At 42.5% G+C, this 72,089-nt stretch overlaps 1 protein-coding gene across 2 annotated transcripts; it reads left to right on the top strand.

The window, feature by feature from the left end:
- Nucleotides 1-1,181: 1,181 nt before the first annotated feature.
- LOC126256868 (glutathione S-transferase C-terminal domain-containing protein homolog) lies at nt 1,182-55,421 on the top strand. 2 transcript variants are annotated; one of them, XM_049955518.1, is made up of 5 exons: nt 1,182-1,315; nt 25,459-25,604; nt 38,281-38,377; nt 40,525-40,704; nt 53,590-53,726. In XM_049955518.1, the coding sequence occupies exons 1-4, from the start codon at nt 1,260-1,262 to the stop codon at nt 40,685-40,687; spliced, it is 462 nt and encodes a 153-aa protein (XP_049811475.1). In that variant the 5' UTR covers nt 1,182-1,259; the 3' UTR covers nt 40,688-40,704; nt 53,590-53,726. The 2 variants fall into 2 exon arrangements, with proteins under 2 accessions (XP_049811475.1, XP_049811474.1); XM_049955517.1 differs by lacking the exons at nt 1,182-1,315; nt 25,459-25,604; nt 38,281-38,377 and having other exon boundaries at nt 40,566-40,704; nt 53,590-55,421.
- The last annotated feature ends 16,668 nt before the right edge of the window (nt 55,422-72,089 follow it).

Below are 72,089 nucleotides of genomic sequence, written 5' to 3' on the forward strand. Positions count from 1 at the left end.
GCAGTGTAGCGCTTTGTAGGGATATGAAATGAAAAGAGCACATAGGCTCAGTCATGACTAAAGCAGGTGGTAGACTTCGGTTTATTGGTAGAATACTGGGGAAACACAATCATTCTATAAAGAAGATTGCTTACAAATCACCAGTGAACTCATCCTACAGTATTGCTCAAAGATGTTGGACCCACGTGAAACAATACTAACAGGGTATATTGATAATATACTGAGAAGGGCTGCACAAATGCTCACAGGTTTGTGAACCTACATACAAAGGTTCAAGAACTGTCTATAAATGATGATTTCGGCAATATAATGCAACCCACCTACATATCGCTCCCATGGGCGTCATAAGAACAAGTTCGATTAATTAGAGCGCGCGTCATGCACTTAAAAAAGTCATTTTTCCCGCATTGCATATGTAAATGGCGTGGGAAAATAACATAATAACTGGCAACATGGCATCTACCCTCTGCCATGCACGTCACGATGGTCTGCATACTATAGAGTATAGATGTAGATGCAGACAGAGAGGCAACAGATAACATGCAATACTACAGACAGGACATAGGCTAACACGAACGTTGTGAAGCAGCATTTAGTGGTAGCAGGCCAGGAACAGGTTCCTCTGATTTGTGCCAACCATGGTGCCGATCCAGCCATGTAACACCTCTATTGTGTTGCCAACATATTGCGAACATCGGCAGTCCGCAGACCAGTACTATATAGCCGCGGACAATGTTGCAGAACGTGTTTCGAATTCGGTGTAAACGCGCCTTTGGACGATGCTGCATCCAGTCTCGATAATGCTAGCAGTAGCGTATTATTGTAAGATACTAATAAATGCCCCAATTGATGTGGCTATTAATATCCTAGTGAATAGCTGCGGAAGCATTGATACAAAGTATGAAAGACTGAAGCTCTTTTAAAAGTGTGGGAACACGGCTTGGTATGTAAAGTGCAGTCGCTTATCGCACGTTATATTTGGCGCCAGTTGTAAATACTTGTGTGTTTATGCATTTTGTAGATTGATATCATTTTGGCTTTAATTCGGTCCTTTACTATATAATCAAAGTCACCTGTGTATGATCTGGCGTTGTTATAGCGATCTTCTGTGTATTGTTTTGTAAGTAAGTAGCTACCTACAAATCATCAATTGCGGCTGCATTGGCAATACTGAAAAAAGAAAAGACACGTGATTTCTGCTCATTGGCAATGTGTGTTTATGTGTTGTGTTTACGGTCGAAGTACGTGTGGAAAGGAGAATGATAGAATCTTGCACTAAAAAACGTATGGTTTTTGCTGTTACATGTCTCGGCGGGTGGGTTTTCTTCTGATACATGACAGTGAGTCTGCCATATTACCTGTAGTGAAATCTGAGTTTCGATACTAAATGTTTACTGAATTTCCTGTCTGTTTACGGAGTTGCTTCGCTCCTTTCATCATTTAAAAGAGGGTGTTCATCATTGTGTCTATTCCAATTTTGCCCCTTGCGTTTATGTGGAGCGTATGTAGTTGATTCTGTATTATGAATATATGGAACAATCAACTGATGACCGTAGAAGTGTGGATCTTTCTAGCCATATTTTATTGTAGATAACGGATGAAAAGTAAACGTTCATTCGTTTTCAGTTCGTCATGATAGCTATTCGGGTGGAATTAATATTGCTGTTTAGGCTTTGATGTACGCGTGCTTTGTTCGTATTTCTGAGAAATTTATTTATCTTAATCAACTGCTTTATTTGACCTTCGGTAATGATTGTTTATTACACCTTTTAATTTTGTAGATGTGCTTAATTTCCGTATTAGGAACTACCCTAAAAGTCTTATAAAAGAGGTTACGTTTGACACCTTCTGCTGCGCCATTCAGTCATTCACATTTTCTCTTGTAACCTATAACAGCAGTTAGGCTATTGGTCTTCAACACTAGTGACATATACAGATGTTTGCAGGTATTAGTTAATAATGTCTTCATTGTATGTTTTTTCTTTCCGTGGAAAGTTTTACCATAAAGCATAGCCCCACCCAACACTCGCATCTGTTGTCATGTGATGACTCCCATATTAGTTTTATACAAATTAAAGTAACTTTGCAGTTTTTTAGCAGCAGGATCCATTGAAATATACATTTACTGAGTAAATTACTTGTTTATTATTACCAACACATTATAAATACTTAGAACTATAAAATGAACAAATATCTATCTTATCTTTCTTAAACTTTGAAAGATATTTCACTATGCAATAGGGGCACACAGTTCATCATTAAATTCACACCACTCTTCCAAGAGTGCTTCGAAATAGTTATGGTAAGAGAGGGACCAAGGTTAACTTTATTCCTGTGTTACTAATCAGAGTGAAGTCCAACTTCTTGTGGCATTCACACATAGCAACTAAGAACATTTGTTGCTGTATGTTCTTTATAAATAGTTCTGGAACAAAGATGTTAGTGATGTTGTGTGAATCTGTTTATCTTTTAGGGCAATAGTGATATCTTGGCTTTTCTCTTGATTCATGTTCTTCTTCTGCTGTAGTTAGTTTTTTGATACTGACAGTAAGTTTTATTTACATACTCTAGGCATTGACACATGAGCTTTTGTAAGTACCATACTTGGTTCTGTAAGGAATCTTCTCCTTGGCATTAAGTAATTAGTGTTCATCTTGTATATTAGGCCTAGTTGAGAATGTGTTGCTCCCAATTTTAAAGGGTTGATAGCATCTGTGCCTCTATTTTTGAGATTGTAAAACGTAATCAATTTATGTTTATTTGCTTCAGCAATGTCAGTATCTGTTCTGTCATCACTGTGCATGGTAACATATGAGCAAAGGAGGCCATTGTTACAAAGTTTCTCTCTAATTGTAAAAATGCTGTTATTTACTGGCAAACCCTTTATTGATCTCAGTTCTGGTGGTGGGACTATCCTCTAAATCCTCCGTAGGATAGCTACTAAGTGTGAGTTGATGAGTAGTGTACATTTTGGTAGTGAATGTTATAGCTGCAAAATAGTTGCCCATTGTTGAGTTTCAGCCTGTATTGTCAGTGGTTGAATTAGTTGTAACACCATATTTCTTGTGTCTTAGGTACTTTATAAGGATCAGCAGGGTGTTTGCCTGCAGCTGCTTCCATATTTGTGGCATAAAAATTCTAGAATCACATGGTGCATGTACTTTTCTACCATATGTTGATGGCTTATTTGGATATATTGTCTGAATTTGCAACATCCACTGAATACTTCCAGTATCTTGTCTATTTTTGTCACTGCTTCTACACTGTAACATGTCATATATTTCTTCAACTGGTGCTAGATTGTGTGTTGCCTTCATCTGTACCCTGATACACTTGTCATCAAATTGGAGAAGAGCATAGAATCTCCATTTGGTCATTGACTGTAGCCCCGCCAGAGGCTTATAGTTAATTGGTGTTGATGTTTTGTTACTTTTTCACTCAGATGTGAGGTATAAAACAGCAAAGAAAGCAAATAATTCTTCATAGTCTGTCTGTGAGCAGTCTCGGACATACATGAATATGCTGCTGCCATTCTGCATAGTTTGTAGTTTGTGTATTTTACAATATGATCAGTTACACAGTCTGGACAAAATAATTTCCTGAAATCTTGAACCATTTTAGAATATTTTGCTTTCCGTTTTACTCCTGGAAGCTGTATCACAATATTTTGACAAATAGCTTTTGCAGGAGGGATTTTTGTGCTTTAATCATTTTGTTTCCCACCCGTAGCTTGATGCATCCAACAATTTGCAGAAGTTGAGGTTACTATAGTAGCAGTTTCAGAAGCACTATCAGACTACTTGGTTGCTGTGTTTATCTCAGTAAGTATGCCGGACACCGACCCAACTGAGCAGCTAATGTTGTGTACTACATGCCTTCTCTTCCATGAAGACTCTGCCACTGACTGGCCTCAAAAGCAGAATTTGAAGCAGTGAATAGGAAAAGAGTCTCAGTACATCAGTTTAATTTAATGGACAGTAGAATTTCCTACAATGTCTTGAAGAATTTGCCGAGTCTTTTTGGAGTCCCTGATTTATGCATATAAAACTGTTTACTTGAAAAGTCCAAGTTTTCCACAACTCTGGAAAAATTCTGTTCTTCACTCTCACAAACATCTTCACGGTCTGGCCAGGTTTACATTCTAGTTGCTAAAAAGGTGAAGCATGCAGATTGTTTCTATATAAATAGGCCTATAAGTCTGTAAAGTAGGGACTGATGATCATAAATAATAAGTTTTTTAAAATGTTACTTTTATGGTCTGTTAGTGTCCTCCTCTGATCCATGCCTGACTACTTCACAGGGGGTTAACATTTGGTGCAAATTGTCCTCAGCTCGTGAGTTTTCTGTGGGGAGAGGAGTCAACAGTATATGGAGGACAACTGAGAAGTTATATGAAAGAGAAGTAATGCCTTTAGTTTGAAGAGCCATAGGGAGGGTAGTATACAAACCATGATATTTTCAACTGACACCATGGGAGGTTTGTCAGTAAACCACTTTCAAGTAGCAGGTAGTTACATAGAGTTTACTGATGCCTGGCGTTAACACAGTAAAATCGTTATGGTTGCAGTATTTTTGCCCTTCTTTGTAAGTCTCAGTTGAATTCCACCATATGTTTTGGAGGCCGTTTTTATTGTTGTTTGATGTATATAAAACCTGCTTTTTTGAAACCTAGTAGATCAGAGGTGATGAAGTTGGTACGAGTGTAAATTAAACCTCACTGGGTGTAATATTGGTCTCCCTCTTAAAAAGCCACACTCGTTACTTTTAAATGCTGTAGATGACATAGAACTAGTATCAGGCAGTCGTATGACCCTCAGCTGCTGGTGTAAGTCATCAGAGTGAAAGGATGTGGTACGTCCTAGTCTGCTGTATGAAATCAGTGTCTTAAGATGGCTCAACATGGAGAGGTACAGGATGGCTGAAAGGAGCTATCATATTTGGACTGCCCATGACTACACTGTGAACTAAAGTATGTGATTCTTTCGTGTACCACCTACAGCAATGTAACACAGAATGAGAACAGTGATGGTGTTAAAAGATCCTAACTGACAGGACTGGAGACCACTGTCACATCTTGTGAATGACAGTGTTTCAAACAGGAATTTCTTCACGTGAGGCTATAGGCAGAGAGCTTGTTACACAGCTCACTCAACCCTTTCTCCTATAAGGAGCTTTTAGTGCACACAATGCGTTTTGTGGCTGTCCAGTCATGTGCCCCAGATGTAGAGCTATTGAGAATACCTTAATGTTGCCAGACACATCTCTTGGACAGGAAGCAGAGCACATACTTATGAGCATAGCCACAGGGTTGTTCACAGCTATCGATCTGTCAGTATGGTCTTCAGCTCCCACACACTCTGCTCAATGGGAAGTGGGTGATGACATGCACTCAAGTGATCTCTTCCTACTCTGGATGCACCTTCCAGGTGGAGAGCGCGAGAGAAAACCACCACAATAGATGCTAAATAAAACAAATGGCACCATACAGACAACTTTCTGAGTTTAAACATTGCAATAAAGCCCAGCAGTGGGTGTACTGTATTAGCAATTTATCCACCATTCTGCTGAAACATTCATACCAATCTGTGGACCTGCTTAAGAGGCAAATTGTCCCTTGTTGGAGCAATGGAAGCCATTCCACAGTCAGGGGGAGGTGGGTTGTTGTGAACGAGTTCAAGTGCTAGCCAACTGCAGAAAACCTCTCAGCTTTGGTGGTAGCAAGAGTGAAATTCTCGTAAATTATTATAGAGAACAGGAAGAAACTATGGCAACATTTTCTGGCCAATGTAAACCATTCCACTAGAAGTTCAATCACATGGGAGTTCATGAAGAGGATTTCTGGAGGTGCCCATTGGCTATTGTAATGTGGAATGGGAATCTCCAAACTCAAAATACATCACCCAGACAATGGTAGAATATTTTGACAGAGTTACTCCCACTTCAGGCAGCATCCAGCTTTCCAGCATTACTGAGTGGTTGCTGGTGACCAACGATGAACGATACAACTTCCACTTTTCTATGTTAGAGATGGATTCTGCATTATTTATGGCTCATGATGCTTCATCTGCTCATGGTAGGATTACAGTATACCACTCCACCTCTCTCACAGAGCATGCAAAGAAATCCTTCTTGTCCTTTTTAACTTCATTTGGGCTTCAGGACATCGTTCCAAGTTGTTGAGAGAAGCCGTTTTAATAACATTTTTAAAATCTACTAAGGACCATACATGCCTGAGTAGATTTTTGTAGAGTTGTCCTCACCAGCTGCAGGGGGGGGGGGGGGGGGGGTCAGCTGCCGCCTTATCTGGATCTTCTTAGAATCCAGACAGTCTGGTATCACTCTGTCTTTGTTAGTATGTCCCTTCTTGTAGCATATATGCCACTATCCTGGGACAGCTCCATGAACGGGGCTTCCAGGGATGTCTTCCAGTCTTTATATGGTACTTCATCTCACCACTTTTTACCCAGTCAGTGATGCCCTCTTACGCCATTTTGTGTCCTCAATGTATTGTTGTAAGTGTGACTACTTTTGCCACAGTAATCAGCAGTATAACATCGCAGCAGAAAGTCCTGTCCAGTGTTTATGCATGACTTCTCAATCTTCTGTTCCTATTCCAGCCTTGCAAAGATAACCATTCAATTTCAGCTGACTATTTTAAGGTTGGAGATATGGATGAAGAAGATAGGTTTTAATTTCTCAATTGAGAAGCCTGTTTTTGACTTTTTTAAATGTTAATGTTCTGTTTTTAACTTTTCTAAATTGAGTACGTATGACACCGGTCTTAATTTTAAGAAAACAACAAGGTTTCTGGGCTTCATACTATATTTTAAGCATGGCTGGTTGCTACACCTTAAGGAGATTAAGGCACAAGTTCTAAAACACTAAATATTTTAAAATCTACTAGCCATACTTAATGGGAAGTAGACCAAACTTGTCTGTTCCAGTTTTATAGAGACTTAATGTGATCTAAATTTGATTAAGGGGCTAACAACATATTTAAAAACATTGGATGTGGCACACCATGAGGGAATAGTATGACCATTAAGGCCATTACAACTAGCCTCATACCAAGCCTCCGTCTTGCTCCCCCCTTCGCTCCGATTGGACTGGCTTCGACTGGGCTTGGTGGTTTACCCCCACTCTCTGTCTTCCCACTCCTTTCCTTATGGGGTCGGTTTTATCTTGAGTATCTATCTTGTCTACCTGTGCTTCTTCCTTCATGCACCTGTCATTAGTCACTTTCTTTCCCTCCTCTGTCAATAGTTTGTAATTTTATGGCCATTGTAGTTACCGCTTTTAGTGTGAGGTTTTATCGGTTTTAGTTATTCCAAGGTCAGAGGGACTGATGACTGCGTAGTTTGATCGCTTTCTCCAATCCAACCAACCAATCATCATACCAAGTCTCCTGGGCTGAGGAGCCGCCACTTAACATTAGGTGGCAGCTCGTCATAGTGAACAGGCTTATGAGAGAATTTACCACACTGCAGGTGCTTGCTTACTGCGCCGTTGCTCACTTACAAATGGAAAGACTCTTTAATAATTGACATCAAGCAACAAGACCATGTGGGAACAAGGCCCTGTGAGATCGCACGAGGAATTGCCTTTTGGAGATAGGTGTGGCAGATTCTAAAATTATTTTCGATTTATGTTATAAAAGAATTAATAAAGGTTACACTTCAGACTAACTTTTAAATCTTTTTTTATAATATTTTAGATAGCCAGTGTGGTTTTAAAATAGTTACACAGATTGCTGTAAGCAAGGGGATTCCTTGATTGTTCAGTCATATTCCCTAATCAAATCTTCTGGAGTCACCTTCCTAATGAATACGTCGTAATTACTGCGAACCTCTATGCAGTCCTGAAGGCACTGGAGCTGATACGGGGTCTTCACAGCAAAAAGTTCATCTGTTGAGATTCCTTTATGCTCTGTTGGCATTGAAGCAAATGTACGTAGTAGAGAAATTGATGCAAAATATTGTTGATATCCTTTTTCGTCCCTGAACTACAAGAAAAATACGTATCATTCTGCTGAGTATCACAGAATGTGGCAAACAGGGGAAACGTGCAAACAGTCAAGGAGACCTGCAGAATCCATGAGGTGACAGAATATGCTGCTTCCCTGGCATGCTTTCATTTTGTTGTTGAGACAGTCATACAACTGTGGGGGAAGGAGAGGCTGGCTGTGAGAGACTATAAGCTGCAGACAGTGAAGTCAACAGCCAGTTGTGTACGTCACACCAGTTACTGTGGCAAGATGAAATAACACTAATGTGCCTCTGAGTAGGGCACTGTCTCATAACATCTGGCTTCATACTCACACAAGAGAACCTCCATCTGTGACGTGTGTGACATACAACTCACTATATCCGACATTTTAAGTGAGTGAATTTTACATTGCGATGAGAGGTCTGAAGCAAATTTGGGTAGGAATCTGCCCACTGTTGTAGCTGACGTCAAAATGAGCGTGGAAAACCTTTAAAATTTAGTGTAGTGTCTTGGCTCTAGCCTAAACTTTGAAACTGGAGATTTTAGTGTGTTTTAGAGTGGCTATGGCTGCTTCCAGCATTAATTCCTTCCTCTGTTTGTTTATTTTAAGTTTTGGAGCTGATATGATGTGTGTGTAATTTCAGCAATTATGGAAAGGATAGACTGCTACTCACATTAACGATTACACATTGAGACGCAGACAGGCTTAATGAATACACTGTTACACACTGATCTTTCGATAAAAATCTTCTTCAGAAAGAAAGAAAACATGCCCACACACACATTCACACAAGCAGGCGCACCTTACGGACACATGACCGATACCTCAACCCACTCTGTCCAGACTGCAACTGTTGTGTGTAATGGGGTGGGGAAGGGGGCGGGGGCGGTAACAGAGTACAAGTGGGGGAGATAAGTGTGCTCTCTGACAGAGCATGCAGGGACTAGACGGCGGCAGGACAAGGTTGCCAGATACAGTGTCAGGAGGCTGGAGGGGAGGGGGTGAGGAGCAGGAAAGGAGAATAGCAGAGAGGAGAAAGGGCTGGTGGGTACATTGTTAGAGAGCGGTACACAGTGAGGGTGAGGGGACGTGAATTGGGAGGAGGTGATAGGAAAGAGGGGCCAAATACTATTAGGTGGAAGTTGTGGAGAAATGGGTTATTGTAGGTTGAGGCTGGGATAGTTTCGGTAGCAGAAAATGTGTTGTAAAGATAATTCCCATCTGTGCAATTCAGAAAAGCTAGTAGTGGAATGGAGCATCTAGATGGTTCGGGTTGTGGAGCACTCATTGAAGTCAAGCATTGAAGTTCAGTTGCATGATATGCCAAAGAGTGTCCACATTGCTGCTTTTGGCCACCATTTGGTAGAGGCCATTCCTACTCATAGACAGCTGGTTCATAGTCCTAGCAATATAAAAAGCTGTACAGTGATTGCAGCAGAGATAGTACATAACATGGCTGCTTTACATTAGCTAAAACTTCTGGGCTGGGAGGCCATGGTCGATCTGTAAAACTACTTCTTCCTGACGTTTTGTTGCCAACTGCGGGCAACATCTTCCGAGGTGAGTCAACGACTGGCTGCCAGGCCGCGGAGGTCCCGTTTATATAGAGCACATTGAGGGAACCTTCATGCGTCACGTAGGGCTGACTGTAAGTCTCTCTCTGACTAACGTCATTATTCTCGATTGAAGGTAATCGATTGTCACATCGTTGGTGCAAAGTCGACCACCATATTTTGTCTAACTTTAAGCCTTCCTCTTTTCTATTAAAATTATTGTGGTGTTTCTGAATCTCTATAGCTTCACAATACATGTGTGCATAATAATGCGATGTCTTGACTACCAAGCTTATCTCACTAAATTTTATTTAATGATCACCGTCTATAAAAACATGTTCCGCTACAACTGATTTGTCGGTATGTCCCCTTTGACAGTTCCTTTTGTGTTCGGTTAAGTGGATATTGACACTTCTTTTCATTGTTCGAATATAAACCTTCCAACAGCTACATGGAAGTTTATACACCCCATGAGTTACTAAGGGATGTCGTGTATCTTCCGCCAATCTAAAACAGTCACTAATCTTCGTGATTGTTTCAACTTGAAATTTGGCCAGAACTTTCCCAGTATGGTCCATAATATTGTGAATTAAACGGGCATACGGAAGTCTTAGGGCATAAAGTCTATAGAGAACACACACACACACACACACACACACACACACACACACACACACACACCAACTGTTACCACCATAACGAATCAAACCACCATCCCAGGCAGAAGAGAGGTGTCATTAAAACATTGGTGGACAGAGCTAATCATTTGCGAACGGCTTTTAAGGAAAATGGATACACTGAAAACGAGATTGATCGAGCACTTCATCCCAGAAGAAAAGTGTCTGACAACATTCAGTAACAACAACTGTCAGCCGGAAAAGTTTTTCTTCCATTTATTTGCAATATTGTGGACAATATTGGGAAAGTTACAGCCAAGTTTCAACTTGAAACAATATTTAGGCCCACCAAGAAGATCAGTGACTTTAAGATCAGCGAAAGACGCACGACACCCCTTAGCAACTCCTGGGGTGTATAAAATTCCTTGTAGCTGTGGGAAGGTTTATAATGGAACAATGAAAAAAAGTGTTGATACACGCTTAATCCCCGCCCCCTGCAGGTCTGGAGGTTAGAATAGGCCCGAGATATCCCTGCCTGTCGTAAGAGTCCACTAAAAGGAGTCTCTCACTTTTTGGCCCTATAAGTTCAGGTCCCATTTTGTGGTTTGACCCGCCACTTTCCGAATTCTACAGAAGTGCGGGCCATATGCGGAAGGACACCTTACATGGTGCATGAGTTATCCATAGTGCCCTTAGATTCAGTCTCTTGAACCTCTTGTCTTGGCTTTGCATCTCCACCTGCAATTCAACTATTTGGGTGAGGACACTTTCCGGAGTATGTTATCTTCTTCCGTTGTCTCATGTCCTCTTCCACACCCAAGACAATATTGGATTTCTCTGCATCCAATATCCAGCACGGTAGCCAGTCTGTTGTGGTGGGGCCACCATGTACCCATTTGGTGATAGCCCCCCCCCCCCCCCCCCCCCCGACAACACAGGGATCATACTGCTGATTCCTGAGCGGTTAATGAGTAATGCTGTAGTGGAATGGACGGGGACTCCTTTCTACCTATGAAGCCTCAGTTTTTTGTTGAACATCTTGAGGATAAGTTTGGAGAAGTGACAGCACTGTCAAAGATGAGAAGTGGTGCAGTCTTGATTCAGACAGAATCCCCAGCCCAATCCCGAGCATTACCCGCCTGTGACAAGCTGGGTGATATTCCTGTTTCCATCACTCCCCATAAAAGCCTTATCATGGTCCAGGGGATTATTTTCCATCGCGACCTCCTCTTGCAGTCTGACGATGAGCTCTGCGACAACCTAGAACAGCGGAGTGTTCATTTCAACCGGCGCGTTTACAGGGGACCCAAAGACAACAGGGTTGCTACCGGTGCCTTCATCTTGGCGTTTGAGGGTGATTCATTGCCTGAAAAGGTCAAGGTAATGGTTTACCGCTGTGATGTTAAACCATATGTCCCTCCCCATTTGCGGTGCTTTAAGTGCTGGAAGTTCGGGCACATTTCTTCCCGCTGCATTTCCAGTGCCACATGTCGAGACTGTGGACGTCCACTGCATCCAGATACTCCATGTGTGCCTCCTCCCACTTGTATCAACTGTGGAGAGCAGCAATCCCGCTGCTGGCCAGACTGCACAATACTCCAAAAGGGGCGGAAATCATGGAGTACAAGACCCTCGACCGGTTGACTTACACAGAGGCAAAACCTAAATTTGAACGATTACATCCCATTCGGTTGACGTCCACATAAGCTGCAGCCACATTACCATTGCTGTCATAAGCACCAGTCATACCACACTGTATGCCACGAACATTGTGGCCCCTTCAAACACCTCTTGAAGCTGCTGCTGCCAGGATAAGGACGACACAGGAAACAACTGTGTGCAACATACATCTTCCTCCAGCTGGTGCAGTACCCCTGAATGCGTTGGCTGCACTGATTCATCAACTCCCTAAACCTTTCCTACTTTTGGGAGATTTTTTAACGCCCATAAACTTTTGTGGAGTGGCACCATGCTTACTAGCTGAGATAGAGATGTCGAAACTTTCCTATCTCAACTCTACCTCTCCTCTTAAATACTGGGGCTCCCACACATCTCAGTGTGGCTCATGGCACTTACTCAGCCATTGACTTATCACTTTGCAGCGTAGGACTTCTCCCATCTGTCCACTGGAGACCCCACAATGGCTTGTGTGGTAGTGACCATTTCCCATCTTCCTGTCACTCCCCCAGCATCATTTCCCCAAACGTGTACTACGAGGGCTTTGAACAAGGCTGACTGGGAAGCTTTCACCTCTGCTGTCGCTGTTGAATCTCCCCCACATGGTACCATCGACGTGATAGTTGAGCAGGTCACTAGAGCGATCATTTCTGCGGTGGAAAACACGATCTCTTGCTCTTTAGGGTGCCCCCAGCGAAAGTCAGTACCTTGGTGTCGCTGGAAATCATGGAGGCCATTAAAGAGTGTCAGCAAGCTCTACGGTGACATAAGGGGCACCCTACCCTAGAGCACCTAATAGCTTTTAAACGGCTCTGTGTCTGCGTTCGCCAGCTTATAAAAAGACTGAAACAGGAGTGTTGCGAGAGGTACGTCTCGACCATTGGGTACCATACGTCACCTTGCCAAGTCTGGACGAAGATCAGACGTGTTTGTGGGTACCAGATCCCAAAAGGTGTTACTGGCATTAACATCAATGGTGTGTTACCTCCCAACGCAAACGCAAATGCTGAGCATTGTGCTCGAGTCTCCGCATCGGAGAATTATCCCCCAGCGTTTCGCACCCTCAAATGACAGATGGAAAGGAAAGCGCTCTCGTTCACTGAACATCACAGTGAACCCTATAATGCTCTGTTTACAGAGTGGGAGCTCCTCAGCGTTCTTCCACATTGCCCTGACACAGCTCCTGGGCCAGATTGGACCCACAGTCAGATGATCAAACATCTTTTGTCCGACTACAAGCGACGTCTCCTCGTCATCTTCAACTGGATCTGGTGCGATGGCTTTTCTCCATCGCAATGGCAGGAGAGCACCATCATTCCAGTGCTCAACCCGGTAAAAACCCGCTTGATGTGGGAAAAAAACTGCTTGATATGGATAGCTATCGGCCCATCAGCCTCACCAACGTTCTTTGTAAGGTGTTAGAATGTATCGTAAGTTGGTGGTTGTGTTGGGTCCTGGAGTCACATGGCCTACTGGCTCCATGCCAGGGCGGTTTCTTCCAGGGTCGTTCTACCACTGATAATCTAGTTTCCCTCGAGTCTGCCATCCAACAGCCTTTTCCAGATGTCAACCCCTGGTTGCTGTCTTTTTTGATTCACGAAAAGCTTATGACACGACCTGGTGACATCATAGGCGGATAGTCATCTTCGGTTCATTGGTAGAATTTTGGGAAGATGTGGTTCATCTGTAAAGGAGACTGCTTATAAAACGCTAATACGACCTATTCTTGAGTACTGCTCGAGCGTTTGGGATCCCAATCAGGTCGGATTGTGGGAGGACATAGAAGCAATTCAGAGGCGGACTGCTAGATTTGTTACTGGTAGGTTTGATCATCACGCGAGTGTTACGGAAGTGCTTCAGGAACTCGGGTGGGAGTCTCTAGAGGAATGGAGGCGTTCTTTTCGTGAATCGCTACTGAAGAAATTTAGAGAACCAGCATTTGAGGCTGACTGCAGTACAATTTTACTGCCGCCAACTTACATTTCGCAGAAAGACCACAAAGATAAGATAAGAGAGATTAGGGCTCGTACAGAGGCATATAGGCAGTCATTTTTCCCTCATTCTGTTTGGGAGTGGAACAGGGACAGAAGATGCTAGTTGTGGTATGAGGTACCCTCCATCACGCACCGTATGGTGGATTGCGGAGTATGTATGTAGATGTAGATATCTTGCCACATTCTATGAGTGGGGTCTTTGGGGCCTGCTTCCGATTTTTACCCAAAATTTCCTATCTCTCCGTACTTTCCGAGTCCAAGTTGGTGCCTCCCATAGTTCCCCCCATATTCAGGAGAATGGGTCGCCACAAGACTCTGTATTGAGTGTATCTCTATTTTTAGTGGTCATTAACAATCTAGCAGCAGCTGTTTGAGCAGCACCTACAGGGCATCCACAAGGCGCAGTCATGGGCTCTAGTGCATGGCTTCCAGTTTTCAGCCGTGAAGTTGTGTGTCATGCCCTTCTGTCGTCGTCTTACCGTTCATCCAGAACCAGAACTTTACCTTAATGACGATCCACTCACTGTAGTGGAAACATCGATTCTTAGGACTGGTTTCCTCATGCTTGTCAGCTGAAGTAGAAGTGCTGGCAGCACCTCGTTGCCCTCCTCTGCCTGAGCAACACAACTGGGGTGCAGATTGTTCTACACTGCAGCAACTCTACAGAGCCCTTGTTAAACCCCACCTTGACTACAGGAGTCTGGTTTATGGTTCGGCAGTGCCCTCAGCGTTGCATTTACTCGACCCAGTGCACCACTGTGGCGTTTGACTGGCAGCGGGAGCTTTTAGGATGAGCACAGTGACCAGCATCCTGGTGGAGGCCGGAGTTCCTCCATTGAAGGTTTGGCGTGCATAACTGGTCACCAGTTACGCTGCACACATTCATAGTTCTTCTGAGCATTCGAATTACCATCTCCTTTTCCCATCCACGGCGATTCATCTCCCGCATCAGAGGCCCAGGTCAGGGCTTACGATTGAGATTTGTGTCCGATCTCTTCTGTCTGAAGTGGTGTCCTTGCCTTTACCACCTGCACTCGAGGTCCATTCACATGCACCTCCATGGTGCACGCCTAGGCTGAAGCTTTGCTTGGACCTTTCACACGGTCCTAAGGACTCAGTTAAACCCGAGGCTCTCCACTGTCACTTCCTCTCGATTCTTGACATGTACCAGGACCATGAAGTGGTTTACACTGACAGCTCGATGGCTGATGGTCATGTTGGCTTCACATATGTTCATGGAGGACATATTGAACAGCACTCATTGCCAGATGGCTGCAGTGTTTTCACTGCAGAGCTGGCGGCCATTTCTCATGCTCTTGAGTGCATCTGCTCATGCCCTGGCGAGTTGTTTCTTCTCTGTACTGACTCCTTGAGCAGCATACAAGCTCTCAACCACTGCTACCCCTGCCATCTTTTGGTAGCAACCATCCAGGAGTGCATCTGTGCCCTGGAACAGTCCACTCTTTCCGTGGTGTTTGTGTGGGCCCCAGGCTACATTGGAATCCCAGGAAATGAACTTGCCAACAGGCTTGACAAACAGGGTACACGCAAACTGATTCTAGAGATTATTATTACGCCGCAAGGTTTTTCAGCTTTGGGAGACGGAATGACATAATCTCAGTATGCACAACAAACTGCATGCCATTAAGTAGACTACGAATTTGTGGAAGACCTCCATGTGGGCCTCTTGCAGGAACTCTATGGTTCTCTGCCGGCTCTTCATTGACCATGTGTGGCTAACACATGGCTACCCCCTCCATCGCGAGGACCCACCTCGGTGTCACTTTGGCTCACATATGACTGTCGTCCACATCTTGCTGGACTGGTCACTTTTAGCCGCTCTGCGGTGGGCTTTTAACCTTCCCAGCACCCTACCTTTGATGTTGGACGACAATGCCTCAACAGCAGATTTAGTTTTATGTTTTATTTGTGCAGGTGGTTTTGATTCTACGATCTAACAGTGGGCATTTAGCATTCTCTCAGAGGCTGCCACCCTCCCTCCATTTTAACTCTGTCACACTTTCTTTGCGTTTGTCTTGATGGTCGTCTTTTCCCCACGTGTTCATCTCACCTTGTCTTTTTGGGGTGGACATTGTAATGTGTTGCAGAGTGGCTGGCTCCTCCTCTTTTATTATTGTGATCAGCCAGCCCAGACCATCTGCTCTCTGGTTTTAATACCTTCGTTTCCTTTTCCTTGTGGTGTATGTTTTCCCCATTTTTTATTTGTTCCATTCATTTTCTTTTTAGGCGTGGTTCCTCATTTCTTTTCTCTCTTTTACTTTCTCAAATGTACTTTGGGTGTTTTTATACCTTGAGTCTTGCTTGCTTTAGGGAAAAGGGACTGATGATCCTGTAGTTGGGTCCCTTTATACCCCAAACCAACCAACCACGCTTGACCGAACACAAAAGGAACTGTCACGCTTGACCAAACACAAAAGGAACTGTCGAGTGGGACATACTGACAAATAAGCTGTAGTGGAACATGTTTTTAAAGACGGTGATCATGAAATAAAATTTAGTGAGACGAGCGTGGTAGCCAGGACATTGCATTATTGTGCATGTATGTATAGGGAAGCTATAGAGATTCAGGAACTCTACAATAAAATTAATACGAAAGAGGAAGGCTTAGACAAGATATGGTGGTCGACTTTGCACCAACAATGTGACAATTGAGAATAATGACATTAGTCAGAGACAGACTAGCAGTTGGCCCCACGTGACGTATGGTGGTGCCCTCATTGTGCTCTATATAAACGGGTCCTCCGTAGCGTGACAACCAGTCATTGACTCACCTCGGAAGATGTTCCCCACAGTTGGCAACGAGACGTCAAGAAGCAGTAGTTTTACAGATTGGCCATGGTCTCTCTCAGCCCTGAAGTTTTAACTAATGTTGTTTAATTTAACAGTCGGCATGGCCTACACGTTATGATGGCTGCTTTTACAGTTGGCCTGGCCTGTAATGGAGTAGGATACGCCTGTGACTGGACAGGAATAGTAACTGGTGGGTGGTTGGACTGGTCAGGTCATGCACCTTGGTCTTCCATATGGATATGATCCATCTGGCAAGGGTAAGACTGGGAATGGCATAGGGATGGACTAGGATGTTGTGGAGGTTGGGTGGGTGATGGAACACCACTTTAGAAAGTATGTGAGAGATATTGATCAGGATATCCCTCATTTCAGGTTGTGAAGGTAAATAATAAAAGGTCTGACGTAGGATGTGGTTCAGTTGCTCCAGTCTGGGGTGGTATTGGGTAACTAAGGGGGTGCTCCTCTGTTCCTGTTCTCGTGGGTGGTGAAACAATTGGGGGTGTGTGGGATTAGGGCACAGTAAATCTGTTTGTGGACTAGGTCAGAGGGATACTGCCTGCCTGTGAAGACCTTTGTGAGATCTTCAGTATCTGGGAAAGAGAGTTCTTCTCACTGCATATATTCTGTCCCTGGGTGACCAGGATGTATGGGAGGGTTTATTTTGGTTTGGAAGGGAAGGCAGCTGTCGAAATGCAGGTACTGTTGCTTGTTGGGTGGTTTAAAGTGGACGGAGATGTATGGAACCATAACAGAGGAGGGGTCAACGTCAAGGAAGATAGTACACTGGGTTAAGGAGAACCAGGTGAAATGGATGGGAGGGAAGGCGTTGAGATTGTGAAGGAATAAGATAGGGTGCCTTGATCCTGAATTTAAATCATGTTGGTATCATCAATGAACCTGAACAAGAACAGGGCTTTGGGGTTTTTGGAGGCTAGGAAGGTGCCATGCTGGTACCTCTGGTGTGGCTCAAATTCATTGATGGTGTTTTCATGATCTGGACTCAGGGCAAAGACACCCAACCCTAATTCTGTCTGAGCCTTAACACCTTTTCCCACAGCCTCTTCCCCCCCTGTGGGTTCGGGGGTTAGAATAGGCTCGCGGTATTCCTGCCTGTCGTAAGAGGCGACTAAAAGGAGTCTCAAATGTTTCGGCCTTATGTGATGGTCCCCTCTCGGGTTTGACCTCCATCTTTCTAAATTATTCCGAAGAGCGAGCCAATTGGGGAAGGGTGCCTTACATGGTGCACTGTATCCGTCGTGCATTGAGACCTTTAGCCGGCTTTTTCGTCATTGCAATAGTGTCCCGCTCGTTTTCCATCTCTTGGGCGAGGATACGTCCCTGGGTGCGATTACCACGCTGCACTCTGCGGTGTTGCTTTTAACTGCGATGACGACCTTGGACTTTTTTGCACCTAAGATCCAGCACGGTAGCCAGTCCGTTGTGGTGGGGCCGCCATGTACCCTCTTGGTTGTAGCCCCCTGACAACACAGGGATCGCTCTACTGATGCCTGCGCCGTTCACTCCCCACGTATGCCAAGGAGTAGATGCCCATCTCCCTGGGGCATCAGGACTCCCGGCAATGGCCATCCTGCCAGGTGGCTATTGCTGTGGCTGGGTGGCGCCCGTGGGGAGGGCCCTTGGTCGGAGTAGGTGGCATCAGGGCGGATGATCCGCAATGAAGCGTGGTACATCATCTCTCGCTGGTGGGCCTCCACCAGCAGTCTCTAAGCGATCGAGGTCTAACCTCAACGGGAAGAAATTTGATCCGAGATCGTTTCCCTCCCTAGCTACTCCATGGGAGGAACGTCTTGCTAAAGCAGGCAGTGGAGAATATTCACCCTGGTACCTCATGTGTACACGGGTTGATAGAGAATCGTTTATGTCGACCAAGCCCCAGTTTTTTGTGGAGCATTTAGAGGACAAGTTCGGGGAGGTGGAGGGCTTGTCCAAAATGCGCTCTGGGTCGGTTCTCATCAAAACAGCATCCTTTGCCCAGTCACGGAGGTTGCTCACTTGTGACAAGTTGGGTGATGTTTCCGTCACCATCACTCCCCATAAAAGTTTAAACATGGTCCAGGGTATTATATTCCACAGGGATCTTCTTCTGCAGTCCGACGATTAACTACGCGCCAACCTAGAACGACGAGGTGTTCACTTCGTCCGGCGCGTCCATCGGGGTCCGAGGGATAATCAGGTGGCCACCGGTGCCTTCATCTTGGCCTTTGAGGGTGATGTCTTACCCGAAAAGGTCAAGGTGATGGTTTACCGTTGTGATGTGAAGCCGTATATCCCTCCTCCGATGCGGTGTTTTAAATGCTGGAAGTTCGGGCACATGTCATCTCGCTGTACTTCCAGCATCACGTGTCGGGATTGTGGACGTCCTTCGCATCCTGATACTCCATGTGCCCCGCCTCCTATCTGTGTTAACTGCGGAGAACACCATTCCCCCTGCTCGCTGGACTGTAGGATCTTCCAGAAAGAACGGAAGATAATGGAACATAAAACCCTGGACCGCCTGACCTACTCTGAGGCTAGGCGGAAATATGAGAGACTCCATCCTGTGCCGATGACGTCAACGTACGCCGCTGCTGCAATGACGGTTCTTCCATCTCCTGTGTCGTCCCATACGGTTGGTTCTATGATTGGTCAGCATCCAAAACCCCCCATGATTGTGGGGGGCACTTCACACCCTGTTGCTCCTGCTCCATCTTCTCCAGGAGCAACACCCTCCCAACCATCGGGGACATCAGCTCCCCCTTCCCAGCCGGAGAAGCGTAAGACTTCTTCGGCTACTTTCGCCAGGAAGGGAACCTTTGGGGACCTCCCTTCGCAAGTTCCGACCAGTGGAAAAGCGGACGCCCGCAAGTGGTTGAAACAACCGCCAGTCCCTGGTCATAGGGCCTCACGGTTGTCGTCTGTCCCTGAGACTGACCCAGTGAAGCCCATGAAGCCTGAACCACCGAAGGCACAGCGCGACAAGCAGAAAAAGCTTCCTACAAGCTCTGCCTCTGAGGACGAGGTGGAGATTCTGGCGTCCGCTGAGGACCTCGATCTCGCCGGTCCCTCGGACGCAATGGATGGCATTTGCATGGGTGCTCCATCGGAGGCAGCAGGTGACCCAGCGGTGTAATCTGTCTTCCCAGTCCCGTCACGCCTTTCCCAGCCATGGCCAACACCATCCTCCAGTGGAACTGCAGCGGTTTCTTCCACCATCTAGCTGAGTTCCGCCAACTTATCAGCCTTCACCCTTTCTTCTGCATTGCTCTTCAGGAAACTTGGTTTCCAGCAATGCGAACCCCCGCCCTCCGTGGCTGTCGGGGTTATTATAAGAACCGGGCAGCATATGAAAGGGTGTCTGGTGGCGTCTGCATATATGTCCTTCACACTCTGCACAGCGAGTCTGTCCCTCTCCAAACACCTTTAGAGGCTGTCGCTGTTCGGGTGTGGACGCCACAGGCTGTTACTGTCTGCAGTCTTTACCTTCCACCGGATGGTGATGTCTCGCAGCATGTCCTGGCTGCACTGGTAGCCCAATTGCCGCCACCTTTCTTGCTATTGGGCGACTTCAACGCCCATAACCCTCTGTGGGGTGGGTCAGTGGCAACAGGTCAAGGCGCCATCGTTGAGCATTTATTGTCGCAGCTCGATCTCTCGCTGTTAAATGATGGTGCCTTCACACACTTCAGTGTGGCGCATGGCACGTACTCTGCCATTGACCTTTCAATCTGTAGCCCTAGCCTCTTACCGTCTGTCCAATGGAGTGTGCATGACGACCTGTGTGGTAGTGACCACTTTCCGATCTTTCTGTCACTACCACAGCGTCACTCTTCTGGGCGCCCTAGCAGATGGGCTATGAATAAGGCTGACTGGGACTTGTTCTCCTCCACTGCCGCTATTGAGCCTCTCTCTACTGATGACATTGATGGTTCAATCGGTCACCACCGGCATCGTTACTGCCGCCGAATCTGCCGTTCCCCGTTCTTCTGGGTCCCCTTGGCGGAGGGCTGTGCCTTGGTGGTCGCCTGAGATCGCTGAAGCGCTTAAAGATCGCCGGCGGGCGCTCCAGCGTCACAAGCGACATCCCTCCATAGACCACCTTATCGCCTTCAAACGGCTGTGTGCGCGGGCCCGCCTCCTTATCCGCCAAGGCAAGAAGGAGTGCTGGGAGCGGTATGTGTCCACCATTGGCCTCCATGTCACTCCATCGCAGGTCTGGGCCAAGATTCGACGCGTCTATGGCTATCGGACCCCTGTCTGCGTCCCTGCGCTCTCACTGAATGGAGCAGTTTGTACTGACTCCGACGTCATTGCAAACCGCTTAGCAGAGCATTTTGCTATGAGTTCCGCTTCTGTGAATTACCCCCAGGCCTTCCGCTCCATTAAAGAGCGGATGGAACGTCGGAGCCTTTCTTTTCGCACCCACGCTTCTGAATTTTACAATGCTCCATTCAGTGAGTGGGAATTTCACAGTGCCCTTGCCGCTTGCCCTGATACCGCTCCCGGGCCCGATCGCATCCACTGTCAGATGCTGAAACACCTTTCAGTGGACTGCAAGCGACGTCTCCTCGACCTTTACAACCATCTCTGGGTCGAGGGTGAGTTTCTGTCGCAATGGCGGGAAAGCATTGTCATCCCCGTTTTGAAATCGGGCAAGAGCCCTTTGGAGGTGGACAGCTACCGCCCCATTAGCCTCACCAACGTTCTTTGCAAGCTTCTCGAACGGATGGTGAGCCCGTGCTTGAATTGGGTACTGGAGTCTCGGGGCCTTCTGGCTCCGTCTCAGGGTGGGTTCCGTAAAGGCCGCTCCGCCGCCGACAATCTGGTGAGCCTGGAGTCGGCCATCCGTACTGCCTTTGCCCGCCATCAGCACCTGGTCGCTGTCTTTTTCGACATGCGGAAGGCGTGCGATACGACATGGCGTCATCACATCCTTTCTACGCTTCATGGATGGGGTCTTCGGGGCCCTCTGCCGATTTTTATCCGCAATTTCCTGTCGTATCGTACCTTCCGCGTGCAAGTCGCAGCCTCATATAGTTCCTCCCACGTCCAGGAGAACGGCGTGCCACAGGGTTCTGTTTTAAGTGTCTGCCTGTTTTTAATAGCCATTAACGGGCTCACTGCGGCCGTGGGAAGTTCTGTCTCCGCTTCCCTGTATGCTGACGACTTCTGCCTTTACTACAGCTCTACTGGCATTGCAGCTGTTGAATGTCAGCTACAGGGCGCTATCCGCAAGGCGCAGTCTTGGGCTGTAGCTCATGGGTTCCAGTTTTCGGCAGCCAAGACCTGCGTTATGCATTTCTGCCGGTGACGTACTGTCCACCCGGAGCCGCAGCTTTCTCTTAACGGTGAACTTCTTTCAGTGGTGGAATCACACAGGTTTTTGGGGGTGGTTTTCAATGCCCGGTTGACTTGGCTGCCTCATATCCGGCAGCTCAAACAGGCGTGTTGGCGGCATCTCAATGCTCTGCGATGTTTGAGCCACACCCGCTGGGGCGCCGACCGATCTACCCTGTTCCGGCTCTACCAGGCGTTAATCCAGTACCAGGCGTTAATCCAGTCTCGTCTGGATTATGGGAGCCTGGCTTATGGCTCAGCTTCCCCATCTGCGTTGCGGGTGCTGTACCCAATCCTCCATAGCGGGATACGCCTTGCTACTGGTGCTTTCCGCACCAGCCCTGTGGACAGCATACTAGTGGAGGCAGGTGTCCCTCCACTGCGGATAAGACGCCAACAATTACTGGCTGCTTATGCGGCCCATGTTTTTAGCTTGCCCGGGCATCCAAATAACCGTGTTCTGTTCCCACAGTCAGTCGTCCATCTGCCAGACCGTCGGCCCCGGTCGGGTTGTCCGATCGCCGTACGCGTCAAGGAGCTTCTCTCCGGGCTTGGGTTTTTCCCTGTTCCACCTCCTTTCCGGGCACCTCTGCGTACACCCCCGTGGTGTGTTCCTCGCCCTTGCCTTCGGTTCGACTTGGCACAGGGCTCGAAGGACTCAGTCCCTCCAGAGGCCTTCCGCCGCCGCTTTTATTCCATCCTGGCCACGTATCAGGGCTCTGGAATTGTTTACACTGACGGTTCGATGGTTGCTGGTCGTGTCGGGTATGCGCTAACTCTAGGGGACCATTCCGAACAACGTTCCTTGCCGGATGGCTACAGCGTTTACACTGCTGAGCTGGTCGCCATCTTTCGTGCCCTAGAGTATATCGCTCCTGCTCAGGTGAGTCCTTCGTTATCTGTAGCGATTCCCTGAGCGGTTTACGAGCTCTCGACCAGTGTTTTCCTCGTTCTCGTCTGATTATGGCTATCCATGAATCCCTGCATACTCTTGCGCGTTGCGGCCGCTCTGTGGTCTTCGTGTGGACCCCAGGCCATGTTGGGATACCTGGCAATGAGAATGTTGACCGCCTGGCGAAAGAGGCCACTAGTAAATCGTCTCTGGGGATTGGACTCCCGGAGACTGATTTGCGGGCAGTCTTACGCCGCGAAGTTCTTTCGGTTTGGGACGCTGAATGGCGCAATCTGCCCACGCCCAGCAAACTCCGTCCAATCAAGGCGACGACGACTGTGTGGTGGTCGTCCATGCGGGTCTCCCGCCAGGAGTCTGTTGTCATCTGCCGGCTGCGCATTGGGCATACTCGGCTTACGCACGGCCACTTATTGCGCCGTGAGGATGCACCTCTATGTCCCTGCGGCTCCGTTTTATCTGTGGTCCATATTTTATTGGAGTGTCCGCTTTTAGCTGTGCTCAGGCAGTCGTTCGCACTGCCTGACACGCTCCCTGCCCTTTTAACAGATGACTCTGCTACGGCTGACTTAGTTTTACGTTTTATTCGGGCAGGGGGTTTTTATGATTTAATCTAAGTGTTTCTGTTTTATCTTATTGTTTTGTGTGGATTCTGGCCTTTGGCCTCCGGTTTTAAACTGATTTTTTAATGTGTTTTAAGTGGTTGGCTTTTCCTTTTTTTATTTCTATGGTCGGCCAACCACCGTCACACTCTGTGTGATTTTAGTTTGTTTTGTCTGGTCTTTGTCTCAGTTTCTCTTGTTCTGTGTCGTCTGTGCTCTATTCTGTTGATCGTTTTTATTCTCTGTGGGTGTTTTTAGTACTTGGAAAAAGGGACCGATGACCGTAGCAGTCTGGTCCCTTTAATCCCACAAACCAACCAACCAACCAACCTCAGCCTCTTCACCTCGTCTTGCTCGACCCAGCATGCTACCTTCCTAGATGTTGGCCTCTTCCTCTCCGATGGCCCCATGCATACCTCTGTCAACATTAAACTGACAACCAGCAGTGGCACCTGCATTTTGACAGCTACCATCACTTCCACACCAGAAAATCCCACCCATACGGACTTTCCACCAGGGGCCGATGTGTCTACAAGGACAAGAACTCCCTTGCCAAGTATGCTAAAGGTCTCACAAAGGCCTTCATAGGCAGGCAGTATTCTCCAGATCTAGTCCACAGACAGATTTCCCATGCCATATCCCCACACAGCCTCAATCCTACCACCTTACATCAGGTCTCCACACCCTCCACCCAACAGTTTCTACACCCGCTCTCCTATCACCTCCTCCCAATTCACCTTCATTGTCTGTGTGTTTCTGCCAACACACCCACCAGTCTTTTCCCCTCTCTGCTCCTCTCCATTTCTGCCTCCCCCTCCCCGTCCTCACCTCTCAAAGCTTCTTGATGCTGCATCTGGCAGCTTTGTCCTGCTTACTCTGCGCCAGTGTGTGCTCTTCTCTCTCCGCACCTGTATCCTGTTATCCTTCCCCCATTCTGGATTGCTGCTTTCGTCAAATGCTTGTTGACTCTCTCTCTCTCTCTCTCTCTCTCTCTGTCTCTCTCTCTGTCTCTCTCTCTCTCTCTCTGTGTGTGTGTGTGTGTGTGTGTGTGTGTGTGTGTGTGTGTGTGTGAGGGGGCAGTGGACCAAATGATGCAGACATTGGGACTGTAACTGACTGGAGGCTTGTAATGTACTCAGATGAGACATAATTTTGCCTCTTTTCAAGTGATGCTTGGCATAGAATACATCAGTAGCCCAGTGAAGCACCACAGTGCATGGTGGGTGTAGTTCAGGCTGAAAGTGATTTTGTGCTGTTTTGGGAGTGTTTTTTTTTTTTTTTTTTTTTTTTTGTACCATGATTTGGGGCCCTCTCATTCATGTTACCATGAACGTGAAACAGGGTATTTATTTCAACATTCTAAGTGACCAAGTGCTGCCCTTTTTCTACATCTTCATGATGAATATGCAGTTGACACTTCTATTTTCCAATGTAACAGACATCATCACGAGGTTGCATGCACGCCTTCCTGGTTTGAGAAACACTCAGGCACCATTTGCACCTTGACTGGTCTGCTATCTCATCCAATCTTAATCCCATAGAAAATGTCTGAGACTATTTGAACCTGTAGGTGAAACATAGCAGTCATAGCTTTAGATAAAAAATTGTATATGGCATTAATGAATACAAATATGAAAGTAAACTAACATTCGATAGTTTCATTGGCTTAGGAGGCAATACTTCCAATTAAAGTACTTATAAACCATTGTTCACAAAATTTTCAAAATTTATTTTTCAGTTGTTTCCTTCTGTCAGATACAGAACAGTGTGAACATTGCTTCGTGAAAGTTGCTAATTTGCAGAAAAACATGGTGATCACTGTAGACATATCATTTACTGCTCCATGGATTGGTGTTTATGTGGTGGACTTTGTTGTGATTCTTGTCATCAACCAGAACCAAAGTTTTTAATTAGAAATACTGTTTCACCATCAGTTTCAGAGAACATTTTGATCACTGAAGGATTTGTTTCAGGCTGACTTTGTTTGTACTAATAATAGAAAGCCATCTTACATCGAGCTCAGGTGCAAACCATTCAAATCCTGTTACAAGAAATTCTACAAATGATTGCTGGTTAAAAGAAGACTATGAAATTGTTGAATCATGCCATCCCTGTACAGGTATGTTAAGATTTTCACACTCATGAGAACAACCAATTCCTACTTATTTCTTGTGGAAATGAGTTGGTCTGTACTGTTGCCTGCTGTTCAAAGAAATTAGAACTTCATTATAAGTTTGTGTGTAATCGTTAATTTGATAAGTCGTAATACAGTAATTTTACTGATGGTTGATCATTAGAATGTTTTAAGAATCTGAAACATAGCAAGTGACCTGAATTTCTTCTCTATGTGTGAGTGTGATGTTACATTAGCTAACTGTGTTTTACTCCTGGCAGTTTGTTTATGTTATGAAGCTTTATTATGCTTCGGTTCTCACACTAATTTTAAGACCAGCTTCTCTTTTATTAAAAATCTGTTTCATTCTGTATTTAGAAGTTTTTTATGCTAAATAGTTGGCTTCTGTCACACAGCTTGAGGCTGCTGCCAAGGGGAATCACTGGGGGGAGGGGGGAGGAAGCCAATGTGCACTCCGTGTGCATACCGGAGGGAGTCATTTCGGATGTGGAAAGGCTGCTTCCGGATGACATGAAGAGTACAGGGTGCATCCAATTGCAGGTGGTGGCTCATGTCGTTACCAGTGACGTATGTCGCTTTGGATTGGAGGAGATTCTCTCTGGTTTTGGGTGGCTAGTGGAAATGGTAAAGACTGCCAGTCTTGCTTGTGAGATTAAGGTGGAGCTCACCATCTGCAGCCTCATCAATAGAACTGGCTGTGGTCCTTTGGTGCAGAGCCGAGTGGAGGGTCTGAATCAGAGGCTCAGGCGGTTCTGTGTCCGTGTAGGCTCAGATTCCTTGACTTGCGCCATCGGGTGGTGGGTTTCCGGGTTCCGCTTAATAGGTCAGGAGTCCACTGCACACAGGAAGTGGCTAGTGGCTACACAGGTAGCGGGGGCTGTGTGAAAGAGACTGGGTGGTTTTTTTAGGTTAGAGGGCCTCAGGGAACCACAGAAAGGGTGTCTGTCTAAAAGGAGGCAGGTAAAACACAGTAAGTTAGTTGTAGAAACAATCGGTATTGTAGTTGTAAATTGTCGTAGCTGTGTTGGGAAAGAACCAGAGCTCCAAGCCCTAATTGAAAGCACTGAAGCTTAAATAGGTATAGGTACAGAAAGCTGGCTAAAGTCAGAAATAAGCTCAGCAGAAACTTTTTCTAATGATCTAATAGTGTTCAGGAAGGATAGATTAAATACATTTGGTGATGGAGTATTTATTGCTGTCAGAAGTAGTTTGCCTTGTAGTGAAATTAAAGTAGATTGTTCCTGCGAAATAGTGTGAGTAGAGGCTATACTTGACAATCGGACCCAACAATTAATTGGGTCATTTTACCCCCCCCCCCCTCCCCCAACTCAGAAGATATAGTTGCTGAACGGTTCAAGGAAAACTTGAGTCTCATTTCAAATAGGTACCTCACTCATTCAATTATAGTCAGTGGTGACCTTAATCTACCCTCGATATGCTAGAAAACTTATATGTTTAAAGCCGGCGGCAGGCATAATACCTCATCCGAAATTGTACTGAATGCTTTCTCAGAAAATTATTTTGAATAATTAGTTCATTAGCCCACTCGAAGCATAAATGGTTGCGAAAGCATACTTGACCTCTTTGTGACAAATAATCCTGGACAAATAGTGAGTGTCGGACGAATACAGGGATCAGCGACCAAAAGGCTGAATACCGTAACTCCTACAACCATAAAAAAAAGAATCACAAAGTATATCTATTTAAAAAAGCTGATAAAAATGCTCTTAACGTCTTTTTAAGAGACAGTCTGCACTCCTTCCAATCTGATCATGTAAGCGTAGAAAAGTTGTGGAATGATTTTAAAGAGATATTATTGACAGCAATTAAAAGATATGTACCATATAAATTAATGTGATGCTACTGATCCCCCACAATACACAAAACGGGTCAGATCACTGTTGCAAAAGCAGTGAAAAAAGCATGCCAAATTTAAAAGAATGCAAAATCCTCAAGACTGGCAAAGTTTTGCAGAAGTTAGAAATATAGTGCGTACTTAAATGCAAGATGCTTTCAATAATTTCCACAATGAAACTCTGTCTTGAAATCTGGCAGAAAAACCAAAGAGATTCTGGTCATACATAAAGCACACCAGTGGTGAGGTGCAGTCAGTACCTGCACTGTGCAATAACAATGGTGAAGTCACTGATTACAGTGCCACTAAAGCAGAGTTATTAAACATGATTTTTCAAAAGTCCTTCACCAAAGAAGACAAAGTAAATATTCTGGAATTCCAATCAAGAACAACTCCAAGATAAGAAACATAGAAATAGATGTCCTCAGTGTCGCAAAGCAGCTTAAATCACTTAATAAAGGCAAGGCTTTCGGTACAGATTGTATACCAGCCAGGTTCCTCTCAGAGTATGCTCATAAAATAGCTCCATATTTAGCAATTATATACAACCATTCGTTCACAGAAAGATCCGTACCTAAAGACTGGAAAATTGCTCAGGTCACACCAATACCCAAAAAAGTAAGTAGGAGTAATCCGCTGAATTACAGGCCTATATCACTAACGTCGATTTGCAGTAGGGTTTTTTAACATATACTGTATTCGAACTTTATGAAGTATCTCGAAGAAAACAATTTATTGACACGTAGTCAGCACGGATTCAGAAAATATCGCTGTTGCGAAACACAACTAGCTCTTTATACTCATGAAGTAATGAGTGCTATCAACAGGGGATGTCAAGTTGATTCCATATTTTTAGATTTCCAGAAGGCTTTCGACACCGATTCGTGATTTCCTGTCAGAAAGGTCACAGTTCGTAGTAATAGATGGAAAGTCATCGAATAAAACAGAAATAATATCTGGCGTTCCCCAAGGAAGTGTTATAGGCACTCTATTGTTCCTGATCTACATTAATGACATAGGAGACAATCTGAGTAGCCCTCCTAGATTTTTTGCAGATGATGTCATTTACCATCTTGTAAAGTCATCAGATGACCAAAATGAATTGCAAAATGATGTAGATAAGATATCTGTATGGTGCAAAAAGTGCCAGTTGGCCCTGAATAAAGAAAAGTGTGAAGTTAATCACATGAGTACTAAATAAATCTGCTAAATTTCAATTACACAATAAGTCACACAAATCTGAAGGCTGTAAATTCAACTAATACTTAGGGATTACAATTACAAATACCCTAAATTGGAACGATTACATAGATAATGTTGTGGGTAGAGCCAACCAAAGACTGCGATCCATTGGCAGAACACTTAGAAGGTGGAACAGGTCTACTAAAGAGACTGCTTATACCACACTTGTCCACCATATTCTGAAGTATTGCTGTGTGGTGTGGGATCCGCATCAGATGGGACTGACGGTTGACATCGAAAAAATACAAAGAAGTGCAGGTCGTTTTTTTATTATCGTGAAGTAGGGGAGATAGTGCCACATACATGATATGTGAATTGGAGTGGCAATCATTAAAACAAAGGCATTTTTTGTTGTGACGGGATCTTCTCATGAAATTTCAGTCACCAGTTTTCTCCTCTGATTGCAAAAATATTCTGTTGGCATGCACCTACATAGGGAGAAATAATCATCACAATAAAATAAGGGAAATCGGGGCCTGCACAGAAAAATTTAAATGCTCGTTTTTCTTGCAAGCTGTTCAAGAGTGGAACGGTAGAGAGACAGCTTGAAGGTGGTTCATTGAACCCTCTGCCAGGCACTTTATTGTGAACAGCAGAGTAATTACTTATATGTAGATGTGTAGATGTAGAGATAAGTTCATACTTTCATGACAAAAAGCAGAGGGTCAGTATTGTTTGTGTAACTTGACATGTTGCACATTCACGGGGGCACTCCTTCACAGAATCCAATGTGATGAATGACAAATTACACCACAGGCATAAAATCAAACACAGGAGTGGCACAAAAATTGCCCACAACTTTTGTTGCTCATGTTTTAGTGACACTTTTGATTGGGGAAGCCAGTGGTATTCGAACCTAGACTTGAATGAATCTTTCACACTGCAGTGGAGTACAGGCTGGTTTGAACTTTCAAGCAGATTAAAACTGTGTTCTAGACAGGAACTCAAACCCAGAACTGTTCCTTTCGAGGACGATGTTCTTATTAACTGAGATATTGAAGCAGCTTGAATTCTGCCCGTAGCCACTTCTAAGCTAAGGGTAAGCCTTTCTCTGCTGTATCTGCCCTTCAGGGAGTGCTAGTCCGGCAGAGCAAAAAAAGTAGTAAATGAAGGATACTGGCAGAATTGAAACTTTAAGGGCAGATACCAATAGCTCAGTCAGTAAAGGCATTGCTTGTAAAAGGCAAAGTTCCAGCTTAGAGTCCCTATTTGGCACACGATCTTAATCTGCCAAGAAGCATCAAGCCTAGACAAACTTCTTTAGATTCATAGCCACAGAACAACTGCATGTGAAACTATTGGAAGAAATGGGCACTACGTGTCAGAACAACTGGGAAAAAGCTGAACTCAGAAGAAATTCAGTTTGTCAACTGATACTGCACTTAGAAATCAAGCTGAGTGACAGAAGCAAAACCTGGATGGTGACACCTATTGTATCTCGAATATGCTTGAACTAGAAAGGATGAGCTGGAAGTAAGTATCAATAGACTGCAATTTTCTATTAATTACAACTTGAGTATGGGGCAGGTGCTCCCTCTGACCTTAGTCATATTGGAATAACAGCACTGATAGTTCATTTTTAACATCCTCAAACTGTGAATTTTTATTTCTCATACCCTATATTGGATAATAACAGGACAATGTATAGTGTTTAGTCTTCTCTGGCGTGAGAACTGATAAAGACTGGGAAAAGTGTGGCAGTGGAGGAGGCTTTGAAAATGAGAATATTCTACTTCATACTGGGAGACATTTTGAAAATGTTTTGTAAGGGACAATTCCCACAAAGATGTCTGTATTCGCTTGAAATATGAAGTGCGTCATGAAAACCCATGTGAAAACAAAATGTGCAGTATACCATTCTGTATTGTACTGTGTTCTGAGATGTACCACAGGAAAAAAAAAAAAAATCCTGACCATCATCTCCAAAACAAGAAATATTGAAATGAAGGTGCGGTTCTTAGTTAAGAAAGCAATTTAACTTGTATGTGTTTGCCGATACAGTTGCTCATTATATAAAAACTTGGAGGTCAGAAATGAACTGCCTGAATGAGTTACAGTCAGTGTGAAATATTCAGCTCAGTGGAAGCGACTTGTGTGACCCTCAGCACCTTTCAGCACCAACAACCTAAAGCCCTCGGCTTAGATCATCTGATTAGGTGATAATATCTTAGATCCCAGCAGCAATGTCTCAGCAGTTAGCCCCCTGCTGGTCTGGGGGTTAGAATAGGCCCAAGGTATTCATGCCTGTCGTAAGAGGTGACTAAAAGGAGTCTCAGGCTTTTTGGCCATATGGGTTCATGTCCCATTCTATGGTTTGACCTGCCACTTTCAAAATTCTACACAAGTTTGGGTCATGTGGGGAAGGACGCCTTACGTGGTGCACGAATTATCCATAGTGCCCTTAGATTCGATCTCCTGAATCTCTTGCCATGGCTTTGCACCTCCACTTGCGATTCAACAATTTAGGTGGAGACACTTTCTGGGGTACATCATCTTCTTCCGTTATCTCCTGCCGTCTTTCGCCCCCATGCCAATATTGGATTTCTCTGCACCCAATATCCGGCATGGTAGCCATTCCATTGTGGTGGGGCCATCATGTACCTATTTGGTGGTAACCCCCTGACAACACAGGGATCGCACTGCTGATGCCTGAGCTGTAACCTCCCCACGGTGTTCATTTCATCTGGCGCATTTACAGGGGACCCAAAGACAACAGGGTTGCTACCGGTGTCTTCATCTTGGCCTTTGAGGTGATTCATTGCCTGAAAAGGTCAAGGTGATGGTTTACCGCTGTGATGTTAAACCATATGTCCCTCCCCCTGTGTGGTGCTTTAAGTGCTGGAAGTTTGGGAACATGTCTTCCCACTGCACTTCCAGTGCCACATGTCGAAACTGCGGACATCCACTGCATCCAGATACTCCATGTGTGCCTCTTCCCACTTGTATCAGCTGTGGAGAGCACCACTACTCCTGCTCGCCAGACTGCCCAGTACTCCAAAAGGAGTTGAAAATCATGGAGTACAAGACCCTGGACCGGTTGACTTACACAGAGGCTAAACGTAAATTCAAAAGATTACACCCCATTTGGTTGACGTCGACATATGCTGCAGCTACGTCACCATCGCCGTCCCAAGTGCCAGTGGTTCATCACTCTGTGCCATGAACAGTGGGCCCTCTGGGTCACCAGAATACATCTGCCCCTTGGTGGTAGAGGGCAAATCTTCATCCATTGCTTCCAAAGCACGTACTTCAGGAGCAAGGTCCCCCCCCCCCTCCCAAACTCAGGGGACATTGGTCCCCTCCTCCCCTCCAGAGAAGCAACAGCTTCCTCCGGCTCCTCTTGTGTGGTAGGGGTCCCTTGGGGCCCTCTTTCCCAAGGTTTCCACTAATGCCATGGCGGACACTCGTCAGAGGCTCAAGGAGCCAAAGGCTGCTGGACAAAGAGCTCCATGGTCTTCCTCCATGCCCTGAAGCTGCTTTGGAGAAGTCTTCACAGCAAGCCTCTAAAGAGAAGACAGAGAGAGCAAGCAAACTAATAAGAAGTCTGCTAAGAAACAGGACCCTCTGGTGGCCCCAACACCACCACTTCCTATCAATTCTGCATCTGAGGATGTGGTGGAGATCTTAGCGTCCCCTGTGGACCTGCTTCTCACTGATGCCTCATCCACCATAGAAATGGCTACAATTACTCAATCTGTGGCAGCAGGTGATCCTGAGGCATAACCTGCCTCCTTGCACACTTCATGCCTTCCCAGCCTCATGGTAACATTATCCTCCAGCGGAATTGCGGCGGTTTTTTCCACCACCTGGCTGTGCTATGGCAACTTTTAAGTTTTACACCTGCTTTCTGCATCGCCCTTCAGGAAACCTGGTTCCCGGAAATGAGGACCTCTGCCCTCCACAGCTATAGGGGATATTACAAAAATCGTAGTGACTATAACAGAGTGTCAGGTGGAGTTCACATGTATGTCCTGAACTCAGTATGCAGTGAACCTGTGCCCCCTTCAAACCCCTCTTGAAACTGTGGCTGTCAGGATAAGGACGACACAGGAAATAGCCGTGTGCAATGTATATCTTCCTCCAGACGGTGCAGTACCCCTGAACTCATTGCCTGCTCTGACTGAGCAACTCCCTAAACCTCTTCTGCTTTTGGGAGATTTTAACGCTCATAACCCTTGTGGGGTGGCAGAGTTTTTACTGGCCGAGGCAGAAATGTTGAAAATTTACTGTCACAACTCAACCTCTGCCTCTTAAATACAGGTGGCCGCACACATTTCAGTGTGGCACATGGCACATATTCGTCCACTGATCTCTTGGTTTGCAGTCCTGGCCTTCTCCCATCTATCCACTGGAGAGCATATGATGACCTGTGTGGTAGTGACCACTTTCCCATCTTCCTGTCACTTCCCTGGCATCAGGCCCATGGACGCCTGCCCAGATGGGCTTTAAACAAGGCAGACTGGGAAGCCTTCACCTCTGCTGTTGCTGTTGAATCTCCCCCACATGGTAACATTGATTTGGTGGCTGAGCAGCTACAATGATTGTTTATGCGGCTTACAATGCGATCACTCGTTCTTTAGGGTGCCCCCGGCAAAAGACAGTCCCTTGGTGGTCGCCAAAAGTCACTGGGGCAATTCAGGAGTGTTGGCGAGGTCTGCAGCGGCATAAGCGGCACCCTTCCCTGGAGCACCTCATACCCTTTAAACAGCTCCACGTTCGCCAGCTTATCAAACGATGAAAACAAGAATGTTTGGAGAGGTATGTGTCGACCATTGGGTGCCATACATCACCTTCCCACGTCTGGGCAAAGATCAAATGAGTTTTTCGGCACCAGACCCCAACAGGTGTTCCTGGTGTTAACATATATGGCATGTTATCCACCGATGCAAACGCGATTACCGAGCACTTTGCTGAGCACTATGCTTGCGCCTCTGTAGTCTCAAACGACGGATGGAAGGGAAAGCCCTCTCATTCACTACATGCCACAGTGAACCCTATAACGCCCCATTTACAGAGTGGGAGCTCCTAATTGCCCTTGCATATTGCCCCGACACAGCTCCTGGGCAAGATCGGATCCACAGTCAGATGATTAAACATCTCTCGTCTGACTACAAGTGACATCTCCTAGTAATCTTCAACCAGATCTGGTGTGATGGCTCCTTTCCATCCCACTGGCGGGAGAGCACCATCATACCAGTGCTCAAACCTGGCAAAAACTGCTTGTGTGGATAGCTCTTGGCCCATCAGCCTCACCAACTTCCTTTTTGTAAGCTGCTGGAACATATGGTGTGATGGTGGTTGGGCTGGGTCCTGGAGTCATGTGACCTACTGGCTCCATGCCAAGGCGGTTTACGCCTGGGTCGCTCTACCACTGATAATCTTGTGTCCCTCGAGTCTGCCATCCGAACAGCCTTTTCCAGATGCCAACACCTGTTGCTGCCTTTTTTGATTTACGAAAAGCATATGACACCACCTGGCGGCATCATATCCTTGCCACATTATACGAGTGGAGTTTCTGAGGCCAGCTCCTGATTTTTATCCAGAATTTCCAGTCACTTTGTACTTTCCGTGTCCAAGTTGGTGCCTCCCATAGTTCCCTCTATGTCCAGGAGAATGGGTTCCTGCAGGGCTCTGTATTGAGTGTATCTCTATTTTTAGTGGTCATTAATGGTCTAGCAGCAGCTGTAGAGCTGTCTGTCTCACCCTCTCTGTTATAAAATGACTTCTCCATTTTGTACTGCTCCACCAGTACTGGTGTTGCTGAGTGGCACCTACAGGGAGCCATCCACAAGGTGCAGTCATGGGCTCTAGCCTACAGCTTCCAGTTTTCGGCCGCAGAGTTGTGTGTTATGCACTTCTGTTGTTGTTGGCGTCATACCATTAATCCGGAACCAGAACTTTACGTCATTGATGTTCCCCTCACTGTAGTGGAGACATATCGATTCTTAGGACTGGTTTTCAACCATCTGGGGTGCAGATCGCTCTACACTGCTGCAGCTATACAGAGCCCTTGTTCATTCACGCCTTGAATATGGGAGTCTGGTTTATGGTTCTGCGTTACCCTCAGCGCTGCGTTTACTTGACCCAGTGCACCACTGTGGCATTCGACTAATGACTTGAGATTTTAGGATGAGTCCGGTGACCAGCGTCCTGGCAGAGGCTGGAGTCCCTCCACTGCAGGTCAGGCGTGCACAACTGCTCCCCAGTTATGTTGCACATGTTCGTAGTTCTCCTGCGCATCTGAATTACCGTCTCCTTTTCCCACCCACGGTGGTTCATCTCCCACATCGGTGGCCCAGGTCACTGCCTCCAATTGCAGTTCACGTCCAATCTCTTCTATCTGAACTGGAGTCCTTGCGTTTACCACCTATACTCGAGGTTCATTCTCATACACCTCCATGGTGTACACCTAGGCTGCAGCTTCGCCTGGATCTCTCACATGGTCCAAAGGGCTCAATACACCCCGCGGCTCTCCGCTGTCACTTCCTCTCAATTCTTGACATGTACCAAGGCCATTAAGTGGTTTACACTGACGCCTCGATGGCTGATGGTCACATCGGCTTTGCATATGTCCATGGAGGACATATTGAACAGCATTCCTTGCCCGATGGCTGCAGTGTTTCCACTGCAGAGCTGGTGGCTAATCTCGCGATCTTTAGCACATCCATTCATGCTCTGGGGAGTTGTTTCTTCTGTGTACTGACTCCTTGAGCAGCCTACAAGCTATTGACCAATGCTACCCTCGTCATCCTTTGGTAGCGACCATCCAGGAGTCCATCTATGCCCTGGAATGGTCCGGTTGTTCAGTGGTGTTTGTGTGGATCCCGGGAAATGTCGGAATCCCAGGCAGCGAACTTGGTGACAGGCTGGCCCAACAGGCTACACGGAAATAACTTATGGAGATTTGCATTCCAATAACTGATCTGCGTTTGTTTTTACACCGCCAGGTTTTCGGCTTTGGGAGATGGAATAGCATAGTCTCAGTACACACAACAAACTGCATGCCGTTAAGGAGACTGCGAATGTGTGGCAGTCCTCTATGCGGGCCTCTTACAGGGTCTCTGCCAGCTCTGCGTCGGCCATGTTAGGGCGACCCATGGCTACGTCCTGCGCCGTGAAGACGTGCCTCAGTGTCGATGTGGTGCCCGGTTGACTGTGGCCGATATTCTGGTGCACTGTCCCGTTTTGACTGCCCTGCGACAAAATCTTTGGTTACCGGACTCATTGCGCTAATTTTATCTGACAACACCTCATCAGCTGATTTAGTTTTATGTTTTATTTGTGAGGGTGGGTTTTATCATTTGATCTAAGTTTTAGCGCATGTCCTTTGTCCCTCTGTGTCCTCCACCCTAGTGCTTTTAGGATGGAGGTTTTAACGTGTTGCAGAGTAGCTGGCTTCTCCTTTTTATTTTCGTGGTGAGCCAGCTATGGTAATCTATTTTTTCATTTTAATCTCTTTCTACCTGTTGCGTTTCTGTGTTTTTCTTCTCCCCTTTTGTCCATTTGAGTGTTTGTTATCCTTCCGTTGTTCTTGTGGTTTTTTTCTTTCTCTCTGTTTTGTGCTGTCAGTCTTGCTTGTTTTATTCTCACCCTTGTGGCATTGTTTTATTCGGAACAAGGGACTGATGACCTAGCAGTTTGGTCCCTTTCCCCCTCTTTTAAACCAACCAACCAATCTCTGCAGTTACCATGCTGTGTAACAGGCATTGTTGCAACAGTTAAATTTTTTATAATTATGTAAGGGTGTAAAAATTGATATTGGTTCAACATATTTGGCTGGAGAGAACTGGGAGATATAAAATTTTCATGTGGATTTTTATATTGTTGAGTCACTAGAGAAAACATGAAATTCATATCTATGTTACTAAAATGCTGTCTCGGAGTAAGATACCAGTTGCAGTGCAACGGCAACAAAATTTCAATTTTCTGTATTTCACATGATTATTGACCAAATTTAAAATCTGTCATAATCTACTCATTGAGAGAATAATCTTATGTTAAAAGCGTAACATAGTAAGTCAAATATTACAGTTAGCAGTCGTGTGTTGTCTTGAGGCAGTGTATCCAATGGCACACAAATACATGAACTTCATTCATCCAGTATTTGCAAAAGAGAGCACTTTTCGACTTCCAAAACAAATGTTACACTTAAAGTTAAACCTTTTTGAAAGTTTTGTTGCTGAGACTCCCAACAAAATAATGAAAGAAAAAAGTTTACAGCTTACTAAATGGGCACTGTTCATGCAGTAAAACTGCCACATTGAGCATGATATTTTAATTTATTACTTTTTTACTGAGAACTCTGTTCGTAACAGATTTAGCAGTCAGTATCTACAAATCACTCAATGTATCTGCAAAATTATATAATTGCACAACACAGTTCAGGAGTTATGATGTCATAAACATTGAAATGTGTGAAAAACTAGCTTATCCATAAAATAGACTGCGAATTACCAAGACTGTTTCATCTAGTATTTCATAAGGAGAGCACTTCCAGTAAACTTTTAAGTCTAGTTTCAAACCTTTCCGAAGCTTTTTCTGGCTTCCGTAGTTGAAGACAGTTGAAGACAGCTGCTTAGTTCTTTAAAGTATTGGGTACTGGTTTAAAGCCAATGTAAGTGCAAGGAAATTAATCCTGTAATTTACGTCATAAAGTTGTTTTTGTGACAGGTTTATTGAGAGAAATTCATTTGTTATTTGCAGGATTCACATAATGTTGTTCGTATTTGGTGAGGGAAAGAAAGAGAAATTGAAGTGTGGCACTGGTAAATGATGTACTAGCTTTTTACCAGTTAAAAAATTCTGTAGTATTCTGGTACATTTTTTACATAATTTAAGTAGGACCTCAGCAAAGGATGGTCTCTCTCCCTTTTTCTTCTAATCCTGCAACCATGAGGATAACTGAACACTTCAGTGAATTAGAAGCATACTTCTACCATGGAAATTAAATAACAGTTAAGGACAATTCACAGATTTTATTTCATCAACTTAACATTTTATGTAAATTTAATGTATGTAATGCTTGTTTGCAGTAATGTAAACTTTTTTAGGCTGATACTGAATTAACATGATAGCATTACTGAACAGGAAGCTGTACTTTAAGAACTGATATTACTGCATTAAAATTTAAATTATTTTAAAAGTAACAGTATAGAGTGGATTAGACATTTGAACATCTATAACCAGTCATCTCCAATCACATGATAACAGGTTTGATGGTTTCTTCTCTCTTCTTGCCATAACAATTTCATATTTATCAATGAATACTGGTTTTCATCTTGAAGACGCTATTGTCAGACAATAACCTAACAGTCCTCTTGTAAACCAAAAACTAGCCCACAACTGAAATAAACATTTTAGACATTCACAATTTATGTATTCGTTGATAATACATGACTCTTCCTTGCTTGTACATAATTTCTTGTGATATTTTCTTAATGTTGTCAGACTGAAGTGAAGTGTTAGAATTCGTCATAGTGTTTTAACTATTATAACTTATGCAACAGTGTAATTTAATTAAGGAAGTCCATTAACTGTGAAATGGATGTGTATTGTGCATTTCAGCATTTGAAATACGCAGCAGGATGATAGCTGCATGCCTGCCTACACATTATAAGGAAGTTTTAAGGTGCACAAACTCTGGCTCAAATGTCATAAGAAGGTAAGTTGTATTCAGAACATTGTCTGAGCTTGGGAGTAGTTTCTGAATATTTGATTTTGATATTTGTGTTTATTTCTGAAATGCATTAGCATTTCAGTTCAGCAAGAAGTTTTGTAATAAGATAGTTAATCTATATGGAAATAATTCTATCATGTTAAGTTTTAGACCTTGGCCTATGCTTACAAGCCTGAACGCAAGGTTTCAAACATCTTGTCCCATCCACATTGTCCACTGTGCACCAAGCATGAAATTGTTACAGTTTTGACGGAGAGAGTGGGTTATAGTGTTTTTGCCCATACAGTAGATGCCACAACTGGCAGTCATCATCAAATGGTTTGTAGATAAACATTTTCCTCATGCGAGAAATAGGTTGTGCAATTGCTGTTTTTTCTTGGTAAAACTCATGACTCAAGTTGCTTATGCACCTGGTTGGGTTCTGATGGGTGTCAGCCAGGATGGTGCAAGCTAAAGCAATACCCTCTCTGTTCATGTTTTTAGGATGTTTTAATTTTTAAATGACCCCTCAAAATCTTGTGGTTCTACATCCCCTGCAATGTAATGTGCTCAATGGAAGAGTCATGAAGAAATATAATGGCATCCGGGCAACAATATTACGACCAGACTGAGAGGAACACCACGCAGCTGTGGTCAAAATGTTGGTTTTATTCAGTGACTGTTCTACATCTGCGTCTATACTCTGCAAACTACTGTGATGTACGTGGCAGAGGGTACATCCCACTGTACCAGTTATTAGGGTTTCTGCCTGTTCCACTACCGTGTGGAGTATTTTTTGAATGCCTCTATGCAAGCAGTAATTATTCTAATGTTATCCTTACAATCCACATGTGAGCAATACTTAGAGGCTTGTAGTATTTTTGTAGAATGATCATTTTAAGCTGGTTCTTAAAAATTCGTTAATAGACTTTCTCATGATAGTTTATGTTTGTCTTCAACAGTCTGCCAGTTCAGTTTCTTCACTATCTCATTAACTCTGTCCCACTGATCACACTGACCTGTGACCATTGATGCTGCCCTTTTCGGTATATGTTCAATATTCCCTGTTGGTTGTATTTGGTTGGGGCCCTACACACTTGAGCAGTATTCTAGAACTGGTCGCACAAGTCATTTATAAGCAGTCTACTTTGTAGGCTCATTGCTCTTCCCCAGTGTTATACCAAGAAACGAAAGTCCACTACCTGCTTTACCCTTGACTGAGCCTATGTGATCATTCCATTTCATATCCCTAAAAAGTGTTACACCCGGGTATTTTTATGAGTTTGCAGGTTTCAACAATGACTCATTGATATTATAGTCGTAGGATTTTCATGAAGAGCACTATTTTACATTTCTGAACATTTAAAACAAGTTACCAATCTTTGTACCTCTTTGAAATCTTATCAGGATCTGACTGAATATTTATGCAGCTTCTTTCAGATAGTACTTTGTTATAAATAACTGCAGCATCTGCAAAAAGTGTGAGTTTACTATTATATTTGTCTGCAAGGTCTTTAATAAACAACATGAACACCAAGGGTTCCAACACATTTCCCTGGGGCACATCTGAAGTTACTTCTACATCTGACGATGACTCTCCATGCAAAATAAACTGTTGCATCCTCCCTATCAAAAAGTCCCCATTGCAGTCACAAATTTCACTTGGTACCCCATGTGATCGAACTTTTGATAATAAGCGTAGGTGTGGCACTGAGTCAAATGCTTTTTGAAAATCGAGAAATACTGTTATTGTGTGATGGAGCATGTCACTATACCCAGAAACCTTTTGTGTTTATTTGTTGAACTTCATGCATTAGTATTTTAGTAGTGTTAGTAACTTTAGTAGTGTCACCAAACTATTTGCTCACTTCAGTTGACTTTTAACTTTGACATTTGACTACACTGCTCCTATACTATGGGTGCACTTGTTATATTCACTGTTGACTGCAGGAGGTATTTACTTCATAGTTTCAGTTTTGACCTTAAGGCTGATATTGAAATTAAGAAACAAATAATTTATACAGTCATTGGTGAACTATGATGTTCTTTAAAAAATTCTACATGATTTGAACCCCAGCCATGAGAAGTTAAACAGTGTTTACTTTTATGATTTGTGCTGGTTGTTTTGTATTTTTCCTGGAATCTTGTTTCAGTTGTGACAAGGTAACTTGGCTTGAGGAAAGAAACTTCTGGATATTTGAAGGATTGGCATTTGCTACTGGATTTGTCTCTACAACTGTTGTGTATGTAAGGCAGAAAATACTAGATCATCGAATGCTACGCCGAATTCAAAGGCAATTGGCAAGTGGAGTTTGAATAGACAGATTAATTTGGTACGTACTCTGCTAGTTGTAAACACTTCAAAGGCAGCAAGCTATGTATTGTGTGAGAGGTGTAAGCTAACAACAAATTACTGTTTTAGAAATTTTGAAATGCTGAATAGAATATGATTTCTGTAATTTTTTGGGTCACATAATCTGAAATTGAAGCTTAAATTTCTTGATTGGCTCTAATTTTTGAGAGTGTGGTTTTTGTTGTATGTATCATACGAGAAAACATGAAAATACATGAAAAATTATCAGCTGCCTGATGAGGTAATTGAGCTCCCCTTTTGTCATTTATGACTGTAGGAGGACTAAATTTTCTGTTTAGCATTTATTAGGGCTGAGAAGAACCTTTTCTGAAGATTCAGATTGGACATTCTTTGTAATGAGGTGCAAGGTGGGTGACAGTGTGTATATTAGGATATGCAAGTCTTGTTCTTCTTTATAGGTATTCCTTTGTGGATATAAGTAATTCATTAGTGTGGTCAGTAAGTGTCATCAGCAGGCCAAATGGCATCCATCACAATGACATCTACACATTGAGGTTGGATTAATTTGTAGTACAACATACATTTAGTGTACATTTTTTGCCCTGGTCGCCTATCTTAAGGCCAGAACACCAGACTAAAGCCCTTTTTTAAAACAAAAGATGTAATTTAACATTTCCTGGAACAAAATAGCATTTAACTGCAAATGTAAGAGACCTTAGCTGCATTATTAACAAATCAACGGGCTGTTTTAACAAACTTGTTAATACTAGATTGCCAACTGCAAGTATGTCACAAGACAGTTATCATTAAATGACTCAAAAAATTTGAAAATATAGCCCTTGCATTTTAGCAGCTCTTAAAAACTGAAGAATCTTATCTAACCACAACACTGCTGATCATGTTCTAAACGCATGCAGAGCATGTACCTTGTTGTGCGATGATATTAGACACACTCAGACATTACTGGCAAACTGCTTAGATGTGGAGTCCAATATTTATCAGAAAATTGTAGTTACAGATAATTGCTGCAAAAAAAAGGAACTAATATTTTAATTTCAATGTCATTTTTAAATTCAGTAACTGCAAATTAACGAAGTTAAATTCATTTCAACACCTCAAAAATTTTGACTAATAGTTAAGTTCAATAAATCTCCAACATTCACTCATTTGACAAGTGTGCTCTTTTGTTTATGCTTTGTTGTGAAAATTGAATAGGAGTTCTGAGTGTTGTACAGTTTGGCACATAAGTAGTGAAAGTTAGGTTAAAAGGGAGACATCCTTACAAAATGTAAGACCAGAATAATAGAATTAAGGATCTAGCAATAATACTAGTTCATTAACAATTTTCATAGTGGATATTTTTCACAAAGGTCTTGTGATAAATTCTTCATACAGCTGAGAACAGAAAGAATGGCAAAAGAGTTGTCCAAACACTTCAAAACATCAACTTTTATTTGATTGAGAAAAATTTTTACTTACAAACACATTGAACAATATTTCGAAGGCAGTACATATGCCTGTTTACTTTATTCTTTGTGTATTCTTGTGCTCTCTTAGTGCCAAATAGCATCAGAACTCTTTCTCCTCCAATAGAGCTGACTTCACACTGTTGAAACAGTTTTTATTAAACATTTGCAACATAATAATGTACAATGTACGCTTTTTCTTTGCCCACATTATGTAAAACTGTAATACCATTTTGCTGCCAGATATTTTGTCTTTCTTGTGGGAGAATACTCACAGGAAAAAAAAAATAAAGTCCTCTTCAACATTTTCAGAATGTTGTGAAAACAAAGTAAAGAATAAACTAAAGATCAAGAAGACCCAAAAGCACATTATTCATTTCTATAACACTAGTAAGCATGGAAAGAATTGGTTAACTTACAGTGTTAGCAGGGAAAGGCCACTGTCTACTGCCTCTGTGGTGCAGTGTTCAGTATACTCAGGATTTTGTAATTCTGTGCTCAGCACAATTACTTAATCATTGATGATGTAAACTTAACAACCTGTTTTGTGCATCATAAGTCTCATAGAGTTTCTTTTTTGCTATACTGCTTTTGATGTTTTTTACGTACTTTAAACAAATATTAAATAGTTTTAATTGTAGCTTTATTATTCATTTATTGCTCTTAAATACTCTTGATGATCACCTTGTTGCAATGAATTTTATTGATTTAACAACACAGGTCAGTAAGGTGTGTAGGCTGTAAGCAACTATGTAAAAATTCATATTTGACCATTCACCATTATATAGATGACTAAGAACCAAGTGAAAAAGGATAACTTTTACAAATATAATTTAATGACTCAGATTGACTAACATACCTACTATACGTCATAATTGCTTGATCAAGTCTGACTTAATGAGTAAACTAACAGTAATTGTGCCCTTGGAATGATAGCTGCTGACTGACTGTGGCTTTGTGCGTGATGACTATTTTAAGACGCACATTGGACATATAAAATGTTAAAAAATAAAAGTTTTTTTGAAATTACTACAAAAGTTTTGATATGGATGTAAAAGTAAAATTGTTGTCATCGTTATTATCCTTATCATGATTGTTATGATTATTGTAGTGCTCTGTGACTTATTGTTATTTGTCTTCTCGCTTTCCAGTACAATGTTAAGTTTGAATTATAATAACTTAATATTTCAGTTTTTTTAATGATTTCATGATGGAACCAGTCAGACAGAAAAAATAAAAATACTCTTTAACACATAAGGCAGAGACACTGTTTCGCTTAACTATTGGATGGATGTCCTTAAACTTATAAGTGTTCTGTTTCATAAGGCTGAAGTTTTGGTGCACACTCCAATCAGCAAAAGTGTACCAAGAATTTTCTGAAACTCATATTTTCTAAAGGCATTTCACAATCTACTGTATTATGCTAGGAAAGGTTTAAATTTTTGGAATCAGAAGAGATGGGACTAAAAGACAATAACGATGAAATTGTTGAAAGGATTACAGTTTACGATTCAAACATTTTAGATGCTGACAGTTTTGAATAAAAGTACTTTTGAATTAGGCAGTTTACAGAAAAAACACATTGTTCTTTAGAACTATTGGAATAAAGACTATCAAGTAAGGTTTATCAATCTAAAAGCAGACAGTTATTAGCAGGGTCAAATTTTGAAATGCAGATGGTTTTAGTGAAGTGTAAATGTAGAATATTTCTCTAAGTAAAATGTTTCTACCTGAACTGTCTATGCTTGTGTTGTATTTGAACTTACTCTAGCTGAACTATCTACGTTTGTTATATTTGAACTTTTCGTATATAGAAACACCATGTCTTTCTGTGTCCAGTTGTTTTTTATTTGCTGTGTCACATAGTTACAGTATGTTTGTGCAGAATTATTGCTTTGTGTGTTTTGTTAATAAACATGTGTTAGCATCCTAACTGTTTCAAGGATTACTATTACTTGACCTCTAATCAAATCACAAATTATCTTTTCCTCCCCAGTTAATTTGTGGGTGGGCTGTAGTGAATCCCATTGCGACAAATCCTTGTTGATCTCATAAGTTCAGTTGATGTCCCATAAATCTGTGTATTTTCTGATTCAATCCCTAAAATATCCTGGGATCCATTTTCATCCCATTCTACTGCTGGTTCTGGGAACAGATGAACAGAATTCATCTTCAGTTTCGTGTTGCTAAGTATTCTTCCAGATGCTGCATTGGTATTGATGCCTTTTGATAGTTCCGTAATGCAGTTCCATTATGTACACCATATTCCGCAGCTGTTTGATTACACTACTAATGATCCACAGTGATCCAAGTGTCAATCTCTCTGAGAAGTGTTTAGCGTACACTTGATCACCAGCCTGGAACTTTGTACTAATCTTATCTTTATGCCCTCTTTAGACGGAAGATATTATCTTCAGCTAATGGCTGTGAAGTAGTTCAGAAAGTGATTTTCCAGTTATTGGTTTTGGAGTTGTGCGGTAAATGAATTTTCTGTAGGGCATCTTGCTTGTTGTCTCCTCCCCAGTCGGCCTTTTTCATAACTTCCTTGAAAGTCCTGACAAATGTTTCTGCTTCACCATTTGAAGATGGATGAACTGGAGCTGTAGTCAGGTGTTCTGTGTCATTCTTGCCACACAAATCTTTGAATTACTTTGATACAACTTTTGTATCATTGTCAGAAACTGTGGTCTTAGGGAATTGCTCTGTGCCAAAGATTCTTTTAGTGCTTTTATTGTGGCTTTGAGGTCATGTCGATTATATGTGTGTGTGTGTGTGTGTGTGTGTGTGTGTGTGTGTGTGTGTGTGTGCGCGCGCGCGCGCGCACACACACATGTACCAGGATGCTTTTCAGAATGGTTCAGCATGATTAGCATGTATTCTTTCCCAAGGTTCTGTTGCTTGGTGCCAGTTTTGACAAGGTTCACATTGTGGACCATTTCTTCAATCATTTTTGGCCACTAACTATTCCTTCTTGCCATTTGTTTTATTCTGAAAACAGTCTGGTGCCTGTCATGAAGTGAAGTGAGTTCAAAGTTTTCTTTTGGTACATTTTGGATATGATAAGGCTTGTGAAATCTGTCTGAAGAAGTAACAGTCTGTGGCTGATGCTTATAGTATGCTCTCTCTCTCTCTCTCTCTCTCTCTCTCTCTCTCTCTCTCTCTCTCCTTTTTTTTTTTTTTTTTTTTTTTTTTAAATGGTTGCAATTTTTTTTGACCTTTGACAAATAATCTGATCTGTTTTTCTCATACAGAATCAGTTTTAGTGTTACATCTTTGGTCATGATTTCTCGAATTTTTCAGTGATCAACTGAAAATGAATTTATCTCTATATTAATTTTATCATCAATTTGCAAGCAGGGTTCTTCAGACAAAGCAAATTTTTCATCCAAATCGATAGGCAGTCTTGTTTTTCTGTGGACCTGTATCTGAATTTCATAGTTATATCCCATCAATGTGATTGCCCAGCTTTGTAGTCTCTGAATTGTCATTACTGGCAGCTGTTTCCTTGGATGGAATATGGGAAACCAGATACTTGTGATCTGTGACCAGTCGAAATCTTTTTCCGCATGAATATAGTGAAATTTCTTGACCCATAAATTATGGATAGTGCTTCCTTTTCAGTCTGGCTGTATCTGGCCGGATGTTCATTTAAAGTCTTGGAGGGAAAGGCAATGGGCTTTTCTGATCTATGCGAGCACCTGTGAAGCAATACTCCTGTGATTCCACATGAAGGTGCATCAGTGGATAATACCACAGTTTGATTTGGGTCATGGTGCATCAACTAAGTTTCCATGATAATTTCATTCCTGAGATTCAGAAATGCTGCCTCTTCTTGCTTGGTCCAGGGCCATTTGAACTGTGCAATCCCCCTCCCCCCCCCCCCCCCCCTTTTCCGATGTTGATGTAATGATCCAATGATTTCAGCAAATCCCTAGATGAATTTATCATAGTAATTTACTTTTCCTGTCAAATATTGTAGTTCCTAGATATTCTTTGGATGCGGCAGCTTGTTTATTGCTTCCTCACTAGCTTCAGATGGTTTGATTCCACTTGCACCAGTGATGTTTCCTTAGGTGTTCTACTTCGTTTTTCAAGAGCTCACATTTTATTTCTGTTGTACCTGGGACCATTTTATCCCAATCATGTGAAAAGCATCTTCAAATTCTTCACATGATCATCCATATTTGAGACTGTGACAATTATATATTGGCCAATAAGTGGCACATCCATGCATGGTACTTGTGATTTGTTCCTCAAATTGTTGGGACATTAGGCAGGAGCACTTACTATGTCAAATGGTAAACTTTGATATTCAAACAGTCCAAATGGAATATTGACAACTGTTATCTTTTTGGATTCATCCAATTCCAACTGGAGATATGCATACTATAACTCTATTTTTGTAAGACATTTGCCATTTCTGATTTTTTGAAAGAGCTCTTTAGGTCTTGGACTGTGCACTGCCCTATTTCCAGCTGTAACTTTGAAATCTCCACAGCTCCTTACTGATCCACATTGCTAGCATACTGCTGCAGTTGGTGTAGCCCATTGATCTTCACTGGATTTCAGATTCCTTCTTTGGCCAGTCTTTCAATTTCTTCTTAAACTTAATCCACCGCAGCAGGTGGCACTGGTCTTGGATTGGAAAAAAATTGATGTGGCTCCTTTCTTCAATATCAGAACTGCTTTGTAGGTTTTGCAAGTGCCTAAGCCAGACTGGAAAAGAGAGCCATGATCTTGGCACATTTTCTTCTACACTTCTTTAAAGCTGTTTTGATCCAGTGTGTTTGCCATCAGTGACTTATCAGCAGATTATAAATTATGTACTAAATAATAATGTTTTGAAAACTAGAGCTTCTGTATGAATCTGGAGATTTCACATATTCAAAGCACATAATTATGTATGGAATAGTAAATGGGAAGGAAAAAAGAGATATTTAAGGAGTGGGATTTCAGCAAGTGGACGTATTCCACCTTGCTATGTTTCAACATCACTGACCCACTCATGACATGATAAGCAGCCGATTTATACGCTTACACCACAGGTTGTCAGCTTTGGCTAGAAAATCACCCATGTCAAATAAAATTTAATCACAAAATTAATGTTAATGTGTAAGTGGGCAGGGAGAAGGGGGAGTGAAGGTTGTTACATAGGCCTCATGACGACAGGGTGCAGGAGGTCGAGCGATCAGGATTAGAGTGTGGGCATCCAGGGCTGCTGTTAAATGACAAAACAGGAACTAAGGTACAATAAAGACGATGTATTTCAATGTACAGTGTACAAGGGGCGCGCCTTGAGTCGGAAGTTTCCATGTTTAGGCCAGTCTAGGAAGTCGAACAATTAATTGAAATGGGCAATGGAAGGGGAAGCAGTTCATCTTAACATACGTTGGTGGCCGGTCGTGAAAAGCAGAGCCAGAGCCTCTGCCTTCCAAAAGGACATCTGTTCTGCTCGAGGTCTGGATTACAAGAGAGAGAAGCAACTGTGTTCGGCTCCGCAGAACACTCCAGTATCCACACACATGATCGGTATCCCATGCACGCTATTGGCTAAAACTAGTGGTGTGAATTCACTAGCAGTTTCAGCAGAGGGCTCAAGGCATCTCTTGTCACCAGCTTTAACTGGACAGAACTGCCTCGGTTTTGAAAGACAAGCGACTTGTGTCACATATGCACAGTGTAAGTTACTTGGGGAGAACACTTGTAAAGATTTGACTGGGCCTTTGAAATAAATTTTTTAAACCAATTCCCTAAAATAATCCTTGACATGGCTGCCACCATGTACATTAACTTTATTTCTTTTTTACTTAAGAAGACATTTCTAGGACAAGGTTAATAATAGCACACTTTATGGTTTTGTATTTGTATAAAGTTGTCAGTGAAGGCAGCTACTTAACCAAAGGGTACCCCTTTGCAGCTACTCGCCTGGATAAATTTTTTCCTTGCTCAACTACACACTGATCAGCTAGAACATTATGAAGCCACTTACTATCAATATAAACCCATCCAGGTGATAGTAGCATCACCTGGTGAGGAATGACTGCTAATCAGAAATACTCATGGTACATGTAGTATCATTGAGCATACTGTCCATGTGTAGAATGTGGAAGGTGTGCAGTCTATCTGAGTTTGACAGAGGGCAGACTGTGATGGTCCAGAGGCTCGGCATGAGCATTTTGGAAACTGCACATCTTGTTGGGTGTTGAAGGCGTGCTGCGGTGAGTGTCTTCAACACTGGTGAACAAAGGTGAAACCACATCCAGACATCATGGGGTTGGGTAGCCACCTCTCATCACACATGTCGGATGACGTATGCCGGGCAGGCTGGTAAAACTGGTAGAACAGAACAGGACAGGACTGTTGCAGAACTAACATCAGACTTTAATGCTGGGCAGAGTACAAGTGTGTCTAAACACACAGTGCATTGATCACTTCTAACAGTAAGCCTCAGCAGCTGATGACCTGTGCATGTGCCCATGTTAACACCACGACATCGGCGATTACATCTGAAATGGGCATTTGATCATCGGCACTGCAAATAGGTGCAATGGCCGAGTGCTGCATAATCCGATGAATCTTGATAGCTCTTTCATCGTGTCAGTGGGAGGGCGCGGATCTGTTGTCTTCCAGGGGAATAGCTTCTTGACACCTGTAGGGCAGGACAGAGACGAGCTGGCGGCGGCTCCATTATACTCTGGGAAACGTTAATGTGGGCATCTGTGGGTCCAGTGGAGCTCGTGCAAGGCACCATCATGGCAAGGAGTACTGTACACAGATTGCAGAACTTGTACACCCCTTCATGATGACCTTGTTTCCTAAAGGTAATAATAATAATGTCGTGTGGCTAGGGCCTCCTGTCGGGTAGACCGTTCGCCTGGTGCAAGTCTTTAGATTTGATGCCACTTCGGCGACTTGCGTGTCGATGGGGATGAAATGATGATGATTAGGACAAAACAACACCCAGTCCCTGAGCGGAGAAAGTCTCAGACCCAGCCGGGAATCAAACCTGGGCCCTTAGGATTGACATTCTGTCACGCTGACCACTCAGCTACCAGAGAGGGGGGGGGGGATGTCCTAAAGGTAATGATGTGCTGGCATCCACCTTCCCCCCCCCTCCCCCACCCCTCCAACTCCCCAGACCTGATCCCGATCAGAACATCTGGGATTTGATTAAATGTGGCGCCAGAGCTCATCACCCCCTCCCCCAGAATTTGTGGGTATTAGGTGTCTTGTGTGTGCAGATCTTGTTCCAGCTTCCTCCTGTGACCTACCAAGGCTTTATTTCTTCCATGCCATGACGTGTCACCACAGTTATCTGTGCCATAGGTGGACATATCAGCTATTATGTAGATGGTCAAAATGTTCTGGCCGTTAAGTGCAGATACGGCATAGTAATGATCAGTGGCTTCCCGCAATTTTACCGATCCAAATTTTAACTGATTACATTTTATATTCATGAAAGACGGAATAACTTGTTTAGCTGCCCTCTTGGATGGTGCGGAGGTGACTGAGGTTCAGATTTTTAAATGTTATGAGATGTCCAGCTGCCTACAGAAATTATAGGACAGAGTTCTTAATGAATTATCTGGATGGCTAGGTCATAAATTTTTGTTTGTGACCATTCACCCTCACATTCCTGAAATTTGGTTTTAAACATGTTAACAGATTTATATTCTGTATGCTTGGGTGGACAAAAGTGAGACTGTTTGAACCTCTTTCATGTCTGAATATTTTAATAACATTCCTAATAGCCATTTTGCTGAGTGCTTCCAGTACATTGAAGTAGTTCTCCACATGGGGCTGGTGAATAACCCCCATCCAGCTCTGTAGTATATTGTTTTTGGAAGAATTCTTTGCGTGAAAGGTGTTTCAAAGAATTGTACTCCATCAAATATTTGCAGTGTCGAATTATAGTTTGCTGATTTGCATAATCTTCTTTTTCCAGATGTATGGCAGCTTTTTATTCTGGTGGTTCTATCAAGTGTGAAATGAATGAACTGGGCTACCATTAAGATTCACAGGAAATATTGTCTTGTTCTCAATTTTGAAATGAAAAGAACCTGCAGCAGGCAGTAAAATATCAATTTTTGTCAAGTCCAGAGTGGTTTACTTTCTAAAATGGTTTTGAAAATCACTTTGTTACACACCAGGCATTTATAGAAAAAAATAAAACAGTTTTAACTTTGGGGGACTTACATGTAAAAACAGATTTCGTTAAGTTAGATGCATGAATTAGCTTTGTTTACATATCATTCAAGGTGATCTGATTTGAGAGATTTCCTTCATTTGGGGATATGCCAGAGAGAGTGTTTGTGAGCTTCCACATGTACGAATACTGGTAGAGCATTGAATGCATCGCTGCTGCTTTGATGACAATTAGGGACAGAGATTTTTCATAGAATATGAACCAGACTCAGCTGCTGGTTGGAAATGTGCATTGGAATACAGATGAAACGTTTATACCATACCAAATGTAAACTTAGAGCAGGGTGTATATGCCCTGAGGGAACCAGGGAAAACACAAAAATTTTTTCATCTGTGAAAACCACAGGAATTTTTCATTGTTTTAGTTTTGGGATAAATTTTTGTAATTTTGACTGGTAAGAACTAATACTTTAACAAAGAATTTTGCTTTTGACCACTACTGCAGCTATAAAATATAAACAATAGAATTAACATGAAAATAAAACTTTGGTTGCAGAGAAAATGTGCAATTTACAACAACAAAACACAGTGCACACACAAGTGTTTGCTGACAGCAAAATGCATCGAAGACTTTAGGACAAAGACTATGCAAACTTTGCAACAATAAACTTTTTTTGATGTCACAACTATTTACATTTGTGAATGGCCCCACACACGAGCAACCCTTTTGCAACAGTCCATTGCATGGGTGACCAATCGATTCGTAGATTGCGTGTAAGTGGGCAAATCACACCAATCAGTTGCTGATAGCTGGTCAGGTGAAAATCCCAGGCAAGCTGATGGATCACATGCAATTCATGTATGCGCTATGTCTACCTGGCTGGTTAGCAGTGGTACATGGCAATATTGCAGTGACTCATTTCTCTATTTATGAAGCATGGTTGTGCGGATTTGTTTTGTTTCACTTTGCCCACATTGAGTAAGGAATTTATGTTGGAATTTAAAGTTACCTTTGGGCCACGAACTGCTCTAAGAAGTGAAGTGGGAGCCGATGTTACCATTTATATTAAGAAGTAACACAAAATACACCCTCTAATTTTGCAAAAATTAGCATTGTAAAGCTTATACTATAGAAATAGAATTGGTGAGAAGTTCACAGATATGATGTAGTGGGCTCCCTTTTATGATTCTAATTTATTTTATGAAATAATTACACACAGTATTAAAGTTTCTAACTTGTAAACAGAATGACGTATGTACCTACTGTAATGTTAAGAGGACAAAGTGTTTCAAAACAAGTGTAATAAATTATAATGTTTATTTATTTAATATTTATCTTTGAGAAGTATTATTGGGGATATGGAAATCAGCTGCAACTGCTATTAAACATAGCACTTCATTTTTCATAGCGTTCATAATACTAATTGAAAATGCTCGGCAAATTGCTCATGTGTGGAATATCAAGGCGAGTGACTGATTATAGGCGATATCGCATTCGAGGGATGACTGCTGTCGCTTGTTATGGGTTATACACAATGCTGGTGACTACTTTGAAGATCAGTAAAACGTTGAAACACGTGTCTATTTTGTTCGAGCTGTAAATCAATAGTTGCCACTATTAAAGTTTCAACCCTCGTATATTTCATTTAAAACATTAACTTTTTCTTTTTCTGTGTTCAAACTACTTAACAGTAATGTTGCTATTGGCCAACTACATCACATGTTCTTGCTCTGAATATCGTATATGCTGTCATTGCCAGGTGAGATCACGTGACATGAGCTACGGCTGGCTTACTGAAGCACATCATAATCTCAATTTCTGCACTTCAGAAGCTACCGTGCTGTATTTAGTGGAATTTGTATTTATACTTTCATAATGCTCATAATGCAAAAATATGAAGTGTACATGATGCTGCGCATCAAAGACATTTCCAAAATGAGTTGTTTGTTGCTGGATTTCGTTTGCTAAAGTGTCAGGAAGTTCTATGCCAGTGTATAAAACCGCAACCACGTGAAGGATTGATATGTTATACAGCTTCCAAGGAAAGTATGTTGTCATGTAACATGTAAAAATGTATTTTTCACTGGGAAATTCATGAAAAATCCTGGTCTTTTTTTTTCTCTCTCTCTTGTCCATGTATACACCCTGATAGAGACTTTCCACAGTCATTTTGATGTGAGTAGTGCTGTAGAAAAGTAACATTTTATTTAAAGAAATGAATTATTATACCAGTATGTGTGGATCTGTAGCTAGCAAAATAAGTTCTAGACAACAAAAGTCCTTAAAGCTTACAATAACGAGATACAAATGTTTTAAGGTGACGATAAATAAAATTGTAAATATACTTTGACTGATTTTTTTACTTTCTTTATAGATATGAAGTCATACCATGAATTTCAGAATAGCTTCAAATGTTTATAGCTGTGATTTATTTTATACCACTGGTGGGCACATCTCAAACTGTGTTAGCTGATGAACAGTCATCACCACCAGTTTGCGTGGAATTAACATCACATCCTGCTTCACTTTCTGATCTGCTAAATTCAGTTTCAAACACAGGATCACTGTAGCCATCCACTTTCAGAAGCCCTGCTTAAACAACAATACAGGACAGATGCTGAAAGTGGGAATTTTGTGTCATATATCCAAAGCTGCACATAGAATAGGTGATATTTACCGACAATCACATCGACTCAAAACATAACAGCAAGGATACAAATGCAGGATGCACTCTAGCACTGAGACGGACATAAGTAATGACAAGCGAGGTTTTATTTTTTCAGAGGTTTCTTCTTATGTTGCCATGTATATTCATAAGTTTAAGTTTACATCGAGGGAGAGGGAGACTGAGAGGGAGAGAGAACTTGACAGTATGTTATGAGATTAATCCTCAGTTGGTACTACTACATTTTCTGTTGCTTTTCACTTCTTCCACCTCTGGCAATGATTTGTTAATTTGAATAATTTCCAGTTGAGAACATCTTTGCTCATGTAAGTATAATTAAGAAGTTTTGTAAACAACATTTCTAATATCATAAAACATTGTAGCAAGACTGTAGAAAGGCTGCAGATTAGGCTGTTTAAGTGTAAAATATGTGCTGCTCTACTTCACTATCATTTTTAAAATAAAACATTTTTGCTTAGAGTAAAATTTATCCAGATGTAAATAACATTAAATCATTTTTTAATCTATGAAATTTCCTGTTCCTTATTTCTGGAAACTAATACCAATAGCAGGTATGTTCATAAATTTCAGAAATATGTGAATTTTTATTTTATTTTATTTTCACAGAAATGGATGGACTGTATGTAGAAGTAGCAGAGGAGCCCGGAAGTTCAGCTAATGTGCTAGCACCACTGGAAACAGCTGTATGCCTGTTTGCTGTGGATTACCTGCAGTTGCACAATGATGTGTCAGTGGCATTTATAGTGAAGAAGACTAATGATCATGAACCGCTCCTCATTGACATATCGAAATTACAGTATTGTGTAGTCAGCGAGCCTCCACCTACCTCTAAGCTGTGTCGCTTACCACTCATACTAACTGTTTCTGGCAGAATTTGTGTAGCAGGTCTATGCAGTGTTTTGCGCCAACTTGTTAAGATGTGCCCTGCCAGTTCTGGAGCACAACGGCTATTAGGTTTTCGTCAGGGCTGCCTTGTAGCTTCAGCTGAGTCTTCACTTTGGACACGCTTCTGTGAAGTGGATATGGTTTGTACTGTTAAGCATATTCTTAGGTCCAAACTGCAGTCAGGAGAAGTAATGCTTCCTCTTGATTTGGCACGTTTTGAGATTCACATGAGCCAACCTGTTCGTATTCACAATATTGGGAAGCAAAAAAATGATGCACTTAAGTGTAACCTGGCGAATGTGATAGAACACACTTTTTCAGAAGGACCAAACATGACACTTGCAGACATCATGTTGCTGCCATGCATCCACATTTTATTTCAAGCACTTAATGTGGTTTATCTTAAGCAGCACATTCCCTTAATGATAAAATGGTATGAGAATATGCTGCTGCAGAATGGTGTGAGAGAAGCGCTCTCTGTTATTAAAGACATTGCGAGTAGAGTGTCTGATTACTCGTATATCAGTTACGTTCTTCCTCAGGTGGAAGAATACAGCCTTTACAAAAGTGATCCTAAACGTTACAAACCAAAGAGCAGGATATTTACACATCAAACCGAAGTTGAAGAGTCATTGAGAATAGTTTCACAGTTGGGAATATTCCCTCGTAAAGCACAGATGCCATTTGGAAATGAAGTACCATTTGACTGGTCATGCCTCCCATACAGATCACTGCCTGAGGGTGGCAATATACCACCATCAAGAATGCTGAGGAAGAAACAGCAGTTGGAAAATTTAGCTAAAGCCGTTTTAAAAATTGCAAAACCTGGATTCACTATAGTTGATTTCTGTTCAGGCACTGGACATTTGGGTATAATACTTGCTTATATGCTTCCACGTTGCCGCATAGTCCTGTTAGAAAATAAGGAGGAGTCTTTGAATCGTGCCTGGGAAAAAGTCTCTCTCTTAGGATTGTCAAATATTGACCTTTGTCAAACAAATCTAGATTACTTTGATGCATCATTTGATATTGGTGTATCTCTGCATGCATGTGGTGTAGCAACAGATTTAGTAATTCAGTGCTGTATTACTCAGAAGGCTGCATTTGTATGTTGTCCGTGTTGTTATGGAGGTGTCCAAGATAATCATGTCTTGAGTTATCCTCGCAGTAAAGAATTTCGCAATTCAAGCTTGAATGTTCATGATTATTTAGTATTAGGCCATTGTGCAGACCAGACACATGGATCTGAAAATGCTAAGACAATTCAGGGACATATGTGCATGTATGTTATAGATACTGACCGTTGTCTTTATGCCAAAGAACATGGCTATACTGCACACATAGGAAAGTTGATACCAGAAACATGTACTCCTAAAAACAATCTTATAGTTGGCATTCCTCCAGGAAGGAAATATCTTTGTAATGCACTTAGTTAACATACTACCATGTTTCCCTTTAAGAAATGGAACAAGTATTGTTTCAGGAAATACAAATAAATTTTATGATTTTTGTGTTCGTGTTTAGACCAACAATAAAAACTGTAGTTTTGATAATTATTGTATTAACAATTATTGTTTTATGTAAGTATTGTGTGTTTGTTAATAATGAAAATATTTATATTTTTAAGCTTTTTGGTTTCCTGCATTCATTTTCTCAAGAGCTTTGTCTAGTTCTTACAATTTACCCCTCACTGTAAAGAAACTGCCTACCTTAAAGTAGTAAAGCAAAAAAATAGTGAAGAACTTATTTATGCTTGTTATATCAACAGAAACATGGAAGACATCATTGCAGAGTTGTTTAAGAAAATATTGCAAAGAGACCTGACGCCTTAAATGCTAATGCACAAGTAATTCTCTATTCTCTCTTCATAATTATTCAACATTTTTTGGAAGTATGCAGCACTTTTTACCAGTTATATGTATTTTGTCTTTACAGGCACCAGCCATCAGAAAAGTATCAAGTATCAAACTTCAACGAAATATACACACACACACACACACACACACACACACACACACACACACACACACACACACACACACAGAGAGAGAGAGAGAGAGAGAGAGAGAGAGAGAGAGAGAGAGAGAGAGAGAGAGAGATGAATCCCTTTCTGTCTAAGAACAAGGCTGGAATAAAGTCCAAAAGGAACTTCATATAGGATCCTGGTGCAAGAGTGGCAAAACAAACTAGAAAGACATCATAATTTACATATAGAGGTTAAGTTTTGACATTGGGCTTAGTGGGCTCTACAGCACTGTCAGAGGTGCGAACATGTTCAACACCATTTAATGCTCTGAACACTGTTTGACCCCTAGCGAGAAATTCCACTTGTCCACTGAGCTACAAATTCACATTTGCTGCTGAAGAGGTGGCCAGGTTTATACCATGGGTTCATGTAACTGTGACACTCATCCAGTCACTTAATTTGTTTCCAGACCAGGAGTGCTGTTCTCAGTTTGTTTCTCGTGACATCCTGTACAATCCATCAAACACATTCATAGCTTTCTGTTAGCTCGTAAGTACGAGATGTGTGAGAAAAGTATTGAGACTGATTTTCTATCTATATTATTATTATTATTATTATTATTATTATTATTATTCAAACAGTTTGGTCCCCTTCAAAGTAGTTCCCTTTGGCAGCTGTACACTAGCTTAATTGTTGTTCCCAGTCTCAGTAGGAGTGCTGAAAGCCTTCAACTGGTAGGACCTTTAAGATGTCACTCACATTGCTTTGAATATTTTCTGGAGCCCCAAAATGACATTTTTCAGTTTCAGGAAAAGAAAAAAAGTCACGACTACTCGGATCGGGTGAATAGAGGGACTGTGCAACAACCAAAATGCCTTTTGAGGTAAAAAATTCTGTGATAGAAGTGACCATGTGACATTTTTTTCATGATACAGCATCCACTTATCTGCAATATCCAGTCTCACTGAATTGACTCTTTTCATGAGCTTTTCAAGGACATCTTTGTAAAACACTTGATTGAAGTTTGTCCTAGAGGAACAAATTCTATATGTGTGATACCCCTCCTGTCATAAAAGCAAATCAGCATTGTTTTGATTTACTCATTCGAGCTTTTCTTGGTTGAGAAGATGTCTCAGTGTGCCACTCCTCACTTTGGTGCTTTGTCTGTGGTTCGTTCGAAAAAATCCATTGTTCTCGACATGTGGTCACAAGGCTGAACAATTCATGGTCATTGGCTTTCCTGTCAGGATGATCAATGCACAAGTTTTTTTGATTGTCTTTCTGCTTAGTTGTGATGTTTTTCAGCATCATTTTGGTACAGACCTTTAGAATTTGCAAAGCAGTGGGATACAGAAACACTGAGGAATTGTGAGCTGCATTTGAAGTCATCGGGGGCTATGGATATTGCGATAATGACTACCACAGTAGGCAGTTGAGTTGAAGAGGAATGCACAGCTCTAAAAACAGCAGTAATGGAAGTTGGATAGTCAAATATATGTACAAGGAAGGTAACTGTGAAAACACCGTAGGTAATAGAAGAAACACATCAACTGATTGTTGGAAAAAGGGAGTGCAGAAATGTTCATGAATACAGAACCATAAGTCAGGAAAGAAATAAACAGTAAGTGCATGGATGCTAAGATGAAATGGTTGCATGCGTAGGATACATAGGGGTTCAAGTAATAGAGTTAACAGTTTAATAGCACTTTGGAAGTCTTGTGATCAAATAAGGCAATAGGAATAGGTAATGTTCCTTCAGAATTTCTAAAGTCATTGGGAGGGTGGAAGGCATGGTAACCAAGTGACTATTTAAGATGATGGGTAGAATCTACGAGTCTGGAGACATACTATCAGACTCGGAACAATATCATCCACACAATCCTGAATGTAGTAAGAGTGGATAAGTTCAAGAACTATTGCGTAATCAGATTAATAGTTCATGCCTTCAAGTTGTAGGTAAAAGTAATATTCAGAAGAATTGAAAAGAAAGTAAAAGACTGTTAGATGATCAGTTTGGGTTTCAGAAACGTAGGCACACAGAGTGTCAGTTCTAAAGTTACAATTGATAATAGAAGCAAGAATTAAGAAAAATAGACACACAGAATTTTCAGACTGGAAAAGATTTTCAACAATATAAAATGATGCAAGATGTTAAAAATTCTGGGACAAATAGAAGTTAGCTACCGGGAAATAAATATAATGTACAATATGCACAAGAACCAAGAATACGTTAAAAGAATGGAGGGCCTAGAACGACATGCTCAGATTAAAAAGTGTAAGACAGGATTGTAGCCTTTTGCCCCTACTGTTGAATGTATTCATTGAAAAAGCATTGACAGAAATAAAATACTCAAGAGCAGAAGTAAAATTCATGGTGAAAAGATATCAACAGTAATATTCACTGATACATTGTCATTACAGGATCTGTTGATTGGAGTGAAAAGTCTGAGTACAGAATGTGGATAAAGAGTAAACCAAAAGAAGACAAAAGCAATGAAGATTAGTAGAAATGAGATAAGCAATAAATTTAATATCAGATGAAGCTAACTTGGAAGCAAAATAATGCATGACAGAAGATGCAAGGAGGCTATAAAAAGCAGATTAGCATAGGCAAAGAGGGCATCCTTACCAAAAGAAGTTTTCTATGCAGGATTGAACATCAGCCTTAATCTGAGGAAGAAATCTGAAAATGTATGTTTGTAGCACAGCATTGTATGATAGTGAATCATGGACTGTGAGAAAATTGGAAAAGATCTGAAGCATTCAAGATGTGGTATTGTAGAAGGACATTGGTATTTAGGTGAACTAATAAGGAATGAGTAGGTTCTCCACAGAACTGGTGAAGAAAAGATGATAAAGAAAACACTGACAAGCTGATAGGACATGTTAAGACATAAGGGGGATAACTCTCTTGGCAACATACTAGAGGCAGATGTAGAGGGCTACACTGTAGGAGAAGGCAAAGACTAGAATACATACAACAAATAATTGAGGATGTAGGGTGTGAGTGCTTAATAACTTGAAGAGGCTGGCATACGAGAGGAATTCATTGTGTGCCATATCAAACTGTTCAGAAGACTGATGCCTCAAAAAAGGAAATAGGTGTGACAAGAGATCTAGAAAACAATATTAAATGTCTTTCATGGAAACTACTTGGAAGCCCATTGATTATGAAAGTATCAGATGGCTGTACATACTGTTCTTATTTGGGCTGCCCATATTGAACTAGTATGTGTTCATAACTAAGCAGTGGCAACAATGGTTTCTGAAGTGCAAATGGCAGCTAAAACAACTACAAAGATTTAAATGTTCAGTAGCATTGATAGAGGCTGTAATGTCACATCTGAAGGAAAAACAAAACTTTTAACTGTAGGCGTTAACATGTAAAGGGACTGTTGCTCAGGTTGTGAAGAATGCGTGACCGAGCATTGGATAGATATGTACCCAGTAGAACAGTTAATGATGGTGTGGACGCTCCAAGATATAAAATCTCCTTAAAGAAACCTCTAAAGAAGCAGCAACTACTGCTCAATAAGTATAAATCACTGACAGGGCCAGAGTTAAGAGCAGTGACAAAAGAACGATAGTGGGCTAACAGGACAATGCGTCAGGCCTTGCACGACTACCGTAGTAGAATTTTATCAAGAAACCTCTCGCAAAATGTGAAGACCTTCTGGTCATATGTAAAGGCCATCCATGACATTAATGTTAGTATCCAGACATTCATGGATGACACAGGAACTGAAATTAATGGTAGTGAAGCAAATAGAGAAAGGCTGAACATTTTCAAATGTTCTGCATATCTCCAGTTTGTCACACAACTTGTGATTTAATTCTCTCCTCTTTTAACCATAATCTTCCATAGGTCCCCAAACAAAATGTTGTGGCCAATATTTGGAAGAAAGCACAAGTTAGCATTGTTTTACAAAAAGGGTAACATAAGAGATCCACAGACATATGGGTGACTTTGTTAACCTCTGTGCATTGTAGAATCTTAGAACATATTCTGAGACATACAGTAATGAGGTACCTCAAACAGTATGACCACCTCTATGCCCTCCAGCAGGGATTTTGAAAATAGTGATAATCTGAACCCAACTTTCACTTTTTCAAATGACATCCTAAAAGCCTTAGGTCAGGGCTCTCAGTTAAATGCCAAACTAAGTACCTGTTGACAAAATTCTCACAGAACCTTAGTTCAGTGGATTCTTTGATAATGCTGTCGTAATAGCTGGTTGCTTGGCATTTCAACTTGGTGTTCTCAAAATCAAAAGAGCAATCTTCATCTACACTAGGCTCTGCCACTGCTGATTTTGCTGTGACCTAATCATACATACATAATGTGTTCCTTGCAGTGCTTTGAATTAACAGTGTTGCATTTGCCCCTTGTATTGATGGGCACATCAAGGAAAGTTACTCATCTTAGGCAGTGGATGAAAGTCAGTTTTGATGTTGCATTTTCTGAGCAGCCTCGAAATTTTGGCTAAGAGTGGCCCCAAGTAAGGAAGGAAAGTGAGTCTCTTGTGTCCTTCCTCTTCTTCCCAGTTTTTCTTTTCTTGAACACCCTTCTAATCTGTACCTCACTACCCATTTTTTCATAATACCTCCTTTGTGTGTTGTAGTGAGCAGACAGGCTTTGTTTTGTCACGGGATGTGCACCTTATGTACCAGGATGGTTAACACTGTCCACCTCTGTGCTGGATGTGACAGCTCATTACTAGCTGGTACAGATATATGTTTCCCCTCTACCAATCATCCATTATCCTCTACTTCCATAGTGGTTACAGTGCTTTGGTGGATGGTGTGAGTGTGGTCCAGAAGTTCATCCCACACCTGCCTGCCTTGTTCCCACACTACAGACGTATGATGATCGACACAGTGGATAGGCAGACCATGTGGCAGGCAAGTGATGAATTAGTTTCTTGATCATCTTAACAGGTGTAAATAGGTGACAAATTGCACATTTTCCCTTCAGGTGTTTCTATGACGTGACTGGCCTTAGGAAGAAAAAACGTTCCTGAAAAAGAGCAACATGTTGCCACCTACTGTAATATAAATGTAAATAAAGTAATATTTGTGTAAATTTTTGCTTGAAATGTATTGTAAAAATGTGGATGATAAATATCTAGTCAGTTGTCTTCACAAATCAATGGCAACAATTTTGACACGCTGTGTTGGAGTCTCACAGTGTATCAATCTTTCAAACTATGTCGTTGATACATTGGTTTTGACGTTTGTCACAAGACTTCATGTTTTCTTGATCCCTTTTGACACATTATCCAAAATCATGTGTTCTTATAGTTCATCTATAGAGTATTTTGTACCAAAATGAACATAGATAATATGAATTTATTTTATCAATGAGATGGACAGGGGGAGACAATTCCCACTAGGGTGAAGCCACATTTGTCTCTGGAAAAGTATATCCTGACACTTCAAATAATGTAGGAGGAATTCAAAAAGTAAGTTACATATTATTTTGGCAGGCCAGGTAGCTCTTATTGAATGCTGTACTCAAACTGACATCGATACATGACACTGTTTTTTAACACGATCACCAAGTCTCTTTAAAAAACAGTCGAAACATTCTACTAGTCTTTCAGTACCTCGAAGATAGAAATCCTCTCCTTTGTCGTGTAACTATTTTAGAATAGCTGTGTGAATGTTATCATTCCTGGAAAATGTGTGATTGCTGCAAATCAGATCTTTGATTGCCTGGACTTTGTGTGGCCTTGGTCAAATGATTGGTACCATTTCACCACGGGTGGACACAAAATTACATTTGGTGCATGTATCACCAGAATTTCTTGGTGAATCTGTGTGCAATTGTGACTTTCTGCCCACAGGAATTGCACTGTCCCACATAATTCAACTCTAGAGTAAGTTCCCATTTGCCGCACCATTTAATACGTACACTGTGAGGCATCTGTTGATACTACGGCAGCAGAATGTCAGTTGGGAACGCAGAACATGTGCTCTCGTCTGACAGTAACAATTCTGTTACTTCCATCACGCGTCTCACTTACAGACCACGAGAACGTCATTTGCTTTTTCCGCGTGCTATATACAAATGGAGTAAGACAAAGTGGTTTACACCAGACCACAGAACGGAAATTTCATTTTCTGTTTTCTTGAAGACACCTATGAAACACAGAGGTGTCCCTACCTAGGGATTGGATGGTTGCATTCGAAGCTACTGTAATACTAATTTTATGCTGCATATAAACATGGGCAACAGATTCATTTTACTTGAGTGACAGACTTCTGTGCGCTTCAGACTCACTTGTTTAACTGGGCCCTCCTGTAAATTAAATTGAAATTAGGGTGAAATTGTCAAGGATTATGCGAATACTGAAGCTCGGAAAGTACATTTTCTATATATGGTTTAGTTATTTTTAAAATTCAAAGACTATTTATATGTTTTAGTGTTGTGTATGTGATAATACAAACAGACAAAAAAGTGAAGCACCCAAAAAATTATAAAGTCTTCATTTATAACTGCTACAGTTGTGTTCACAGCATCCAGCAGTTATTCTAAACGGTGAAGGATGTAATAAGTGGAGTTTCATCTCGTTGTAGCATCTTCAGTGAGCGTTTTTGTTATTAATACCAAGCCATTCTGAGCTGCAGTTAGTTTTCTAGCATGTGGTATATACCTTATCCGTGCCTGCAAAAACTGTATTTGTTTTGCAGATAATAATGAGTTCGAGCTATTTGATAATTGGAAAAGGCTGGAAATCTATTACGCATCACTTTAAGAGAATTAACTGCACTTGATGTAATCTGTGAATTGATGGTTTATTTAATAACAACTAGCACATTAGGTTACCTTCCATTAGGAACGTGGGTGCACTCAGCGACTGTGATACGATATATAAATGATAGAAAACAGTAATCAGTCGGCCATTTTTACAGGTTTTATTTGGCAAATCTAGATTTCGGTTAGTGACTACCCATTATCAATGCATTATTTCGTAGTAGCAATGCATGTCCATTCCGTGTTGTTCAGGCGTCTGTCAAAGTTCTTTCAACTCTCTGCAAAAAAAAAAAAAAAAAAAAAAAAAGAGACAACTGATCGCTGTGCTGTATCATTTGTAAATTATCACATTGTTAGTTTCGTCTCTTAAAGAAAAAATGTTCCCATAAGACGGGAAAGTAGTAATTTACTCATTGATGACAACAAAACCACCGGGTGCCCCCCCCCCCTCCCCCCCACACACACCCCTGAATGTAAAGTTACTATAGTTAACCTTGCTACACTCTACCGCATTTTTATAGTAAGCGAGAACAGGGCTATTCGAAAGAGTACAGCCGGCTGGAGTGGCCGTGCGCTTCTAGGTGCTACGGTCTGGAACCGAGCGACCGCTACGGTTGTAGGTTCGAATCCTGTCTCGGTTATGGATGTGTGTGATGTCCTTAGGTTAGTTAGGTTTAATTAGTTCTAAGTTCTAGGCGACTGATGACCTCAGAAGTTAAGTCGCATAGTGCTCAGAGCCATTTGAACCATTTGAAAGAGTACATAATATTCACTCTATGAATTGTGAACGAGACACATCTTATGCAACGGAACTCGGTACAACTTGCTTGAGCGCGGAACGGTTGAAAATGCTTCAGAAGGAATCGAACTTGATCCGGACACGATTACTTATTCAAGAGAAAGAGCTTCAAAAATTGAACAAGTCAGTAATACGTTGGCCCACCTCTGGCCCTTATGTAAACATTTATTCGGCTTGACATTGATTGAAAGAGTTGTTGGATGCTCTCCTGAGGGATATCGTGCCAAAATCTGTCCAATTGGCGCGTTAGATCGACAAAATCCCTAGCTGGTTGTCGGGCTCCGCCCATAATGCTCCAAACGTTCTCAGTTGGGGAGAGATCCGGCGACATTACTGGCCAAGGTAGGGTGTGGCAAACACTAAGGCTTCGGCCACACTTGCGTTTTTTGAAGCTGGACGCTCAGCGTCTAAAGAAGCAGCTTCAAAAGTCGCCTAGTTGTGGCCACAATCGACCATGTATATAGCTTCTTTCAGCGCAAAGCGACCAAAGACGTGAATGTAGCCATATATGGCTCAGTAGCGTTGCAGACCTGCCTGGGTGACATCGCAGCATTGAGAAATGAATGTATTAAGTAAACAATCTGCACTAATAATATGTGCTGCATTGTTACTGATTCGACGGAGACGACGTAGACAAAAAAGACGTTTTTGGACTCATCCAATAATTGAGGGCAGATCAGAGAGTGGAACATTAAATGTGCTACACAACAAACTTAAAGAAAACCCTGAAAAGGTTTTTTGAGTACTACAGGATGTATATTAAGTCATACGAAACTCTACTGTCTCATGTGTCGAATCCTATTGCTGCAAGAAACACTCGACTACGTGATTGTATAAGGGCTGAAGAAAAACTATTATTACTCTCTGAGGTAAGTGAAGTTTTATTACTTATTGTATTATTTGTTTACAATGCATAAAAGGACAGGATTGAATCTTCTGATGTTTCCTCGAAGATCATTGTAGGTGAGCTGCTTGTGGTCTGTGATGATTGTTGGCCACTTTCAGATGTAATTCTGGACGGTTGTGCATGTGTGTAGGACTGAACCAATTGTAAATATTTCAATTGAAAATCCATCTTGTAAGCTGGGCTAAAGTTCTTAATAAGGGGCATTTGCGAAAGTAAGAACATTTAATATGGATCATTAGTTCTAGGTTCTTTTGTATGTGATTGTTGCAAACTCGTTTCCAAAACGTCCAACAACTTTTTTTCAAACTCGTCCTGTTTTCGTTTCTTCGGAAAAGGACTTTCTTTCTCCCTTTGCGCTGTGCGAGCAGCGGGAGAGGCTTGGATGTAGTATGTTGTATTTCCGGTGTCGTGCTTGCTCCTTGTTGTGCAGTGTTGTTTCCAGCGTTTTGCGTACTTTCTGTTAGATCGACAGTCATATTCCCAGATGTCCCGTGGTAAAAAGAGAAAACTGTAATTGTCCATAGTAAAATTTTATAATTTGTGGCCATGCATTGCTCGGTCTGGAACTTAAAAATGCACGAACATTATAAATATGGTATACTCACTCTCATTCTACACATAAAGATTGGAGAAATGACCACTGTTTGTGATAAATGTAATGTTTCCTGGATTTTAATGAATCTCCACTTTTCATTCGTGCATTTTCACATTTTTGTAGTAGCAATCCTTAATGCTCCTCCACTTTTTTGACATCCTTCCCTAAAAAAATAAAAAAAAACACATAACATAAATATTGGTTTTACTTTTAACCCATTATCAATGTTTCATTGTAGGTATCTAGCAAATGGCAATTCCATCAGATCTCTACACATCCAGTTTCTACTTGGACGTTCAAAATTTTCAAAGATTATTCGAGAGACATGCTCAGCAATCTGGGTAACAATGCAAGACCAATACATGAAACAATTAACTGCTGAAGATCGGTTGAATATTAGTTTACAGTTTTTAAAAAAAAAGCCAATTTTCCACATTGCATGGGATGTATTGATGGTAAGCATATTAGCGTGATCAATCCATGGGGATGGAGTAGTGAATACTTTAACTATAAGAAATATTTCTGAAATATTTCTCAGTAGTTTTAATGGCAGTAGCTGACACAAATTACTGCTTCAGATATACAGACGTTGGGGCCTTTGGACACGAGGGTGATTCAAACATCCTGAAAAGTACTAATTTTGGCAAGAAACTCTATTCTAACAATTTACCATTACCACCGCCAGCCCCCTTACCAAACGATACATCTGGTCGATTATTGCCATATGTGTTTCTGGCAGATGAAGCCTTTGCTGTGTGTGAAAACCTGAGACCAGACCCCGGTAAGGACATGACTAACATTAAAAGAATTTTTAACTACCGTTTACCGAGTGTCAGGCGGTAAGTGGAATGTACATTGGGTATTTTAGCCAATAAAGGACATCACACACATCCATGCCCGAGGCAGGATTCGAACCTGCGACCATAACGGTCGCGCGGTTCCAGATTGAAGCGACTAGAATCGCTAGGTCACAGCGGCCGGCGTGAACTGCTGACAATACGTTGCAAGGCTACAATCCGACCTTTATCAATGTCGGAAATGTGATTGTACGCATTTGTCCTCCTTACACGAGGCATCACAACAACGTTTCACCAGGCAACGCCGCTCAATTGCTGTTTGTGTATGAGAAATCGGTTGGAAACTTTCCTCATGTCAGCACGTTGCAGGTGTGTGTGAATGCTCTGAAAAGCTAATCATCTGCATATCACAGCATCTTCTTCCTGTCGGTTAAATTTCGCGTCTGTAGCACGTCATCTTCGTGGTGTAGCACTTTTAATGGTCAGTAGTGTATACCGCTTGCAGGGAAAGCGGGAAAACATCATCCGTGAAGTCCCAACACGTACGAAAATGTGTGGTGCATGATCGTGACAGACGATCATTGAAGAGGACTGTGAAGAAAAATAAGATGACGACAGCTGTAAAAGTCACTACAGAGCGAATGTCGCACTTGCGAACCCTGTCAATGCCTGTAGCAGCAAACAGTGGCGCCGAAGCCGTGGAACGTGGTCTATGGAGGAATGGAAGAAAGCCATTTGGTCGAATGAGTCTTGTTTCACACTCTTTCCAACTTTTGGCAGTTTGCACGTCCCAGGAGTGAAACATCGCTGGGATTCGATGACGATTTGGGCAGTCATACCACGGTATACCACTGGCGCTATGGTTACCCTGCAAGATCGTATCCCTGCGTAGGATTAAGTGACCATCTCCGCTGATCAGATTCATCCCATGGCGAAGTGTTTGTTCCCTGTGTTTGCTGCATTCAAAGACGACAGGACTCCTGCTCACACAGCTCACCTCGTCAGGTACATGTTTTAAACACGAGGATGAAATGCTGCATCTCGCCTGGCCACCAAAGTCACCTGATTCCTTATTATTGAGTCTTTTATAGTCTACTTTGGAGAGAAGAGTGCTGATCGCTATCCATTTCCATCACTGTCACCTGAGCATGCCTCTATGTTGTAGGAAGAATGATCTGAGATTCCCTTTGAATCCGTACAGGACCTCAGGACCTGTATTTATCCATACCGAGAGGACTGGAAACTGTCTCGTATGTCATTTTTCCCTACACCGTATTAGGCATGGTAAAATGTATGGTTTGTGGAGTTCCCATATCATATTTCCCCACTCCCCCCACCCCTTCCCCCCTTTCCCTGCAAATGCAAAGGTGTGTTTACGCGCTACATTTGACTTCAGTATGGAGTATTGTCCTACTCTGCACAACTGTATTTGAAGTGTAAACTTTTCAGTTAAGTCCCCATGTAACTGGGCACTAATTTCACCCATTATCTGTGGTTGGGGAATGTGGTGTATACAAGATGGGGCACCGAAACATTTCCCTGGTGATGTAAGACGATATCTAAGGCGGCAGTAAGGACCAAGATGGATAGATCGAGCAGGGCCTTTACCTTGGACTCCAACACCTGAACTCTCTTGTCAGTACTCTGGCTTTTTAAGTGTACAGCCATCTAACAAGTAATACGCGCAGCACTCCCCTTGGTATGGTTGAAGAACTTCAGCAGCTAAGTGTATAGTCTTGTCTGAATTTCCAATGTGATCTGGGGGTGTTTGAAAGAATTTTTAACTGCAAAGACAAGGCTGTATTGTATCTAAATGCGGGGATGACACGTGTGAAACCTTTTTTTAACAACTTAGAGGGTATGGTAACGTGCTGAAGTTAACGTGGACTAAAGATGAAATTTGAGTTCCGTCAGATGGGGACTATGTAATTTGTATTTCAAATAGATGTTTACTAAAGTGGGGATATATTTCATACTGGAATCAAACAAGTGGTGACCCGTAACCACACATTTCGGATTGTGTCATTTCGGATTACATCTACATCTACATCCATACTCCGCAAGACACCTGACGGTGTGTGGTGGAGCGTACTTTGAGTACCTCTATCGGTTCCCCCTTCTATTCCAGTCTCGTATTGTTCTTGGAAAGAAAGATTGTCGGTATGCCTCTGTGTGGGCTCTAATCTCTCTGATTTTATCCTCATGGGCTCTTCGCGAGATATACGTAGGAGGGAGCAATATACTGCTTGACTCCTCGGTGAAGGTATGTTCTCGAAACTTCAACAAAAGCCCGTACCGAGCTACTGAGCGTCTCTCCTGCAGAGTCTTCCATTGGAGTTTATCATCATCTCCGTAACGCTTTCGCGATTACTAAATGATCCTGTAACGAAGCGCGCTGCTCTCCGTTGGATCTTCTCTATCTCTTCTATCAACCCTATCTGGTAAGGATCCCACACTGGTGAGCAGTATTCAAGCAGTGGGCGAACAAGTGTACTGTAACCTACTTCCCTTGTTTTCGGATTGCATTTCCTTAAGATTCCTCCAATAAATCTCAGTCTGGCATCTACTTTTGAGCGATTTTAATTGTGTTTCTGTCCCTCTGTCATCTATTTCGATATCTACCATTTTGTCATCTGTGCGACAATCTAGAGAAGGAACTACAGTGCAGTCTTCCTCTGTGAAACAGCTTTGGAAAAAGACATTTAGTATTTCGGCCCTTAGTCTGTCATCCTCTGTTTCAGTACCATTTTGGTGACAGAGTGTCTGGACATTTTGTTTTGATCCACCTACCGCTTTGGCATAAGACCAAAATTTCTTAGGATTTTCTGCCAAGTCAGTACATAGAACTTTATTTTCGAATTCATTGAACGCCTCTCGCGTAGCCCTCCTCACACTACATTCTTCGCGTAATTTTTGTTTGTCTGCAAGGCTTTGGCTATGTTTATGTTTGCTGTGAAGTTCCCTTTGCCTCCGCAGCAGTTTTCTAACACGGTAGATCCTTCTACACTGGAAGGTTGTTGCTTCCGTTTTCGTATTGTTTCACTCTTGTCAGGTTTCACTATTAACATCGTGATAGACCCTGAGTAGTGTTAAAACTAATTACTTGTTCATAAAGGCGGAGAGACGATACCTAATGTTGACAAAAAATAATGGTTCCCTGAGATGTTCAGAACAGTATTCCAATGTATCTGCATGAAGACGTATTCACCCATGACTGGAAAATTACGCGTCCGAGCGAGGTGGCTCACTGTTGGGATCACTGCACTCGCAATCGGCAGGAGCGGGCTTCAAATCGTCGCACATCCTCTTCGATTTAAGACATCTGTAATTTTCCCAAATTATATTTTTCTAGAATGTCGGCTGGCTGTTTAAACAAGGCCAATGCCGACCCGCGATCCCATTCTTATTCAGCTGACCTATCGACCAGTCTTGAAATGGGCAGGACGGAAACCACTACTGTTGATTCCTCCTTTCCTTCATTCAACCCCGGTACAGGCGTCTTAAGAGGCAGGCTTTCTACGTGCCCCTATCGGCAGGCAGCAGGAGGCAGCGGGCAACGGCTCTTCCCTTTTATCGTCGCCGGAGTAGTGCAGTGCGTGAGTGCGTGCGGTCCGCGCTTTCACTCTGCGCGTGTCACGCTGGTTGCGTGGCGTTTGTGTAATCGAGGCCGCCCATCTGTCCCGCCGGGATCCTGGCCATCGCGCTGTCCGGCTCCGCGCCGCAGCTGCGGGAGCCTCCGGACGCTGTGCCTCGCCCACAGAATTCGCGCAACAGACCTCTGTGGAGGGGGACGCTGGCATATGCGTGAGAGTGGCGGACAGGCCGGACCACGTTTCAAAACCACCTGCTACAGCAGCGAGCGCGCGCGCGCGCGCGCGCGTGTGTGTTGTCTGTCACTGTGTTTACGCGCGTCCCCGAATCAGGTTTTCTGTAGACCGATTTCCCAATTATGGCACTAGCTGGTCGTGTAAACCCTTTTTATATCGATTCTGGAAATGCGCGACTGGCTGCCGAATTTCAGTTCGCATAAACGAGGTGACACAGATCATGAGATGCCTTCTAATATCGTGTCGTACCTCCTTTCGCCCAGCGTAGTGCAGGAACTCGTCATGGCATGGACTCTACGAGTCACTGGATTTCCCCTTCAGAAATATTTTGCCATGCTGCCTCTATAGCCGTCCATCATTGCGAAAGTGTTGCCAGTGCAGAGTGTTTGGCACCAACAAATCTCTCGATTGTATCCCATAAATGTTCGATGGGATTCATGTTGGGCGATCTTGATGGCCAAATGATTCGTTCGAACTCTCCAGAGTGTTCTCCAAACAAATCTCAAACAGCTGTCAGCTGTGTTTGGAAACATGAAGTCCATGAATGGCTACAAATGGTCTCAAAGTAGCTGAAGATAACCATTTCCTCCATGATCAGCTCAGTTGGACCAGAAGATCCAGTCCATTATGAAGCCACCACCAGCTTGCGCAGTGCCTTATTAACAACTTGCGTCCATGGCTTCGTGGGGTCAGAGCCACACTCGAACGCTACCATCAGCTCGTACCAAGTGAAATTGGGACTCACTTGACCAGATCACGGTTTCCCAGTCGTCTAAGGTTTAATCGATATGGTCACGAGTCCAGAAGACATGCTACAGGCGATGTCGTGCTATTAGTAAAAGCACTCGCATCGGTCATCTGCTGCCATAGCCTATTAAGGCCAAATTCCGCTTCACTGTCTAACGGATACGTTCGTCGTACTTTCCACATTGAGTTTTGTGGTTATCTCACGCAGTGTTAGCACTGACAACTGTACACAAACACCGCTACTGTCGGTCGTTATGTGAAGACCGTCGGCCACTGCGTTGTCCGTGGTGAGACGTAATGTCTGAAATATGGTATTCTCGGCACAGTCTTGACACTGTGGATCTCTGAATATTGAATTCCCAAACGATTTCCGAAATGGAACGTCCCACGAATCTAGCTCCAACTAGCATTGGGCGTTCATAGTGTGTTAATTCCCATTGCGCTGCCATAATCACACCGGAAACCTTTTCACATGAATCACCTGAGTGCAAATGACAGTTCCGCCAATGCACTGCCCTTGTATACCTTGTGTATTCGATACTACCGCCATCTGTATATGTGCATATCGCTGTTCCATGTCACCTCAGTGTAAGCGGGATTCCCTTCATCTAAAGGCACTGCCGAATTTTAATGCTAAGCAGCTTGTCAGATTGCTACTTGCTTTCCAAATGTTCAATGTGGAACAAACAATTTTGTGGGGAGTGAAGGAAAGAAGTACATCTACATCTGCACCTACATGACTGCTCTGCAATTCACGCTTAAGTGCCTGACAGAGGGTTCATAGAAACACTTTTCACACTGTTTCTCTACCGTTCGACTCTCGAGAAGTGCACGTGAAAAACGAACACTTAGATCTTCCGTGTCAGTTCTGATAGCTTTGATTCCTCTTATTTTATTACGTTGATCATTGGTCCCTCTGCAGGTGGGTGACAACAAAATATTTTCGAATTCTGAGCAGAAAATTGGAGATTTAAATTTCTTGAAAGATCTTGCATTTTCTTAACAATTACCACACCAACTCTCATGTCATATCCTTGACCCGCTGTTCCCTATTTCGCGGCAATACGAAACGAGCTGCCCTTCTTTGAAAGTTTTCGGTGTCCTCCGTCGATCGTATCTGATAAGGATCCCATACCGCCCAGTAATACTCTAGCGGAGGACAGACAGACATAGTGTAGGCAGTCTCTTTAGTGGATCTTCCAAGTGTTGTACCAATGAAACGCAGACTTTGGTTTGCCTTCCCAAGAACATTATCTATGTGATCGTTCCAATTTAAGTTGCTTGTAATGCAGAGGTATTTTGTTGAACAGACAGTCTTTAGACTTGTATGATTTATTGTGTACCCGATATTTTTGATTAATTTTACAGCTAATGTGTATGACCTCATACTTTTCACTATTTAGAGTCAATGTCCTCTTTTCGCATCATACGGATGTCTTGTCTAAATCATTTTGCAGTTCGTTTTGGTCTTATGATTGCTTTACTAGGCGATAAATGACAGTATCATCTGCAAACAATCTAAGAGGGCTGCTCTGTCTCCTAAATCATTTACGTACAGTAGCAACACCAGAGCGTCTATAACACTTCCTTGTGGAACGCCAGATAATCACTTCCGTTTTATTCGGTGAGTTTCTGTTAATTACTACGAACAGTGATCTTTCTGAAAGGAAATCACGAACCCAGTCGCATAACTGAGACGATAGTCCACAGCCACGCAATTTAATTAGAAGCCATTTGTGAGGAATGATATCAAAAGCCTTTTGGAAATCTAGAAGTATGAATCAAGTTGAGGTCACATGTCGATAACACTCATTACACCATGAGAA

This window comes from Schistocerca nitens, chromosome 1, assembly GCF_023898315.1.
Source record: "Schistocerca nitens isolate TAMUIC-IGC-003100 chromosome 1, iqSchNite1.1, whole genome shotgun sequence".
NCBI lineage: Eukaryota > Metazoa > Arthropoda > Insecta > Orthoptera > Acrididae > Schistocerca > Schistocerca nitens.

Coding starts and splice junctions, on each gene's coding strand:
- LOC126256868 (XM_049955517.1), top strand. CDS start 53,592: ATGGATGGACTGTATGTAGAAGTAGCAGAGGAGCCCGGAAGTTCAGCT.